This window comes from Artibeus jamaicensis, unplaced genomic scaffold, assembly GCF_021234435.1.
Source record: "Artibeus jamaicensis isolate MK-2021 breed Jamaican fruit bat unplaced genomic scaffold, CSHL_Jam_final contig_1044, whole genome shotgun sequence".
Lineage (NCBI taxonomy): Eukaryota > Metazoa > Chordata > Mammalia > Chiroptera > Phyllostomidae > Artibeus > Artibeus jamaicensis.
Genome location: NW_026521208.1, coordinates 58,643 through 130,731, shown reverse-complemented (window position 1 = coordinate 130,731; position 72,089 = coordinate 58,643). Strand labels below are relative to the sequence as shown.

Genomic DNA, 72,089 nt, shown 5'->3' with positions numbered 1-72,089 from the left:
TATTATGTGCAATTTTGCATGGTACTTGCTATTTTCTATAATATGTTTTAGTCTACTTCACTAGTAAAATGCTGGTTGAATGATTTCTTGATGGGTCATGGTCTGGGATTTAAAACCACTGATCAGTATCCAAGGCTAGAACTAAATCCTTAGCTATATACTCATACCTTAGAAGTTTTAACATAATTTAAAGGTTAACTCTAAGGGGAAAACATTACTCATCATGAATCTTTACTTTCTGTTGTTTATCAATCTTTACAAAAGGACTTCTCCCAGGGTGGGAATTCCAAGGTTTGACTTGTAACTATTAAACCACTGCTTCTGTTTCCTTGTCTGTCTGACTTCATATCCTTCTTCAGTCCAGCATCCATCTGAATTTCACTAAAATAAGAATCACAAAAACACTCGAATGGTGGTCCTATATCAATTCCCCATTTAAACTTCCTCACGAATTACTATTTGCAAGGTGCTAGAAGCAAAAGTGTGAAGGTTTCACCCTGCTTCAAAGGAAGAATCAGAATTCACAGCAGAAATACTGGCAGATGATTTTATCTTCGTCCAAGAAATAACGTTATAACAGTTAGAATCACCTTTGTGCAAAAAACTGGTTGTTCTAGTAGGACTGAGCTTTATGTCAGTGAGTGCTTTAACTCAGAAATTTGGATTCCCATGTTACGGGAGAAGGCGAGCAAGAAAAGTTCTCAGGTCTCTTCCAACAACAGGACTCATTGGCCCTCAATGTACACAAAAGTGTTAGGTGTTTTCATTTCAGCTTTGTTGCCACCTTTAGGGTGAATGAAGACAGCAGTGCTATCTCTAAAATGTCCTAGGATGAAGGACACAATTAACTAAAGCAGAAGGACCAGTGACTGTCATCTCATCTTCCTCCTACCTGGTGCACATAGCTAAAAAACACAACAAAAACCTACAGAAATTTACTAAACATACTCAATGTTCATCCACATGTCTTGGCTGAGAACATACAAGATGATTCCTGTCTGCTGGAGTATAAAACCTGCTTGGAGTGACAGGTCTGTTAGAAAGACTAAAAAATGATAATTCTCATATTCAAATAACTCACCAAGTGGAATTTCTAATTCAAGAATAAAACCTTCAAGACACTCTTTTGAGATAAACCCCTTTTGAGATCAATTTGGTCCATTATTTCATTAAACCATGATTGAATTTCATGGAACAATGGAAAGAAACACTTTAATGCAAGTTTCTCATACAGTTAACATATCTTATCATTAAAGAAGAAATTTTACACTAAGTGTATCAAAGTAAATGATCCACATTAGGTACCTCTAAACTAGATGGTGACTGAAATGATCCTATTTGCTAAATCTATACATAGCAAACACATGGCACTGACAAACAATATCAATTCTGTTCTGCACTGTGATTCTTCATCCCAGCCTGTCTGAAATAGAATAGTAAACAAAGATGGGACAACATATGAAACTTACCACAGACTTACAGCTAAACACAAGAAGACCAGCTGAATGTGACTTGGGTTGAGCATACACACACTAATGAAGAGAATAGTATCTGTGAGTTAGTGTTGAAATTGCCATCTCATAAGAATCTCTTAGGAGAAACGGTGCCCGAACAAGAAGAGATGATTTATTTTCTGCTCCACTCCAGCATCTCTCAATATACTTCTGAGTATTTGGTGTAGGGAGGGATAAAGACCCACCAGGCACACTGCCATCAGCTCCTTTCCAGGGGAAAGGGATTCTTCAGGGACTAATCCCTGGTGTTCTCCACAGGGACACCCGTGACAAGACACTAGCTATGATGATTTGAAGGAATCATCTGTGGTGTGCATATTCATCCATTTTGAAGCTCTAGAATGATTTCTGGGACTCCTTCATACATTACAATGACCACACCTTGCATTCACTTTGGCTCAAGAACTCAATTTCCCCACCTACTAACCCTCCAAATAGAGTAGGTGGTACATAGGGCAGCTGGGGCCCATAGGTTTTTTTCATCCTCAGTCTTAGCTGAATTTTACCTCACACCTGACCAGAACGTGTACCTTCTGTAATTTTTCTCTTTGAATAAGATGACATACAACAGGGAACACACACCGTGCTGGTGTGGTACAATAGTAGAGAGACTTTCATACAACACAATGGTTACAAGGATACTGGAGAACTATAACGGTTAAACACAGAGCTCTCTGATGAACAAGCAAAACTGTGTGAAACTGCCATCCCTAGGGTTCAAGGGCATAGAGCAGAGGCTAAGTGATTATAATCCAGAAGGTCAGAGGAGTTGGGGTTCAGACTTGACCTTATGAAGAGAAGGGGCACCCCACCGCCACTGTGGCCCCAGCATGGAATGACAAGGCTGGCTCTGGGACACTGAGTAACTAAAGCTGGGCAGGGGGCCATCACGGTCACGACCAAGAGCTGTTGGGCAAGGCTCACAAGAGCAGTGGGCAGACAGGAAGGAGCAAGGTCCTTTTCCCTGCTCCAGGCTCACAGTCTGCTTTAGAGCTCCCTACCTACACAACATAAGAAACTGGAAGCTAGTAAACTCCCCAAGTAAAGGGCACACGCTTACTCTTCTGATCAAGTCTCCTGTTCACTCTCAGTGTCAGATCAAGAAAGACTCTGGAAGCAAGGGGCCAACCTAACCTAAAAGACTGTTAGAAGATACACTTTATGGTAACAGCCTCAGAGGCCGCCTTAACTCTGTGGAATGCCCCCCAACCACTGTGCTTGAAAAGTAGAAGGAATCTGTAAAAGTCAATCTGCCAATAAATGCAGAAGAGCCAGCCACACTCTACTAGCCACCTACAGCATCTGGTAAAATGTCCTGTGTCAGAATAACCACTCTCATGAGGGAAATGACACAGACCTGGACTAACCAGGGTGAATGCACTGGTGAAAGACACTGGAGAACATGTAAACAGTCTGTGCATCTACATCATTCACAGCTCAACACTCAAAAGTTCCTGGGGACCATACACAGCCCAAATTGTTTCTCTGAGACCCAATGCCCAGCTCTGCCCTTTCCTAGCTACTGGCTCAGCAGTTTGCCCCCAAGGTTGTAAACAGTGAGCTCGGCTCCCACACTGTCTGCAGGTTTCTCCTTCTCCCCTTTCTCCTACACACCCTGTATTAATTTTGTTCTTTCACTCAGCCCACAAGTTCACTCCCCAATACGGATCCATAATTTTCATGTGCAATATCTCTGCATTGCAACTAGAGCTCCCTGAGATGGACTTTAAGTGGAAAGTACAATCTGGGAGAACAGACAAGCAGCCTTTCAGGTTTGCAGGACCATGTCCTTCTGATGCAGCTTTTTCTTCCTTCCCAAATCCTATGACATATGCAGCTACTGAGTTTACACAGTTAGGGTACAGATGAAGAAAGACTGTATTCAACCACTGAAAGCCAGAATAGGAATTAATATAAATTTTAAGTTTATGGATATTCAATACAATGAGCAATAGAAGAAAAATATATCTGATTTAAAAAATAAGTGATTGTAACCAATGGAAGGCTTCCTTCAAAGAAGAGAGAAAGCCTGATCTCCCATCATGAAGAACCATGGCAGAACCAAGCAGTGAGCTTCCGTGAGTTCAGGTGGTAGCTGAGCACTTAGGCTGGGGATTTAAATGTCACCACAAGTAGAAATGACTCTCCTCCCACAGTGCTCTGCCCAGGGCACTTTTGACCTCTGTGTTCCTTAGACTATAAATCACTGGGTTCAGCTTGGGTTTGAAAAGGCTGTGAAACAGGGAATCAATCACCTGTTGCTGTTTGGACAAGAGATTAGGAGCCATGCACATGATAATGGAGCTGCAAAAGCAGAGTCCGAGCATGCACAGGTGGGAGGGGCAGGTGGAGAAGGCTTTCCTGCAGGCCTCCCAGACTGGATCTGCAGGACAACAAAGACGTTTCGTGTGGAGGACACCAGCACTAGGCACAGGGGCCCCACTAAGTAAAAGCACTGGAAGCAGACCAGTTCACACAAGGATGCTAGTCACCTGGATGGCTTCAGAGAGGAAAGGAGAAAGAAAGTGAGGGAGAGAAACATCAATGTGTGGTTCCCTCTTGTGTGCCCTGTATTGGAGACCTAACCTGCAAACCAGGAATGTACCCTGAGTGGGAATTGAACCAGTGACCCTTTGGTTCTGAGGCCAGCGCTCAATCCACTTAGTTGCATCAGCCAGGGCTGAATCCTATATAATTTTATTAACCAATTATCTTCTTTTTATTTTAATATATACTATTATATCGGTCTTGATAATTTGGGGAATTATTTTTAAAATGTCTGAGAATGTTTACAAAGACATTTAAATGTTGTGTTCTGATCACGCTTGGTCTTTTATGTTCTTTAAACCCTTAAAACACTTTGGAAAGAAACTAAGTTGTTAAAACACTTCACTCAGAGGAGACATCTAGTTAGAAACTGGGGGCTTAATAAAGATTACTGACAGGTGACTGGACTGGCAGTCTTCTTCCTCAGAAAGGTCCCTCTTCCAGTTCCCCACTGTGAATACATCACCAGGTGGCCTTACAGAGCTGATTTGTTGCTGGAGCTGGCGCTGACTTTCTCTGGGTTTTAAGGCAAACCTACTTCCACGTACATGGACCAATGTGCACGGTGCGTCAGTAAGTGAATGAGCAAACCTGCATAACTACAAGTACTGTGGGCCCCAAATCACCATACTCACACCTTTGAGTGATCTTCTCCTCATGACTAGAAAATTCTTTTTGTAACTGATTTGGAAGATGCACATAAATTTGTCTAAATATTTTTTTTATTGTTCAAGTACATTTTCTGACTTTTCCCCCCCAACCCTCCCCATCACTCCAGCCCCTCCCACTTCCTTCTCTTATTTCCAACCCCCTTGTTATTGCCCATGTGTCCTTTATAATTGTTCCTATAAATCCTTTACCCTTTGCCCCTATTATCCCCTCCCCTTACCCCTCGGATGATTGTCAGCCTGTTCTCAATTTCAATGTCTTTGGTTATACATATTTTTTTAATTTTACTTATTTATCTTTAGAGAGGAAGGGAAGGAGAGAAGGAGAGAAACATCAATGTACGGTTGCCTCTCCTAAGTCCCCTGCTGGGAACTAGCCTGCAACCCAGGCATGTGCCCTGACTGGTAATTGAACCACGATTGTCTGGTTCGCAGGCCCAAGCTCAATCCACTGAGCTACACCAGCCAGGGCTCAATGTCTTTGGTTATATTTTGCTTGCTTCTCTTCATTTGGTTAATTAGGTTCCAGATAAAGGTGACATCATATGGTATTTGTCTTCTACCGCCCACCTTACTTCATTTAGCATAATGCTTTCCAGTTCCATCCATGCTGTCACAAAGGATAGGAGCGCCTTCTTGCTTTACACTACATAAAATTCCATTGTGATCATCTTAATTCCAAAACCAGATAGAGACACTACAAAGAAAGAAAACTTCAGGCCAATATCGGTGATGAACATAGATCCTAAAATCCTCAACAAAATATTGGCAAATCAGGGACTTCGGCCAAGATGGAGGCATAGGTGGATGTGCCATGCCTTCTCACACAACCAAGTGTAGAGACAACTAAATATTAGCAATAGAAAACACAGCCAGAACACAGAAAATTGAACTTTTCGGAAGTCTGTTAACAACAAATTCTTCAGCCTGACCGGTAAGGGGCGAAACCAGCGGCTGGTGGAGCAGGGTTGCACAGGAAAACTCCGTAAGATGGACTCAGGTGTGCTGAATCCAGGCACACGGAATCCAGGCACAGGGTTGGACCTAGTGAGCGACCCAGCAGGCAACCGCAGGGGAAACAGTGAGGAAGCAGGGCTGCATGTTGACTGTGGTCGAGCATTTGTGCTCGGATAGACAAGTGAGGGAGTGGGCGATTGTACTGGAACCCAGTAGGTCGCCACAAGCGGCAGGGAGGGTGCCGCCATCTCCCTGCTCTGACCCTACCTACACATACAGCGTCATAACCCAGCAACTCTGAGTGGCCCGGCCGAGGTGAACCACCTAAGGCACTGCTCCTCACCCAGCTGTAAGAAACAGCAGAGAGGGTCACCATTTCCCCGCTCTGACCATGCCCCCACATACAGTATCACAACTCAGCCACCTGCGAGTCCAAGGCGCCGCTTCTCACACTTAAGGGCCCAAACAGACCAAAAATGGCTCAAGAAGATCTCAAAGCCCCAGAGCCTATGAATCTAAGCAATGAAGAAATAGCAAAACTCTCAGATGCACAGTTTAAAACACTGGTGATCAGGATCCTCACGGAACTGGTGATTATAGCCACAAATTAGACAAATATATGAAGGCGAAACTAATTGAAATAAATGGAAGTGCACAGGACACCAATAGCAATGAAAAGGAAACTGGGACTCAAATCAATGGAGTGGACCAGAAGAAAGCAAATAATGGCCAAACAGAAAAGAGTCAAGAAGCAAGAATTCAAAGAAATGAAAAGAGTCTTAGGAACCTCCAGGACATCTTTAAACACTCCAACATCTGAATTATAGGGGTACCAGAAGGGGGAAAGGACCAGCCACCAGTGGAAAACTTATTTGAACAAATAATAAAGAAGAATTTTCCCTAATCCGGCAAAAAAAAAATAGACTTCCAGGAAATCCAGGAAGCTCAGAGAGTACCAAAGAAGTTGGACCCAAGAAGGAACACACCAAGGCACATCATAATTACATTAGCCAAGATTAAAATGAAGGAGAGAATCCTAGAAGCAGCAAGAGCTAAGGGGACAGTAACCTACAAAGGAGTCCCCATCAGACTGTCAGCGGATTTCTCAAAAGAGACCTTACAGGCAAGAAGGGGCTGGAAAGAGGTATTCCAAGTCATGAAATCCAAAGACCTACAACCAAGATTGCTCTATCCAGCAAAACTTTCATTTAGAATGGAAGGACAGATAAAGTGCTTCTCAGATAAGATCAAATTCAAGGAGTTCATCATCACCAAGCCTTTATTATATGAAATGTTAAAGAGACTTATCGAAGAAAAAGAAGTTAAAGAAACATGAACAGTGAAAGGACAACAAACTCACAGTTATTAACAACCACACCTAAACAAAAGCAAACTAAAAGGACAGCTAGATCAGGAGTGGAAACATAGAAATGAAGATCTCAAGGAGGGTTAGCAACAGGGGAGTGGGAGGAGAAGAAGGGGGAAGAAGGTACAGAAAATAAGTAGCATAGACAGTAGATAGAAAATAGATGGGGGGGCAAGAATAGCATGGGAAATATAGAATCTAAAGGACTTGAGACACATGGTCATAAACTAAAGGGGGGGTAATGGTGGAGATGGGGGGTAGGGTGGAGGGGAATGAAGGGGGGAATAAAACTGTAAAAACATAATCAATAAAAAAATTAAGAAAAATATTGACAAATCGCATCCAACAATATATCAAAAAGATCAAACACCATGACCAAGTGGGATTTATCCCAGGGATGCAAGGATGATTCAATATTCGCAAATCAGTAAATGTAATACATCACATAAACAAAAGCAAGGAAAAAATCACATGGTCATATCAATAGATGCGGAAAAAGCTTTCAATAACGTACAACACCCATTTATGATAAAAACACTCAGCAAAGTAGGAATACAGGGAGCATTTCTCAAAATAATAAAGGCCATATATGAGAGACCTACAGCCAATATCATACTCAATGGGCAAAAACTAAAAGCTTTTCTACTAAGATCAGGAACAAGACAAGGATGTCCACTTTCACCACTTCTATTCAATATAGTATTGGAAGTTTTAGCCACAGCGATCAGGCAAGAAAAGGAAATAAAAGGCATCCAAATAGGAAAGGAGGAAGCAAAACTGTCACTGTTTGCAGATGACATGATAATATACATGGAAAATCCTATAGACTCTACCCCAAAACTGCTCAAACTAATTAATGAATTTGGCAAAACAGCTGGTTACAAAGTCAATATCCAGAAATCAAAGGCATTTTTGTATACCAACAATGAATCAGCAGAAGCAGAAATCAAGGAAAAAATCCCATTTGATATAGCAAAAAGAAATATAAAATATCTGGGAATAAACCTAACTAAGGAGGTAAAAAACCTGTATGCAGAAAACTACACAGCCCTGAAGAAAGAAATCAAGGAAGACACAAACAAATGGTAACATATACCTTGTTCATGGATTGGAAGAATTAACATCATCAACATGTCCATACTACCCAAAGCAATATACACATTCAATGCAATACCTATTAAAGTACCAATGTGGCATATTTCATAGACATAGAACAAACACTTCAAAAATTTATATGGAACCATAAACGAGCCCGAATAGCAGCTGCTCTTTTGAGAAAGAAGAACAAAGTAGGAGGAATCACAATACCTGATATCAAACTGTATTACAAGGCCACTGTAATCAAAACAGCCCAGTATTGGCATAAAAACAGGTACATGGACCAATGGAACAGAACAGAGAGCCCAGAAATCAACCCAACTCTCTACAGTCAATTAATATTTGACAAAGGGGACAGTAACATAAAATGGACTAAAGATAGCCTCTTCAACAAATGCTGTTGGGAAAACTGGACAGCTACGTGCAAAAAAAATGAAACTTGAGCACAGACTTACACCATACACCAAAATAAATTCAAGGTGGATAAAAGACTTAAATGTAAGTCATAACACCATTAAAGTCCTAGAGGAGAACATTGGCAAGAAAATCTCAGATATTTCACGCAGCAACTTTTTTACTGATATGTCCCCTAGAGCAAGGAATATAAAGGAAAGAATAAACAAATGGGATCTCATCAAAATAAAAAGCTTCTGCGTGGCTAAAGAAAACAGTATTAAATTAAAAAGACAACCAACTGTATGGGAAAACATATTTGCCAATGATACCTCATACAAAGGTTTAATTTCCAAAATATACAAAGAACTTACACAACTCCACTCTAAGAAGACACCCAACCCAATTAAAAAATGGGAGAAAAACTTGAACAAACACTTCTCCAAGGAGGACATACACAACATTCAGAGACACATGAAGAGATGCTCAATATCGTTAGCTATCAGAGAGATGCAATTTAAAACCACAATGAGATACCACTTTACACCAGTCAGGATGGCTATCATAAACAAAGCAACAAACAACAAATGTTGGAGAGGGTGTGGGGAAAAGGGGTCCTTAGTCCACTGTTGGTAGGATTGCAGACTGGTACAACCATTATGAAAAATAGTATCGAATTTTCTCAGAAAAATAAAAATCGACCTGCCTTTTGACCCAGCAATTCCACTGCTAGGATTATATCCTAAGAATCCTAAAACATCAATATCAAAGAATCTATGCACCACAATGTTCATAGCAGCACAATTTACAATAGCCAAGAGTTGGAAGCAACCTAGGTGCCCATCAGTAAATGAATGGATCAAAAATTGTGGTACATATACACAATGGAATTCTCTGCAGCAGAGAGAAAGAAGGAGCTACTACGTTTTGCAACAACATGGATGGAACTGGAAAGCATTATGCTGAGTGAAATAGGCCAGGTGCTGAAAGACAAATACCATATGATCTCACCTTTAACAGGAAGCTAAACAACAAAACAAACAAGCAAGCAGAAAAAAAAAAGACACTGAAATAGAGAACAAGGGAACAGTGACCAGTGGGGAGAAGGAAGGGAAGTTAAGGGGACAAAGGGGGAGGGATCTGGAGGAACAAATAGGAAGGACACAGGGATGAGCACTAAGGGGGGTGGAAATGGGAGGGAGGTGGGGAGCAAGGGGCGGGGGAGGATGGGATGGGATGGGAGAAATAGACAAAAAACTGTACTTGAAAAATAACTAAATAAAATTAATTTAAAAAATTCCATTGTGTAGATATACCATAGTTTTTTGACTCATTCATTTACACATGGGTACTTAGGTTGCTTCCAACACTTGGCTATTGTACATTTTGCTGAAATCAATCAACAAAGTTCATATGGAGTCATTTCAATCTCATATCTAAATACTAAAGCTTCTTCTATTAAAAATACTGACCAGCTTGCAGCAGACTTCCTTCAGTCACTCTACGTCTGCTTCTCACAGCTAACATGGAGTTTTCAGGTCCAACCCTACATACAAGTCATAAGATTCAGGCTTTCTCTAAGGAAAGATTTCCACATTCATCATGTTTCATGAATGCCTCAAGACCTATTTCTCTGGGACTTAACCCTTAGGGCAAATGCCTTAACCTCACTTCCTCAGGCCTCTTAGTCTCTGAGACGTCTCTGGGACAACCAGTTGATTACTGCACTTTAGCCTCCTCACTCATGTCACTTCACATGCCTCTTGCTTCCTGACACAAGGTTTCCTTTCTCCCCTGGGGAAAATATCTCTGGATTACTTGGTGGGCATGGTGTACATACAATTGTCCTGTGGGATAATTAACACCCTGTGGAGTGAGACACATCATTTAGAGATGAAAGGTAACATCTCTAAAAGGTAGAGAGGGGCAAGGAGTGAGAAAAAGAGGGAGAGAAACATCAATGTGAGAGAGAAACATTGATTAGTTACCTCTTGTACATGCCCCAAGTCGGGACAGAACCTACACACCAGGCACGTGCCAAGACTGGAAATTGAACCAGCACCTTCTGCTTTGTGGCACAAAGCACTGAGCCAACTGTGCCACAACAGCCAGGGCTTAAGTTCTTCCCTTTAGTTGTGCTCTGCATATCTGCCTTAGGTTCATGCTGCTTATGGCCTCTCATTAGGGCATCCTATGAGATAGGACAGTTCACTGTTTCTACCATCACACAGTGAGCAGCCTCAGTAAGTCACCCTTGAACTTGCTTTCCCTATTCCTTTGTCACTGCTCTTTTTCCCCATTTATATTTAATTGTTGATATATGAGCTTTTATTCAGGTTTTATTTTGGGATCACCTAGGTTAAAGAAACCACTGACCTTGCCAAAAGCAAGTGGTAGAGAGAATCCAGCCTGAGATATAAAGGCACTCTGCCAATATGGAATGGTAAAAATTCTGTTTCTCGGGCCCCAATAAAGTACAAAGGAAAAGGAAGACAGGTAAAAAAGGCAGGTGGTCAGATGCATGTACACGCTGTCTTTCCTGTTGTGGTCTGAAAGGACAGAGATGGTTCGTTAGATCTGACAAGAATGAACCTGAAAAGCATATGTATATTTCTCTACATCTCCCATTAGTTCCTCTGGATGGATACCCATGTGCAAGTCAAGTACAGAGAACATCACAGCCCAGGAAGTGAGAAGAGACCAGTGCTGCAGAACTAAGTCCCCTAGACAGACACACCTGGGCAGGCTCTCCTGGCTCCTTGCTGCCTCCATAGTCTCTGGAAGGAAATCAGATGATTCTGCATGTCCCCAGTGGAGGTGGCACGTGAAAATATTGGAGAAGTAGGGTGGACACTTCCACAGGGAATTGTCATGGTGCCAGGGAAATAGCCTGGGGGGCATCAGGGTGGTCCCATGAGACCCGAGTACAAAAGGAAAAGCTTGGCTAAATTTCCCAGAGGTTCTCGGCATCAGGGAAGGCGTTAGGAAGGTGGGAATGACACACCAAGGACATCTAATGGACAATGACTTGATATACAAGAAAACCACTTTCCACAGCCTGGTGCTCCCAGACAGGTCCTGACACTCTTCCTGAGAGGCCAGATCTCAGCAGGTCACAGCTGCCCTCACCAAGGAACTCAAGTCCACAGAGAGACTGATGTATGGACAAGAATCACATGCTGGAAATGAGGCTCTTTCAACCAGGCAAGCAAGACTGAGAGAGCTTCAACGAAAACGTCTACAAAGTCACGTAGTCCTGACACACATACAGAGCTTCATTTTCCCCACTCCCAAAATCAAGGCTGCTAATTAAGAATTAAGGTAATGATAATAGAATAAATGCATTTCTGATTGTTGGTTCAACTATTTAGAAGAAAAGCAAAATACACTTGTGACCCAGTAGCATTCTTACGTATACAATATGTTAGAGTAATGCCAATCTCTCTACATATAGATGGCCTCTAAACCCACCAGTCTACAGGTATAAATTTCATTTACAATTGACCATGAAAAATGAAGGAGTTAGGGGAACCCACCTATATGCAGATGCTGGGGGAGTTGACATCCTATGAATTCAAAAATATAAAACTTCCTAACAACACAATTACTAACAGCCCAATGTTGACCTTAGGCTTACCCATGACATAGCCAAAGAATACCCACAAGGAGAGAAGACAAACACCTGGAAGTATCTTCTGGAGGGTGGGCCCCTTGTGGTACAGGTTTCACTCACCAGGTAAATATTCTAGGAATTCACATGTATCAGGTACCAATTGGCAAGATTGTGACAGGCTGCAATGAGCTGCTAAGAATTTTTTTCGGAAACTATTTCCACACATTTGCTCATTGCATGATGGCTGGTTTCCGAATGCACCACGCACACCACACTGAATGTTCAGCTGTTTTTGCCCCACCCTGCACATTCACACCCAATCTTGCCCCAAGTGAAATTTTATTTCTTTCCCTGGATGAAAAAGTCCTTAAAGGGAAACATTTTGCCTCCCTGGAGTAAGTGAAACAAAAGAGGCAGAAGCACTGAAAGGAATGATAATCAATGAGTTCAAGAATTTGAGCACAGGAAAAAAATGTCTCACTAAGTGCACTCCATCAAATAGAGAGTACTTCGAACGTGATGATGATTAAGCACTAAGAATAAATGCACAATTTTTATCAATAAATTTCAGGGGTTTGGGGGTGCCTTTCATATTTCTTATATGTACCATACACTGTACTTTTACAATAAAGTAAGCAATAGACAGATGTTAAGAAAATCATGAGTATAACAAAATACATTTACAGAATTTATTGAAAAAATCTGCATAAAAGTGAGCCCACTCAGTTCCAGCCTGCGTTGTTCAAGGGTCAGCTGTATGTACTCATCACTGTCTCACCCATGTGCAGCTCAGTGTGAGGAACAATGTAAATTCTGAGTAAAAGGTGATAATCACGATACCAACAGCCTATCGGGTGTTCAAGCCAAAGCACATTCAAGTACAGGACACTCATGACCCTGAATTTCCCTCAGTATGTCTTCAACAGAAATGATCACATATGGTCCCCATAGCATGTACATAATTACATACATGGACGAATTCTGTGTTATAGCCAGAACTAGAGACAACCAGACATGTACCACCAGAAGTATCATCCATGAACTGTGATAGATTTGTAGAATGTAATTCTGCGAAACAACTGAGTGAATGGAATAGAGCTACAGGTATAGCAACCTAACGAATCTCACAAACACTATTGAGTCAAACAAGAAAAGTAAGAAAGAATATACATTTTGGGTACAGACACATACAGATATAAATTTTTGCAATTCTGAATTGTATTGATCCGTGTAGTTTTAAATATTATTTCTTTAGAGAACAAAGATTGCTAGGAAAGACTCTATGACTCATTTACTTCCTACATTAGTTGAAATCTTGGCATTTTGCATCACATAAGGGATACACATTGTATTATCCCTGCTTTTTCTAGTATAAGAGAAAATTTCACTTCGTATTGTTTCATTTTTAAGTCATACTCCATGTTTTTAAAAATAATAAATGTATCTAGACTATGATGTTAATAATTACAATTTATTGATCTCTTGTTAAAATACATGGATTCTGCTAAACATTTTGTGCATGGTGTCTCCTCTCCACAAACCTGTGAACTTACTTAATGAACTTATATTACACATAATAAACATAAATTCCAAATAATTTAAGTATAATGTATCTGTTTGCTCATCTAGCAACTATCAGAACTTGGTAAAAATCCGAGCTTTATCTAAATTCAAAAGCATTGATTTCAACCTCTTTTTTCTTTTCAGTAATAAAGTCTATGTACATAGCAGACTTCCTTCTAAAAGGGATGCTTCATAAGAAATCATTATTTTTTCCTGTTTGAAAATTCTTCACACACACACACACACACACACACACACACTATTTTGAAGGTAAATATTTCCCTTTGTCCCATTTTAAGAGCTCAGGTTGAATTTCACATATAAGTTGAGGACAGTTTTAAAAAAGGCTCTTTATACATAATTTCCCAGGACCTCTTCAACTGTGTTCTATTATTGCATAGTTGTAGTGGATTTCATGTTTGACTAATATAGTCATTTAACTCACCTCACATCTGTTACTTTAAAAAGCAAATTATTACTGATAATTTATAGTCCCATATCATTGGTCGAACAGTCGTCACAGCAATTACATAGTCTGCTCTTATTTGTGAAAATGTTCTAAGTTTTGGTCATTTCCCATAAGAAATAATGAACAAAACCAATGACAGAAAATGTTAATTCTGCTGAGGACTCTCAGCTACATCCATTCTGCCTTATTCCTCTCGTCCCCACCATCCGGATCTCCACCTACACTGCAAAGGCAGAGAAACACAGCAGCAGTGAAAATTCCGTGTGTCTGTGTGTTTCACCTGACATCCTTCAAGGTTCTCTCCTTGTTGTAAGTTCTATTAGAGTTACACCCTTAATCCTCTTTCCCTTGTACTCCTGGCTCATTCTCTTCCTAATTTAAGTTCTTGATGCCTCACATAACATCACTGTCATAAACATTTGCAGGAAAACAACCAAATATTTTAAATGTGGACCAATTTTTTAAGATGACAGATGCCAAATTTAAAATATTTCAATAATTACTATGTAATCAGTCTCAACTCCTATATTTTACATATTCTGTCAATACCTTGGTTTATTCAATAAAATTTTGTCTACAAATCCTGAGTACAGAATACATAAATTTATTTCCTCTTATTCAGAATATCCCTCATGACCATATTACCAGTTCATGCACCAAACAGAGAGATAGATGGAAGAAGGGCTCATTTCCTAGTGCAGCATCCTCAGAGGGAAGGACAAGAATGGGCTTTCACCAGAGGTAGTAATAGAAGAAGGTCAAGAACAGGAAAAGGATGCCCTAGGCCTAGAGCATCTCTCCGTATCCTGTGTATGTCTCAGGTGAGGTGACTTCTCAGGTCCTGTGAGCTCAGTTACTTTTTGACTGTCAGGCTCTCAGGAAGGTCTCTCCTTTTCCAGCCTTCTCCTCAGAGCAGCTTTGACTTCTCTGTTCCTCAGACTGTAGATCAGGGGATTCAGCATGGGATTGAAAACACTGTGAAACAGGAGGAGGTATTTCCTCTGCTCTTGGGGGTCTCCATGTTGGGGTCCAACATACATGAAAATGGCTGTGCCATAAAAGAGCCCCACCACACACAGGTGGGAGGAGCAGGTGGAGAAAGCTTTCTGGCGTCCCTCTGCTGACTGGATCTTCAGGGCTGCCCACAAAATGTGACCATAGGAGACCATAATTGCAGCCACTGGTCCCAGCAGCCCCAATGATGCCACAGCCATCACTACAACCTCATTGAAGTGTGTATCTGCACAGGCAAGTTTGAGAACAGCTAGAATTTCACAGAAAAAGTGATTCACTTTCTGGGGCCCACAGAAGGGCAATGGTAAGAGTAACACCATATCTACTAGGGCCAGGAGGACTCCTAAAATCCAGGAAGTTACTGCCAGGATGAGGCAGACTCTCCAGTTCATGATGGTAGAATACCGGAGGGGCAGGCAGATGGCCACGTACCGATCATAGGACATCACCACCAGGAGAAGACATTCGGTGAGAGCAAAAGTCAAGAAGAGAAAGGTCTGCATCAGGCAGCCAACAAAAGAGATGGGTTGGGATGGGCTCAGGAGGTTGACCAGCATCTGGGGCACCGTGTTGCAGGCATAGGCTATGTCCACAGTGGCCAGGTGGGAGAGGAAGAAGTACATGGGGGTGTGCAGTCGGGGGTCCAGTGAGATGAGCCCCAGGATGACCCCGTTGCCCACCAGGGTGAATGTGTACAACACAGAGAAGACCCCAAACAGTAGCACCCGCATCCTTGGGCTCAGTGGGAATCCCACTAGGAGGAACTCTGTCACAGAGGTCTGGTTACCCCCCATTTTTCTGAGAAAGAACAAGGGAGAAAGCTCATCATCTGACTGCCTGAGGGGCATGTTTAACATGGTAGACCTGTGTGTGTCATGTATGTCATTCTTTCTTCCCTCAGAAAACATCTTCAGTGACACTTCTGTCCTGTTCATCAGTTACTATGTGAATACTATGCACTGCAAATTACACATACATTTTTTCATCCTGATCAATCAAATTCTCATTTTGTATTATAGTGTTCAGTAAATCTTTCCTTTATTTCCAAAGTTCCACCACAGTTTTAAATGAGTTAACATGCCTATTACCTCCACAACAGTGGACACTTTCCTCAGTCCGTGACACTTTCAGTGGCTTGCCTGGTAGGAGTCCCGACCCCCTGTTCACACACGGACGCTGTATGGAGGGGACTGTGGGCCTGGCCCTGCACCCCCACATGAGGGTCGGAAGCAGGATGAGAAACCTGTGGGAGATCCTCCTGTCAGGGAATCTCACAGATTTGTGCCTTCACTAGATGACTTATGTGTTAGCCTTGTAATTTTTACTAGCAGCATCATCTTGAATTAAGTTGAAAGCATGGCAGGCAGACTGCCACCACTTAGCTGGATTTAACAAAGAGAACTTGGTCCTTTGACTTTTCTACCAACAGACATTCTACTCTGATCATGCTGTTTCTTCATCATATATCATCCATCACACACTTATCTCTATATATATAATTATATTCCATTCTTGTAGGTGTTTGGATAATATATTTTATATATAGTTCCATACACACATACATGCACACACATGTGTTTGAATCCTTAGTATGTGGAAGACTAGTATCTATTTCTACTGTACTTCACTAGTAAAATGCTGGTTGAATGCTTTCTTGATGGGTCGTGGTCTGGGATTTAAAACTATAGATCAATATCCAAGGCTAGAGCCTGAGCTCTAACTATATCCTCATATCCTTAGAACTTTTAACATATTTTACAGCTCAACTCTAACATGAAAACACTACTAATCATGAATCCTTACTTTCTGTGATTTATCAATATTTAGAAAAGAACTTGTCCCAGGGTGGCAATTCTGAGGTTTCACTTGTAACTATTAAACCACTGCTTCTGTTTCCTTGTCTGTCTGACTTTATATCCTTCTTCAATCCAGCATTCATTTGAGCTTCACTATAATAAGAATCTCACAAAACTCATAATTCCAGTCCTATATCAATTTTCCACTCAAATTACCTAAGTTAATATTTGCAAGGTGTTAGAAGCAAAAGTGTGAAGGTTTCACCCTGTTTCGAAGAAAAAATCAGAATTCAAAGCAGAAACACTGGCAGATGATTTTTATCCTAGTCCAAAAAATAACATCATAACAGTTGGAATCACCTTCATGAAGAAAGCTGGTTGTTTTAGTAGGACCTAGCTTTAAGTCAGTGAGTGCTTTAACTCAGAAATTTGGATTCCCATGTTATGGGAGAAGGTCAGCAAGAAAAGTTCTCAGGTCTCTTCCAACTATAGGATTCACTGGCCCTAACTGTATAGAAAAGTGTTAGCCCTTTTTCTTTCAGGTTTGTTGCCTCATTTAGGGTGAAAGGGGAAAGCAGTGCTATCTCTAAAATGTCCTAGGATGAAGGACACAATAAACTAAAGCAGAAGGAGCAGTGACTGTCATCTCATCTTCCTCCTCTCTGCTGCAAGTAGCTAAAACAAAACAAAAATACACAGATATTCACTAAACGTACTCAATGTTCATCCACATATCTTGGCTGAGGACATAAAGGCAACTCCTATTTGCTAGTGTATAGAAATTCCTTGGACAAAATGTCACTAAAGACAATGAAACTGAGAAGAGGCTGACAGTGACCAGAGGAGAGAGTGGAGGGAATTTCAGGGGAAAAGGGTGAAGGGGTTGCAGGAACAGTTATAAAGGACACCTGGACAACAAGAGGGCAGGGAGCAGGTAGATGGAAAACAGGAGAAAGCTGGGCTGACCTGGAGTGTCCAGCTGGGGTGGGGAAAAAACCAAATGACTGTACTTGAATAACAATAAAAAATAATAAAAGAAAAAAAAGAAATTTCTTGGAGTGACAAGTCTGTTAAAAGGACTCAAGAGATGAAAATTCTCCTATTCAAATAACTCACAAAATACAAGTTTGCTTTAAAAAATAAAGCCTTCAGGACACTCTTTTGTAATAAAACCCTTTTGTGGTCAGTTAGGTCCATTATTTCATGGAAACATGACTGAATTACACAGGACATAGGAAACACTTTAAAACAAGTCTCTCACACAGCTGACGTACCCTATTATTTAAACAAGGAATCTGACACTAAATGTATCAAAGTAAATGATCCACATTAGGTCTCTCTAATCAAGCTGATGACTTAATCCTATTTGCTAAATCTATACATAGTGAAAGCATGACATTGACAGACAATAACTATTCTATTCTTCACTGTGATTCTTCATCACAGCCTGTGTGAAACTGAACACTGAACAAAGACTGGACAACATGCGAACTTACCACAGACTTAGAGCTAAAATCGAGAAGACCAGCTGAATGTGACTGGGGTTAAGCAAAAACACAGCAATAAAGAGAAAAGTATCTGTGAGTTAGTGTTGAAATTGCCGTCTCATAAGCATCTCTTAGGAGAAAAGGTGCCTGAACAAGAAGAGATGATTGATGCTCTGCTCCACTCCACCACCTCTCAATATACTTCTGAGTGTTTGGTGTAGGGAGGGATAGGGACCCACCAGGCACACTGCCATCAGCTCCCTTCCAGGGGAAAGGGGCTCTCCAGGGACTAATCTCTGGTGTTCACTGGGACACTTGTGGCAAGATGGTGGTGTTGTGACTCCTTCACTCACTGTGGCATGCATATTCATCCATTTAGAAGCTCTAGAATGATTTCTGGGACTCCCACATACATTACAATGACCACACCTTGCATTCACTATGGCTTGAGAACTCAATTTCCCCACCTACTAACCCTCCAAATAGAGTAGGTGGTACACAGGGCAGCTGGGGCCCAGAGGTTTTTCCCAACCTCTAGTCTTCGCTGAATTTTATCTCACACCTCACCAGAACATGTGTCCTCTGTTTCTCTCTTTGAATCAGATGGGAATCCAACAGGTTACAGAAACCTTGCTGGTGTTGTATGATAGTAGAGAGACTTTCACACAACACAAGTATATCGGGGAACTCCAACAGAAAAAGCAGTTTTGGATAAACAGCAGAACTGTGTGAAGCTACCATCACTAAGGTTCAAGACCACAGAGCAGAGGCGGGGTGATGAGAATCCAGGTAAAAAAAAGTTGGGGTTCAGACTTAACCCTGTGAGGAGAAGGGGCTCCTCGGCTGCTTTGTGTCCCCAGTAGGGAATGACATGGCTGGTTCTGGGATGCTGAGTAACTGAGCCTGGACAGGGGGGTTTCGCTGCCACTCCCAAGAGCTGTTGAGGCAACAAGGATGGCAAGAAAGGCAGGCAGACAGGAAAGAGCAAGGTTTATTTCCCTGCTCCAGGCTCCCAGTTTGCTTTAGAGCTCCCTACCTACACAATGTAAGATATTGGAAGCCACTAAAATCAATAATCCACCCAGGCTGGTGAGGCTCTGTAGGTTGAAGGATGGTCCCATAAACAGGTAGTTCATGGGTTCAGTGACTGGTCAGAGCCCATATTGTATTCAGGTTGCAGGTTTGTCCCAGTCGACACACATAAGAGAGGCAACCAATAGATGTTACGTTTATGTTTCTCTGTCTCCCTCCCTCCCTTCCCCTCTCTTTCTCTAAAAAACACCAATAACCATGTACTGGGGTGAGGACAAAAGATGAAAAATCAATAGTCCATATGTCCAAGTTTGGTTAAGAAAATTTGTAAACTGTATACCAGATGCAGGGTTCCCAGTTTGTCAATAAAGAACATCCACATCACTCATACTGAGAGATCACTAAGGAACAGACACAAGAAGTACTTAAGAACACTAACTGGAAGATGAGGTTCAGATGTGATGCTCTAAGAGTTTTGCTGATTCCTTACCTTAAAGTGAACATGCTAGCTACTCACAGGCAGCACCATGAGCCACAGGTCTTCCCTCTGAGGTCCAGTCTGTGTCACAATGACAGCACAGACCCAGAGGAGAATGTGTGGTGCTCCCAAATGGTGGACGACCAGAGGGCAGGAGGGCTCGACAGTGACAACAACTCAGTAAAAGTCGGAGGTTTGCTACCTTCTGGTACGTGTACCCATAAAACAGACTGATAATGGGACATTCTTCCTGGACTGGTTAGGATGGCTGGATCAGACTTTAAGTGTTGAGTGCTACTTATGTGTAGTGCACAGCACTGGGTGAGGGATGGACAAATACAGTAGCTGTTCTGATAAGAGCCCAACTGATCTTCATATTCAGTGAGCTCTGCTGCCCACAGGAGCTAAGAAAGAGTTGGGTGGCTTTTTCAAATGATCTTTTGTGCTACAGTATTTACAATAAAGGCAGAGATGAAATTTGAAATTTTCCTTACATCTTATGAACTTTGGTTGGTGAATTTATTTCTATTTTCTTAATTTCCAAGTATATCTTGATTTAAATATACTTGGTGTACAGGCTGGTTTGGTTAGATTATTTCATATGTAGACATAGTGATCTGACATCTCCAAACCTTCCTAGAGCAAGAAACATAAGTTTTACAAGTTATAAACGGTCATCATCTTACCACCCTACAACCAATACCATACCACTATATATCATAGATTTTGCTATTTACTGTGTATATGTACCATAATTGCAGTTAAATAACATTTGCAATTATTGGTTCACAATTTTCTTTAACTATTATGATAAATCTTTCCTACGTATCTATAAAATCTATAGTGATCATTTTAAACACTACAAATAGCTCATCGAGTTAAAGTGGAATAATTAATCATTTACCATTTTGTTAAAAATGACTTTATAACTTTGATATTAAAAATCATTTTAGTGGGGGAAAAAAGACTTGGACTGAGTAATCATTACTCCCCAAGTAAAGGGCACACACTTACTCTTCTGATCAAATTTCCTGTTCACTCTCAGTGTGAGATCAAGAAAGACTCTGGAAGCAAGTGGCCAACCTCACCTCCAAGCCGGTTAGAAAGTACAGTTTATGTTAAACCCTCAGAGGCCACCTAGGTGTGTGGGACACATCCCTGACCACTGTGTTTGACAAGTAGAAGGAATCAGTAAAAGTCAATTTGCCATCAAGGCAGAAGAGCCAGCCATACTCTACTAGTCACCTACAGTGTCTGCTAAAATGTCCTGTGTCAGAATAAACATTCTCATGAGGGAAATGACACAACCAGGGTGAAAGTGCTGGTGAAACACACTGAAGAACATTGTTTACATAATTCACAACTCAACACTCAAGATTTCCTGGGGACCATACACAGCCCAAATTGCTTCTCTGAGACCCAATGCCCTTTGCAAGCTAATGGTTCAGCAGTTTGCCCCCAAGGCTGAAAACAATGAGCTCAGCTCCCACACTGTCTGCAGGTTTCTCTTTCTCCTACATGCCCTGTATTTTGCTCCTTCACTGAGACCACTTGTTCAGTCCCCAACAAGAGTCTGTATTTTTCATAAGAAATATCTCTCCATCATGCAGCACAACAAACTTGAGCTCCATGAGATGGACTTTAAGTGGCAAGTACAATCTGGGAGAACGGACAAGTGGCCTTTCGGGTTTGCAGAACCATGTCCTTCCCCTGCAGCTTTTTCATTCTTCCTATGACATATGCAGCTACTGAGTTTACACAGTTAAAATACAGATGGAGAAAGACTGTATTCAACCTTTGTGACCCACAATAGGAATTAATATAACTTTTGATCTCACAGATATTCAATTCAATGAGCAATAAAAGAAAAATTATATCTGATTAAAAAACATCAGTGAGTATAAACAATGGGAAGCTCCCTTCAGAGGAAGAGGGCAGGCCTGATGTTGCATCATGAAGAACCACGGCAGAAGGAAGCAGCAGTGAGCTTCTCTAGAGTCGGGTGGTAGCTGAGCACTTAGGCTGGGGATTCAAATGTCACTGAAATTAGAAATAACTCGCTTCACACAGTGCTCTCTGCAGGACACCCTTGACATATGCATTCCTCAGGATGCAGATCAGGGGGTTCACCTTGAGGTTAAAAGGGATCAAACAAGAAAAGGACCCACTGCTGCTCCTTTGGATGCTGCGAGTTTTTGTGGAGCCAAGCACATGATGATGGTGCTACCAAAACAGATCCTGCCCATGCAAAGGTGGGAGAAGCAGGTGCAGAAGACCTTCCTGCGGCCCTCCCCACACTGGATCCTCAGGATGGTGAAGGGGATGCACATGGAGGACACCAGCACCAAGAACAGGGGCCCCACAAAGATAAACGTTCAGGAGAAGCTGACCACTTGGCTCATAGATGCTAGTCAATGAGATGTCTTCAGTCTACATGGATGGCCCCAGTGACCCATAATCCAGAGCCCTGGTCAGGAGAACCTCTCATTAGCCCCTGTGGTTCTGACTCCAGGTTCACCTCTCAACCATTAGGTGATAAATTCTCCTCCAGGGTAGATACTTCTATAGCAAAGACCAGCACGCTTCCTTGCTCATTTTGCAGCTGCATTTCCAATTTTAAGTATATGAACATTTAGGTATTTTGGCTCATGCATAATTCCATGGTGCTTTGGAGAACAAGATGCAGTCCCTGAAGAAAATTTCCAAAATGGATCTAAACCATGAAAACTAGACCCACAACCAAGTTAAACTCATTGAAGCAAGACTTGGGAATAGAAACGAATCCCTTCCCAACAGTAAGAAATGAGGTACCTATTTTTTTAAAACTACTAATGATAAACTGTCAAATCACCTAGACAAAAAAGAAATCTAAAGCATGGATGAGAAATTCCTCATACAGGACCTGAAGCACCCAAGCAGGTTGAGGGTGATGAGCTATGAGAAGATTTTACCATGAAAACGTGCTTCAGGAGAAAAGACAGGAGCAATAAAAAGGGGCACATTCAACATAACATCCTATAAAAAGAAAATTTAAACTATTATTGACCACCTCAGCCTTCCTCCACCTCGCCCCACCAGCACCTAACATCTTGCTTTCTTGTCTGTACTCTCTCCATCCCCACCACAAAAACATAGCCTCTGAGCCACAGGAATCAAACAAACTCAGTGAGCACATGCTAGCCACCTGACCCTGTCCTTAATGCTATGCTCAGTGAGACACACAGGTAAGACACAGAGTTACTACTCATTTGGCTTCACATTTGGTTCAGTAAATATGTTGTCACACTCACTAGGAACTGTGAGTACACTGATAATAATTAAATGCATATTTTACACAATAACCAGTATGTTCACTGTCCTCAAATGGAACCTCATGCCATACTATACCCCACTATAATTTCCTTTGTCTAGGGAAATTACTCCATCTAATTCATAACAAAGAAATTTCTTCTTTTCTAAGTTTTATCTTTTCCAAGTAAATCTCTATCACATGGATAATTCTTCGCCAATAAAAATGCACCAAATCTTGAATACCTTTGAACGCTGATGTACAAAATATACATCTGGTTACAATCTCTAGTAAAAAGATGAAAACAAGGCCATGGTGCACAACTCCACTGCATTCTTTACTTATGGGAAAAGATGTTACCATTTCATTATTAGGTATGATATTTGCTGGGTTTTATTTTCTTTTTCTCCATAGAATCTCTTTAGAAATGCTTATTCTTTGTTATCAATAGCATGTAAAGAATTTCATCATGAATTTTCTCAAACACTTTATTACATCTACTGATATGTGTCTTTAATTTGTTAATGTGGCCAATTATTTTCACTGTTTGTTTTAACATTAAACAATTCCAGCATTCAGGGATTGAAAACTTTTCCAAAATGTAAAATTATTTTATTTTATGGATTTCTTCTACTAATATATTCTTTAGGAAAGTTGCATCTCTTTCATGAATAGGTTTAGACTAATTTTCAGTTTCATACTTTATCTCAGGTTTGGTACCAATGGCATAAACAATAAGAGTAATTACTTTCTCATTTTACAACAAATCTAAAGACAAAGAGTCCTGGGTTGGTTAAAGTAAAACATTCAAAAGGGCATTCAAGGTCTCGGTGTGATGACAACCAGCTCACACACTCAAAATACTCCCAACCATCCATCCCAGGAAACTCCTCCTACCCACAAACCTCCACAGGGCACCCTTGACCTCTGTGTTACTCTCTCTGTAAATCCGGGGATTCAGCATGGGGTTGAAAAGGCTGTACAACAATGACATCACCTTCCTTTCTTCCTGAAAGTGGTGGCATATGGGGGACAAATACAAGACAATGGCCCAGCCAAAGAAGAGCCCAACCACACAGAGGTGGGAGGAGCAGGTGGAAGACCTTCCTGGAGCCCTGCCCAGACTGGATCCTCAGGATGGTGAAGGGGATGCATGTGGAGGACACCAGCACCAAGCACAGGGGCCCCACTAAAACAAACATGGAGACCGCAAAGAGGACAAGTTCATTGAGCCTAGTGTCAGCACAGACCAATTTGAACACTGACAGGATTTGACAGAAGTGGTTGATTTTCTGAGGTCCATAAAAGGGCAGCCTCAGGATGACAGTAATGTACGCCAGAGACAGGAAGAAGCTAAACATCCAGGACACAGCAGTCAGCATTCTCCAGCTCATGATGACAGTGTACTGGAGGGGGTGGCCACCTACTGATAATGGGACATTGCCACCAAACACATAGACTCTGTGACAGCAAATGACAAATACAGAAAAGTCCGAAGGATTCATGAACCAAAGGCAATGGTTTTCTTCTGCATCACCAGATTTGCCAGCATTTTAGGAACAATGCTTGAGGCATACACCAAGTCAACGATGGTCAGGTTGAGAGGAAGAAGTACATGGGGGTGTGCAGTTGGGAGTGCAGGTACATGAGCCCCAGGATGACCCCACTGCCCAGCAGGGTGACACTGTAGAATAGCAGGAAGAACCCAAAGAGGAAAATTTCAAGTTCTGGGTCAACCTGGAAGCCCAACAGGATAACTTCTGTGATCCATGTCTGATTGCTTCCCATTTTCTTTCGACTGGTGGATACAAGGCTGCCCTTTGGACAGAAACTTCACAGCTGAGAAGTAGAAAAGGAAAAAAAATTGTGTGCTCATATAGACTTAGAATTTACACCAAAAGACTCAAATCAGTAAGTCATGGATTCAATCCCACCCACAGTCCTGGGATGCTCATCTGCAGATTTGGCTTTAGAGCTATTTAGAAACTTTAGATGTTATCCAATATTAAAATTGACAAATTTCACATAAAATCATGGTCTTTGGCTTCTATTAAATGAACAGAAGACTTGATACTCATTAAAGTGTACTGTAAGCAATAATTAGCTAAAGCCAATGAAGAGAGATATAGATCCCGTATCACTTACCACCACTTCTATGAATCAATGTTCTCTCCAAAAATGGAAGTTGAGTGACACTTAATTTTATCATGGCACTTACATGATTGGCTGTGTTCTTCAGGTTTAAGAAAAGATTGATGCTCAAAGTGAGTTGTTTAGTTCTCTACTTGAAACCCATGAACATGACAGATCACAATATAAAATGCAAACCCCCAACTACACAGCCAGAGTTTAAAAAGGGACAATTCTTTCATACACCAAGAATGAATCAGACACATGGCACACTCCTTCATGAAAGCAGAGGGTCACACCTGGAACTCAGCTCATGTGGAGTCCAGGAAAGTCTTGGGAGACGAAGCACTAACACAGTTCCTCGAACCCAAGCACCTGGGCTGGGGCTCACACAGACACAAGGTTACACTTTTGAAAGTGCACTTTAGAGACACAAATACTAGACTGAGAGACTAAACTTATATATTATAAAGTTTCAAAAGCAAAAGATAAAGAGAATGGTAAAGAAACATTAGTTGTAGACATTTAACCAAAAACATTACAAAATTGAAACCAAAGTCGTTAATTTGCAAAAAAAATCTTTCTGCTTAATGAATGCAATAATGAAAAATAAATGTATACTCAAAACTTTTTACAACTAAAGATGATATAAGTCTTTAAATAAAAATGTACTCTGAGGATGGAATAGCACAAATAAAAAATAAATTCTCAATGAATGGAATTTCTTAACAATGATCTCTTTGACTATCGTCTGTCTTCCATTCCCTACATTTCACTGTGTCCACACCTGCTAGAATGCCTATTCAAACAGTGGTGCAGGCAATGAACCTATCTTATGTCTCTCTTTAATTACCCTTTCAGATTGATTTCCCTTTTAGTGTCTTCACCCTGTGCTAGACATTTTCAAACTGTATTCTAATTGCACACTTATTTATGACTGACACCTGGCTGACATTTGTCTCATCTGCCTAGCTTACAAAACATTTTTAAATAACTTCATTTTTGCTTTCTAAGATTTTTAGGTAGATTCTTTCTATGTCTATTGCTTTGTTTGATCCCTTAGGAATCCCTTTAGTGTTTCATCAGTGTTAGGGTATTTCAGAGAAGCTGCAATTTAATTTGCCTCTTAAACAGTCTGGGTTCAACTGTTTTACACAATCTGTATTTTACAGAATTAAGAGGAAAATTAAAAGTTACCAAAAGTGAAATACAATTACATTTACAGGAACAACTATCCAGCGGAAGGTGACTTCTTGTCAATAGAAAAGGGTCTGAAGGCAATCAGCTACTACCTTCAGTGTTCCAAGAAGGAATAAGCTGCTGTTTTACAGTTTAATATTGTCAAGAATAATCCTCAGTGCATGACAACAAAGTGAGGCATTATCAAGTATGCAAATATGCAGATATAAGGACCTACAAGTCCTCAGTGAACAAATAAAGTGTATTCCTCAATACGAATCCCAATGAACACACAGGTAAGGCAAAACATGAAAATACAGAAACATAATTTGAAAACTGTCTTGCCAAACTTCATTTTTTTAATTTAATTGTTGTTCAAATACAGTTTTCTGCCTTTTATTCCACTCCCAGTCAAACCCCGCAGTGTTCCCTACCTCCCTCCCATTTTATACCTTGGCAAATTTTATACCTATTGACTTAAAATAATTACTGTGGTATTTTAAAAGGGTAAAATTAAACCTTTTGCATTTAAAGTAAACAGAGGACGAGACGTTTGATCTGTAAAGACTGCCAAGATTCTTGATGAGAACTGGAACCCCAAATGACTTTCAATTTTTTTAGCATAATTTCTCAACTGGGATGTTAACACTAATATACCTCATCTAAAATTGATATAGAAAATATGGTTTTCAAAATTACATGACCAGTGAAAGAAACTAAAAGCATGATTAAGCCAGAAGCAGGCAGAAAGCAAAAAAGGAGAAATAAAGAGACAGCTCAATTTTCCAACAGACAACACATAAGAGCTGGTATTAATAAATCTATTATATTGATTACCACAATAATGTAATAAAACACAGAGCCAATCACAAAAAGGGAAAAAGGCAAGGTACAAAATCTCTACAAGAAGGACCCCTGAAATACCTAAATTCCCCTTCTTTCATCCTCTCTCCCTCTCTCTGTTTCTCGCTTCCTCTTTCTCTCACACACACACATGCACACAACCAAAAGTTAAAGATGAAATTATGAAAAAACATGTCGAATCATTAAAAAACTAGTAGTAGCTTTATTGATATCACTTCAAAACATTTATAGCCATATGGGAGTTACTATACAATAATAAAAAAGGAAAATTCTACAAAAAAAAATCAGTATCTAGTCCCTATAAATTTTAATCACTTTGTCCCCTGAACCTTCAGAAACATTATATTTAATGGTGATATATTAAAAGCTTTTTCTCTGAGTTAGAAAATATACTTCACTAACACAATTTCAATTGAATGTTGACTCAACAACTAGCCAGGAAGAAAACAAAGAGAAGTAAAGTCTATAAAAATTAAAATGCAGACTACAAAATGTCACTATTCACAAAACACAGTTACCTACATGGAGAAAGCTTCCATGGGGAAATGCTAAAATTCATAAACAAATTTATAAAAACTATGAATTCAAAGTGAATGTGCAGAATTAAAGATGTATATATGACAAACGATTGGAAAATTTGTAAAGATTCAAAATCTCTGAAAACTGGTCTATACACTCAATGAAATTCAAGTCAGAATCCTACCAGTTGTTTATATCATATGGAAATTCATCTTTTTCTAAATATCACATAGGAAAATGAAAAAAGTCAAGGATTATCAAAAGACCTTGAGAGGAAAGAATAAAGGAAGAGGACTTAAACTACAGACTAGTAACATTTATCACAAAACCAACAAAATAAATCACTGGGGAACTGGGGCACAGATAAACCAATACAGCAATGCAGCAGCTGGGGTGACTCGGAAGTTCAGACACACAAAGGCAGTGCCAGTGATTTCTGTGCAGACTGCCCAGTCCATCGGCTGCCCATGGAGAACACTCTAACCTGGCCACCACACATGAGGCCCCAGATAAATTTCAGGGGGGCTTTCATTCTAAATATGAAGGATAAACACACCTTCCAGGATATAACCTAGGGGACACAGAGTAGCAGCATCTCTCAAACAGATCCAAACAGAATAGACTGTCTCATGACAACCTTGCACACACAGGCTGGCTCCTCTATCATCTGTTTCAATAGTTTTAAAAGTTAAGAACAACACATTTTCACTTCAGCATCATTAGTTTTTAACACCATTTCTCAAAGTGACTTCAAAAGTAAAAAAGTAAAAATGCATTTACATTTAGAATCTTGTATAGAACACATGTTTTCATGGATTACTATGCAAGGTACAAAAGTGAAGCAGCAAAGCTGTTTTCCTAGAAGAACAGTTTTACAGTACTTACACCAGCGAACGCTTCTCCTAAACTCTGATGAGTAGCAATGGCAGCCACAGAATTCCATTCTAGGATCTGACAATGGGTCTCCCTGGGATCAGGACAGCCATCCATAGACAGGAAGCCTGAAACACCAAACCAGGAAAAGCGAATCAGGTGCCTCTACCAGCTTCACTGACACATGAAAAATACAATGGGAGTTTTATCAAATTCCTATAAAATATTCTTGTTGCCACGTGTTAGCACCTCTGTACAGGGAAGGAAATAAAAGAAGGCTCTTTCTAGGAGGTGGTAGAAGCAGATGGTTCTCACATAGGAAGACACGAAGGAGAAATTGTGTAACAGCTCCAGCTTCACCTTCCACTTAAAAGGAGGCAACAGTATTAGATGGCTTTTATGCCCCTCTCAGGTGGCTACCATGACACAGGGACAGGTAGTGGGGCCAGGCCCTCCCCATAAATGTGATCAGGGAGGGGTTTTAACTAAGAGGAGTGGGAAACCTAGGCTTTGACAGCTGGGGTGTCAGATGTTACTCTGAGCACCACCCCCCAGCATAGTGCAAGGAAAGGGTCTTCAGAAAGCTGTCTTTCTCTTCCTTCTAACCTTGAGGACTTTGGCCAACCTTTAGTCCTGCTCTTCTGTTAGTCATTAACCAGCTTATATATAATGATATACGTGGAGGAGGGTACAGTTTACAGTATTTTTCCTTGTAGTGGGTTTCGATGCACAGGAAAAGGAGAGGTTGGAGCTAAAGCACCTACTGTCTGAGGTGTGTTTCCTGGGTGATGAGATATAGATGTTCTTTCTCTCCTGACCATGAGGACAGGACACAGGGGAGCTCAGGAGGCTTCTACATGAGAGGGCTTCACACTCTGACCTCCTAAAGCCCACCCATTCCCCAGACACATACCTCTAGAGCACAGAGAACAAATTACAAAGCATCTTCCCACCATTCCATGTCTTCCCTACTGAGCAGAACAAACCTGCCCTTCTGTTCTCAACTCCAGCTTTGTTATCTGAGGGTGTGAGTGCGTGTGAGTGTGGGAGTGACTGTGTCTGTGGAACTAGTAGAGAAGTGAGAACTCAGGAGAAATGTCAAGGTGATCCTACCCAGCATATTCCTGGCATGAAAATGTAACAGGTAGACAAGTCAGATGTTACAGGAGGTGTCACAACACAATCCCACAGTCCCCGAGTATCTGGATTCTGAGCAGCTGATCTGATGTGGAGCCCACCTCTGCACCTGCAAGGAGAATGGTTTAAGCTTCATGATGTGGTGTGTGTGGCCCCTATAAAACTTGTTAAGGTGAGCACCTGGAAGAACCAGTTCCTGCCAAGGGAGTGAACCATCTTTGTCTGCTGAAAAGTGCTATTTTTATTTGGAAACTCATAGACATTAAAGCCCATTTCCTTATGTTTAGGGCTCTTTAAGAGACTTCAAGGACATGGAGTTTGCTATCATAAAGTTGGATTCAGTGGACACTGCTGTTCACATTGACCTGCAATAGGAAACACTGACCTCAAACACTGCAGTTTGGGAAGAGGCCTGGTGTGAGATATTCACTGATGTCTAGGAGCACACAAAATACATTAAGTCACTGGGAGTAATGAGGTCCCACAGAAAGTGCTTGTTCAGGGGAGATATACAAAACCTCAATAATCTTTATAGGAATATAACATAATAGGAAAAGCATGAGTCCAGATATAACACAGGCAATCAAATGAACAAATAAAGACTTCAACATAAAAATATTAAACATAAAAATCACATGACCATATCAACAGATGCTGAAAAAGCATTTGTTAAAGTACAGTACCCATTTATGATACCAACACCCAGCAAAGTGGGAATAGAAGGAGAATACCTCAATGTAATAAAAGCTACATATGAGAAATGTACAGCCAATACCATACTCAATAAACAAATCTATAAGTTTTCTTCCTAAGGACCAAGAACAAGACAAAGGTGTCCACTTCTACCACCTTTATTCAACAGAGTATGGATACTTCAAGACACAGTAATCAAACAAGAAAAAGAAATAAAAGGCATCCAAATTAGAAAGGAGGAAGGAAAACTGTCATTGTCTGCAGATGACATGATAGTGTACATAGAAAACCCTATAGTCTCCACCAAAAAACTGCTCGATCTAGTAAGTCAATTTGAAAAATAGTGCGATGCAAAGTCGATATTCAGGTTGAAAGCATTTCTGTACACCAGCAATGAAATATCAGAAACAGAAACTAGGGGACAAAATCCTCTTTACCATAGCAACAAGAAAAACAAAGTACCTAGGAATAAGCTGAACCAAGGAGGTAAAGGACCTATACTCAGAAAACTACACTGAAGAAAAGTATAGTTTCTTCAGTGTAAAACTCTGAAGAAAGAAATTAAGGAAGATACAAATAAATGGAAGCATATATGGTATTGATGGATTAGGAGAATTTACCCCATTAAAATGTCCATACTACCTAAAGCAAGACATACATTCAATGCAATCTCTATCAACATACTAATGACATATTTCACAGATTTAAAACAAATATTTCAAAAATTTATATGGAACAAAAAAACAACCCCAAACAGTCTCAGCAATCTTGAGAAAGAAGAGCAAAGTAGGAGAATCATAATGCCTCCTATCACACTATATTACAAGGCCACTGTAATCAAAAGAGTCTGGATAAGAACAGATACATACTTCAATGAAACAGAAGAGAAACCCAACAAATAAATCCATGTCTCTATGTCAACAATATTTGACAAAGGGGGCAGGAGCATAAAGTGAGTAAAAATAGCCACTTTAACAAATAGTGTCAGGAGAACTAGAATGTTACATGCAAAAATAAAAATAAAACTAGACCATGAAGTTAAACAATACACCAAAATTAACTCAAAATGGACAAAAGATTTAAACATGAGCTGTGACATCATAAACTTTCTAGAAGAAAACAAAGGCAGTAAAATTTTACATATCCATGCAGCAATATTTTTACTGATATATCTTTCTAACCAAAGAAAATAAAGAAAAGAATAAACACATGTGACTACATCAAATTAAAAAGCTTTTGTGTGGCTAAAGAAAACATCATAAAAATGAATTGGGAACCTATCATATGGAAAAACGTATTTGTCAATGATACCTGAGACAAGGGTTTGATCTCCAAAATACATAAAAAAAACGCACAGTACTCACCACCAGGAAGACAAACAATCCAACAAAAAAAGGGGAAAGGACCTGAACAGACACTTCTCCAAGGAGAACAAACAGAGGGTCTACAGGCATATGAAAGGATGCCCAACATCAGTAGTCATCAGAGAGATGCAAATTAAAACCACTAGGAGATACCACTTCACACCATTCAGAATGGCCATCATTAACAAATCAAGAAATAGAAAGTGCTGGCAAATATGTGGTGAAAAGGGAACCCTAGTGCACTGTTGATGAGAATACAAACTTGTGCAGCTCCTGTGGAAAACCGTATGCAATTTCTTAAAAAATTTAAAAGTGGAACTGTCTTTGGATCTAGTCATTCCATGCTGGGATTACACCCTAAGAAACATGAAACACCAGTTCAAAAGAACTTATGCTCCCCTATGTTCATAGCAGTGTTATTTGCAATAGCGAAGTGCTGGAAACAACTACTGCCCATCAGTAATGAGTGGATAAAAAAACGGTGTGCCATTTACACAACAGAATTCTCTTTAGAAGAAAGAAAGAGCAATCTCCTACCTTTCATGACAACATGGATGGAACTGAAGAGTATTATGCTAAGTGAAATAAGCCAGGCAGTGAAAGGCAGATACCATGTGATCTCACCAACAAAGGGAACCTAATGAACAAAACAAACACATGAGCAAATAAAACCACAGGCATGGAAACAAGAAACAGAATAACAGTGACAAGAGTGGAAGTGGGAGGGCATAAGGAGGGAAGGAGGAAAAAGATCAAGGAACAAATATAAATAATCATGGACATGGACACCAGCATGGGACTGACTGTGGGAGCAATGGGTGTAAACTGAGACAAATGAAACAGAACACCAGTTAAAAAAAACATCAAATAACAATAATTTATGTTAAAAAAGAAACAAAGTTCTAAAAAATGAAAAACAAAATATTTCAATGAAGTATTACAATCTGCAAGAAAACAATTATACATTCTGAAATGGCAATATATAATGACTTCAATGAAGAAAACATCAAATACGACACATGGCTATGCCCAACAGACAGCAGGACCAATGAATTCAAATGAAAATTATTTTTTTTAAATTTTTTTTATTTGGTTACTTTTCAAGTACATTTTTTTTTCCTCTCCCCCCCCCCCGCCCGGTCTCCCCCCTCCCTCCCGTTACCCCCCCCAGTCCTCATCTCTGTGTCATTCATACTTGTTCCTCAAACTCCCTCCCCCTTTTTCCCCTTAAGTTCCCTTCCCTCTCCCCTCTGGTCGCTGCCCACTTGTTCTCTATTTCAGCGTCTTTGTTTTTATTCTGTTTGCTTGTTTGTTTTATTCTTTAGCTTCCTGTCAAAGGTGAGATCATATGGTATTTGTCCTTCAATGCCTGGCCTATTTCACTCAGCATAATGCTTTCCAGTTCCATCCATGTTGTTGCAAAAGGTAGTAGCTCCTTCTTTCTCTCTGCTGCATAAAATTCCATGGTGTATATGTACCACAATATAAAAACTGGGTATAAAAAAGAAAACTGGAGTCAGAAAGACATCTTTGAAAATGCTAAAAAGTGTTCTAACATATACTCAAAAAGAAAGAAAAAGTAAATGGGGAAAAAGATGATATTGAAGATGTTATTTCTGAGAATTTCCCAGCTGTGATGAAGGATATGCTCCCATGAGCACAGAAATCTCAGCAAATCGCAAGAAGACATTTACATACAACACCACCATCCTGCAATAATATAGTGACATTTATGAAAACTAATGATAAAGTAAATATTCTCAAAACTCAGAAAAAAATATTTATTTATTATCCATTACCAACAGAAATTGTTGCTTTAGCTAGAAAAAGGTAACACAATTTTGAGTCTTTTGCTTGCGGCCCTGCTGGCAATGAAATGAAGACTTGTATTTGGTTGGTTTGCTTGGTTTATTTTGACTTCTGCTTCTGTTTGAAAACATATTCATTTGATCTTTATTTTGGAAGCATATTTTCCTGTATGTAAACTTTTGGATTGACAGTTGTTTTTTGAACCCTGCTCAGAAACTAATCATTGACTTCTGACCTTCATAGTTCCCATAGAGAAGTCAGAAATTATTATTATTGCTGCATACCTCATGGCGCTACAGGGAGGACCCAGTTCCATGGAGACACCTGTACTGTAATTTCCAGCCTTGCATAAGAGAAGCCTGGTCTCATAGGCCATTGCCATCATTTCATCCTGGGACCTTAGGGACTGAAAGTGACTTTAAGCCAGTGCTGGCTTCAGATCTCCCCATTCAATTGCTGATTCTGCCTGATTCTTGTACTTTGAACATTTTACTCACTCTCTTTCAAGCCCAGTTATATATTTAAGAGTTATGGTTTTTAAAATATTCTATCCAGTAGTTTTAGGTGCTTTCTCCTAACAAAGTTTTTAGGATGGCCATTCTGCTGTATTGCCACTGTTTCCATTCTAGAAATCCCAGAAGCAACCTACCTGGGGAGGGAGTCAAATACCTGCTATTTCCCTTCACAAATGAGTACTTGATGCAAACAGAGCTGCATTACATGGATGCAAGCTCATGTCTCTGTACCTGCCCACCTGTTATTCCTGTGATGCATGTTTCTTACCCTTGTCCCTACCTCCTGTCCCAGTTTCCTGTATGTGTTATTTCATGAAATGCTTATCACTTCCCTTTTCCAAGTGTCTTGTGCTCTTTTTTAATGTGTATCTTGATTCCTGTTTTCTTGGATTCTCCATTATTCCAGTCTATAGTCTTTTCTTGTCTGTACATGCTCAGATTTATAAACCTCTACTTATTTCAGAGATTTTCACTTTTAAAACTATAATGTTCAAAATTTGTATATTTATTATAGAGACAATACATTATATATATATTTGTTATAGAGAGAGTTCATCATAGTTGGATTTGAAAATTCAGACAAGCACATAGTAGAAAAACCTTTTCCTTAACATCACTGTGAGTTTCCTCTCCATAACTGCATATTATACATATGCCATTAGTAATCTTTCTTTTTCATTTAATACAAATTATAAATATACTGCAAGCCAATGAATACACAACAAACCTGATGTTGAAGAAGATACTATTTAACATGCATGTTCCATGTAAATATGTATTTTACCTGTCTCCTAATATTGGAAATCTTGGATGTTTTCAATCTTTAGCTACTACAAGCAAACACTACAGGGAGGAATCTTTGCTCACATAATTATTTCCTTAGATATATTCTTTCAATGGGAATTACTGGATCAAAAATTACTTGCAGTGTTCATCTCTGCTATTATGTACCAAATTGTCATGGGCAAGATAAACACTGTGTGGTGTTACTTATTTTCTCAAAGCTTTGCCATAAAATAGAAACTAGACTCAGAGAAGAAACATAGAGTTTTCAGAGGAGAGAGGGTTAGGGGGCTGGTTGAAAAAGTTGAAGGGATTAAGCAAAAATAAATAAATAGACCAAAGCCATGGACACAGACAACAGCATGATGATTACCAGAGGGAGAGGGGTGTGGGGAGAGGTAGAAGAGGGTGAAGGGGGAATCAGTGGTAATGGAATGAGGCTTGAATTGGCGTGATGAACACACACCACAATATACAGATGATGTATTATACAATTGTGCTCCTGACATATATACAATTTTATTTGTTTTTAAGATTTTATTTCTTTATTTTTAGACAGAGGGGAAGGGTGGGAGAGAAACATTAATGTGTAGTTGCCTCTTGCATACTCCCTCCTGGGGACCTAGCCAGCAATTCAGGCATGTGCCCTGACTGGGAATCCAACTGGTGACCCCTTGGTTGTCAGGAAGGCATTCAATCCACTTATCCACATCAGCTAGGGCTGAAACCTATATAATTTTATCAATCAATCTCATCCCAATAAACTAAATGAAAAAATATTTTTAAATAATAAAATTTTAAAAAATATAATAAAGATTAAATTTTAAAATAAAAAAATAATAAAATAAAATAAAATTTTAAAAGTTATCAACTTTAATCACAGATAATTGTATCTTATTTTTATTCTAATGTTTACTATTATAATCATCCTGATAATTTGGGGAATTATATTTTAACTGTTCTGAGAATGCTTAAAAAGATACTTAAATTTTGTGTTCTGATCAAGCTTGGTCTTTCTCTTTAAACTCTTAAAACACTTTGGGAAAGAAACTAAGTTCTTGAACTACTTCATTCACCAGAGACATCTAGTTAGAATCTGGAGGCTTAAAATACTGACAGGTGACTGGACTGGCAGTCTTCTTTCTCAGAAAGGCCTCTCTTCCAGTTCCCCACTGTGAATGCATCACCAGGTGGTTTTACAGAGCTGATCTGATGCTGGAGCTGGCACTGACTTTCTCTGGGTTTTAAGGCAAACCTACTCATGTACATGGACCAATGTGCATGGTGCATCAGTAAGTGAATGAGCAAACCTGCATAACTACAAGTACTGTGGGCCCCAAATCACCATACTCACACCTTTGAATGATCTCCTCCTCATGACTAAAGAACTGTTTTGCAACTGATTTGGAAAATGAACATGAATTCTTCTAAAAAGTTCTAAAGTTGATAAATTAACAAAGTTTATATTGAGTCATTTCAATGTCATATCTAAATACTTGAGTACGTTCTATTTAAAAAAGATGACCAGCTTACAGCAGATTCCTTCAATCACTCTATGTCTTCTTCTCACAGCTAACATGGATTTTTTGAGTCCAACCCTCCATAAAGGTCATAAGATTCAGGCTTTCTCTAAGGAAAGATCTCTACATTCATCATGTTTCATGAATGCATCAAGACCTATTTCTCTGGGACTGAACCCTTAGGGCAGACGCCTTCCCCTCACTTCCTCAGGCCTCTTAGTCTCTGAGACGTCTCTGGGGCCCCCAGTTGATTACTGCACTTTAGCCTCCTCACTCATGTCACTTCACATGCCCCTTGCTTCCTGACACAAGGTTTCCTTTCTCCCCTGGGGAAAATATCTCTGGATTACTTGGTGGCCATAGTATACATACAATTGTCCTGTGGGACAACTGACACCCCGTGGAGTGAGACACACTATTTACCAATGAAAGGTAAAAGTAAGCTATTAAGTTCTTCACATTTATTTTGAGAGGGGAACAGAGGGAGAAAGAGCAGGAGAGAAACAGTGACATGAAGGAGAAACATTAATTACCATAGTTACCTCTTGTACACACACCAACCAGGGACAGAACCTACACCCCAGGCACCTAATCTGACTGGGATTTGAACCATTGACTTTTCCCTTTGGGGATGACTCAGAACTGCGCCACACCAGCCAGGGCTTAAGTTCTTCACTTTATTTACTCTTCCTGGTAGTACCTACCTAAAGGTGCATGATGCTTAAGTCCTCTCATAAGGGAATCCAGTGACACAGAACAGTTCGCTGTTTCTAACAGCACACAGTGGGCAGCCTCAGTAAGTCACCCTTCAACTTGCTTTCCCTACTTTTTGTCACTCCCCCTTTTCCTCATTTATAATAAATGTTGGTACATGAGCTTTTATAAAGGCTTTTATTTTGAGAGAACCCAGACTGGGATGTAATGGCACTGTCTGCAACATAAAAGGGCAAAAATTCTGTTTCTGTGGTCCCAATGAAGTACAAAGGAAAAGGAAGACAGGTAAGAAAGGTAGGTGGTCAGATGCATGTACATGCTGTCTTTCCCACTGTAGTCTGAAAGGACAGAGATGGGTTTGTTAGGTCTGACAAGAATGAACCTGAAAAGCTTACAAGTATTTCTCTGCATCTCCCATTAGTGCCTCTGGGTGGAGACCAATGTGCAGGTCAAGTGCAGAAAACATCAAAGCCCAGGGAGTGGAGAGAAAAGTGCTGCAGAACTAAGTTGTCTAGATAGACACACCTGAGGCAGCTCTCCTGGCTTCTTGCTGCCTCCATAGTTTCTGAAAGAACTTGAGATGATTCTGCACATCCCCAGTGGTGGTGGTGAGTGCAAATGTTGGAGAAGTACGTCGAGCACTTACACAAGGAATCACCATGGTGCCAGGGAAACAGCCTGGAATCTGAGAACATCAGTCGTCCAATGAGGCCTGAGATCAAAAGGAAAGGCTGGGCCGAATTTTCCAAAGGTTCACAGCACCAAAGGAGATGTAATTAAGGTGGTGATACCACACCAAGGATGTCTAACTGACGCTGACTCAATACACAAGAAAACAACTTCCCACAGCCTGTGCTCCAGGTTCAGAGACAAGACAGGTCCTGGGACACTTCCCAAGACGCCAGATCTCAGCAGATCACAGCTGCCCTCACCAAGGAACTCAAGTCCACAGAGAGGCTGACACATGGACCCAGGTGACATGCCGTGGGAAAGAGGCTCTATAAAACAGGCAAGCAAGACTGAGATTGTTTCAACAGAAATGGCTCCAAATTCACATAGTCCTGACACACATACAGAGCTTCATTTTCCCCACTCCCAAAACTTCAAGGCTGCTAATTAAGAATATAAAGTAATGTTAATAGAAAAATAAGTTTCTGAATGTGGTTCAACTATTTAGAACAAAAGATACATAGATTTGTGAGCCGGTAACATATTTATGTATATGATACATTACAGTAATGCCAAGCTTTCTTATTAGACTCTAGACCCACCTATATGTGGGTAGAAATTTCATACACAGATGACCACTGAATAATGAAGGGGTTAGGAGAACCCACCTATATGCAAGGGCTAGGGGAATTGATCCCCATGCATTCAAAGATATGTGACTTCCTAAAATCTTAATTACTAATACCCTATTGTTGACCCAAATGCTCACCCATAACATAGTCAAATAATACCCACAAGGATAAATAAACCAACAAACAAACCTGGAATTATCTTCTGGAGGGCTGGCCCATGGTAGCACAGGCTCCCCCCACTAGGTGAGAGTTTTAGGAACTCATCTGTATCAGGGTACCAGCTGGCATGGTTGTGAGAGATTGCATTCAGCTGCTCTGAATTGTTTTCGGAGACTATTTCCACACATCTGCCCATTGCACAATGAGTGACTTACAAGTGGACCTGCCCACACCACACTGACTGTTCAGCTGTTTTTTGAGCCACCCTCCATATTCACCCAAACTTGCCCCAAGTGAGCTTTTATTTCCTTCCCTAGATAAAAAAGTCCTCTGAGGGAAACATTTTCCTTCTCTGGAAGACATGAAAACAAAGAGGCAGAGAAGCACTAAAAGGAATCAAAATCAATGAGTTACAAATTTTGAGGAGGAAAAAAATGTCTCCATAAGCGTACTGTATCATATAGAGAGTACTTTGAAGGTTATAATGTTAAAACAATCAGGATAAATACACAATATTTTACAAATAAATTTCAGATTTTGGGGGTCCCTTTCATATTTCTTATATGTACTATACACTGTACTCTTACAATAACATAAGCAATAGACAAATGTTAAGAAAATCATGAGGAAGACAAAATACATTTATAGTAATTATGAAAAAAATCTGCATAAAAGTGACCTTATTCAGTTCCAGCCTGTTTTGTTTAAGGATTAGCTGTATTTAGGTCATCACTGTCTCACCAATGTCCAGCTGAGTGTGAGGAACAGTGTAAATGCTGAGTAAAAGGTAATAATCATGATACCAACAGCCTATCGGATGGTCAAGCCAAAGCAGATCCAAGTCCAGGACACTCATGACCCAGAAATTCCCTGAGTATGTCTTCAACAGAAATGATCACATATGGTCACCATAGCATGTACATAATTACATCCATGGATGAACTATGTGTTACAGCCAGAACTGGAGACACCAGACATGTACCACCAGAAGTATCATCCATAAATTGTGATAGATTTATAGATTGTACTGCTATAAAACAATTAAGTAAATGAAATAGTATACCTGTAGTAAACTAACGAATCTCACAAACACTACTGAATCAAAAAAGAAAAGTAAGAAAGAATATACATTTTGGGTATAGACACATACAGATATAAATTTTTGCAATTCTGAATTGTATTGATCCATGTAGTTTTAAATATTATTTCTTTAGAGAACAAAGATTGCTAGGAAAGACTCTATGAGTCATTTACTTCCTACATTAATTGAAATCTTGGCATTTTGCATCACACAAGGGGTACACATTGTATTATCCCTGCTTTTTCTAGTATAAGAGCAAATTTCACTCCGTATTGTTTTATTTTTAAGTCATATTCCATGTTTTTTAAAAATGATAAATGTATCTAGACCATGATGTTATAATTACAATTTATCGATCTCTTGTTAAAATACATTGATTCTGCTAAACATTTTGTGCATAGTATTTCCTCTGAACAAACCTGTGAATTTCCTTAATGAACTTATTTTACACATAATAAATGTAAATTTCAAACAATTATAGCATAATGTTTAAGTTTCTCATCTAGCAACTAGCAGACCTTGGTAAAATTCTCAGCTTTACCTAAATTTAAAATCATTGATTTTAACCTTTTTTGTTGTGGCTGTAATGTCTATGTGTATAGCAGAACTCCTGAAAAAATCGATGCTTTTTATGAAAAAAAATTCATATTTTTCTCTTTAAAAACTCTTCACACACACACAAACACTATTTTAAAAGTAAGTATTTCCCTTTGGTGCATTTTCAGTATTCAGCTTTACTTTAGTGTATAATTTGAGGACAGTTTTGAAAAAGTCTCTTTATACATGCTTTCCCACCACCTCTTAAACTGTGTTCTATCACTTCATAAATGTACTAGAGTTCCATGTTTGACTAAAGTAGTTATTTAAATCACCTCATACATTCACTTTAAAGAGCAAATTATTACTGATAATTTATAGTCTTGTATCATTGGTCAAACAGTCATCACAGCAATTACACAGTCTGCTCTTATTTTGAGAATTTATAAGTTTTGGTCATTTCCCATAGCAGAAAACGGACCAAACCAATGAGAGAAAATGGTAATTCTGCCAAGGACTCTCAGCTACATCCATTCTGCCTTCTTCCTCTTGTCCTCACCATCCCAGATCTCCACCTACACTGCAAAGGCAGAGAAACACAGCAGCACAGAAAGTTCCAATGTGTCTGTGTGTTTCAGCCTGGCATCCTTCAGGGTTCTCTTCTTGTTGTCACTTCCATCAGAGTTACACCTTAATCCTCTTTCCCTTGAAGTCCTGGCTCCTGCTCTTCCTAATTTAAGTTCTTGATGCCTCAGAAAACATCACTGTCATAGACATATGGAGGAAAACATCCAAATATTTTAAATGTACACCCATTTTTTGATGATGACAGATGCTAAATTTAAAATATTTAAACAATTACTATGAATCAACTTCAACTCCTTTATTTTAAATATTCTGCCCATTCCATATTTTCTTTAATAAAATTTTGTCTACAAATCCGGATTATGCAATATATAAATTTATTTCATCTTATTCAGAATATTCCTGATGACCATATTACAAGTACACAAACCACACAGAGAGCTAGAAAGAGGGACTTATTTTCTTCTGCAGCATCCTCACAGGATGGAGCAGAATGGGCTTTCTCAGAAGGTAGTAACAGGAGAAGTTCAAGAAGATAGAAAGGGTGCTCTAGGCCTAGAGCACATCTCTGTATCCTGTGCACATATCAGGTGAGGTGACTCATCTGATCTCTTTACACTCAGTTATTCTTTTATCAGAGGTTCTCACCAAAGTCTCTCCTTTTCAGCCTCCTTCTCAGAGCAGCACTGACTTCTCTGTTCCTCAGACTGTAGATCAGGGGATTCAGCATGGGATTGAAAAGGCTGTGAAACAGGAGGAGGTATTTGTTCCGCTCCTGGGGGTCCCCACGTTGGGGTCCAACATACATGATCATGGCTGTGCCATAAAAGAGTCCCACCACGCACAGGTGGGAAGAACAGGTGGAGAAAGCTTTCTGGCGTCCCTCTGCTGACTGGATCTTCAGAACAGCATGTAGAATGTGACCGTAGGAGACCACAATTGCAGATAATGGTCCCACTAGCACCAAAATTCCCACAACCACAACCACAACCTTGTTAACTTGTGTATCTGCACAGGCCAGTTTAAGAATGGCTAGAATTTCACAGAAAAAGTGGTTCACTTTCTGGGGCCCACAGAAGGGCAACAGTAATAGCAACACCATTTGTACTACAGCCAGGAGGATTCCTACTGTCCAGCAAGTAACCACCAGGGTGACGCAGACTCTCCAGCTCATAATGGTAGAATACTGAAGGGGCAGGCAGATGGCCACATACCTGTCATAGGACATCACCACCAGGAGAAAACATTCAGTGTGAGCAAAAATCCAGAAGAGAAAGGTCTGTGTCAGGCAGCCAGCAAAGGAGATGGGCTGGGCTGGCCTCTGGAGGTTGACCAGCATCTGGGGCACCGTGTTGCAGGCATAGGCTATGTCCACAGTGGCCAGGTGGGAGAGGAAGAAGTACATGGGGGTGTGCAGTCGGGAGTCCAGTGTGATGAGCCCCAGGATGACCATGTTGCCCAGCAGAGTAAAGGCATAGAACACAGTGAAGAGCCAAAACAGGAGCATCCGCATCCTTGGGCTGAGGGGGAATCCCATGAGGAGGAACTCTGTGACAGAAGTCTGGTTGCCCCCCATTTTCCTGGGAAAGAGACAAGGGAGCTAGCTCACCAGGTCTGAATGCCTAAGGGACATGTTTAACATGCTACACGTGTGTGGCATTGTTTCTCCTCTCAGAAAACATCATCAGTGACACTTCTGTCCTGTTTGTCAGTTCCTAAGTGAATCCTATGCACTGCAAATTGCACAGAAAAAACTTTTTTTATCCTGATCAATTAAATTCTAGAGTTGTATTATTATGTTCAGTAAATCTTAATTTCCAAACTTCCAACACAGTTCAAAACACATTAACACACCTACTGCCTCACTAACAGTGGACACTTTCCTCAGTAAGCAGGACTCCTTCAGTGGTTTACCTGGGAGGAGTCCCGACCCCCAGTGCAGACACAGACACCATGGAGATGGGACTGTGGGCCTGCGTCTGTACCCACACACAAGGGTGGGAAGGAAAACCAGGAGGGTGTGGGAGATCCTCCTATCAGGGATATCCCAGATTTGTGCCTTCATTTGATGACTTACTGGTCAGCCACGTATTTTTACTGGCAGCATCATCTTGAATTAAGTTGAGAGCATGGCAGGCAGACTGCCACCACTCTTTGGCTAGGTTTAAGGGAGAGAATTTTGTCTTTGACTTTTGTACCTATAGACCTTTGTTCTGATCTAGCTCATTCATGGTCTGATATTACCAATCATACATTTATCCCTACATAAATATTTATATTCCTTTCCTGTATGTGTGGATAAATGTATGTTATGTATATAGTAACACGCATGCATACATGGACACATGTGCACTTGAATCCTTATTGCCATATGTCTGTATCATGTGACTATCATGTGCATATAGGTACATATTATTTGAATATAATCCTTATTATATCCTTATCTCTATATATTTATATTCTATGTCTATGTTTGTAGAGAATTTATACACACACATACACACATATGCACTTGATTCTTTATTATGTGCAATACTAGTTGCTACTTTTTGTATTATTTTCTACCCTACTTCACTAGTAAAATGCTGGTTAAATGGTTTCCTGATGGATCTTGGCCTGGGACTTCAAACTACTGATCAATATCCAAGGAAAGAGCTAAAGTTCTAACTATATACTCATACCATTACAACCTTTCACATATTTGATAGCTGAACCCTAACATGAAAACATTATTCATCACAAATCTTTACTTTCCGTGGTTTATTAATCTTTAGAAGAAGTATTTCTCCCAGGGTGGCAATTCCAAGGTTTCACTTGTAACTATTAAACCACTGCTTCTGTTTCCTTGTCTGTCTGACTCCATATCCTTCTTCAGTCCAGCATCCATCTGAATTTCACTAAAATAAGAATTTCACAAAAACTCATGATTTTGGTTCCATATCAATTTTCCATTCGAATTTCCTCATAAGTTAGTATTTGCAAGGTGTTAGAAGCAAAAGTGTGAAGGTTTCACCATGCTTCAAAGGAAGAATCAGAATTCAAAGCAGAAACACTGGCAGATGATTTTATCTTAGTCCAAGAAATAACGTTATAACAGATAGAATCGCCATCCTGAAGAAAGCTGGTTGGTTTAGTAGGACCAAGCTTTATGTCAGTGTGTGCTTTAACTCAGGATTTGAATTCCCATGTTATGGGAGAAGGCCAGCAAGAAAAATGCTGAGGTCTCTTCCAACTGTAGGATTCACTGGCTGTGAATGTATAGAAAACTGTTAGCCATTTTCATTTCAGTCTGTTGCCACATTTGGGGAGAAAGAACACAGCAATGCTATTTCTAAAATATCCTATGATGAAGGACACAATAATTTAAAGCAGAAGGAAAACTCACTGTCATCTCATCTTCCTCCTCTCTGCTGAAGTAGCTAAAACAAAAAACAAAGACCCACAGACATTTACTGAACACATTCCATGTTCCTCCACACGTCTTGGCTGAGGGCAGAGAAGACAACTCCTACCTGCTGGTATACAGAACCTTCTTGGAGTGACAGGTCTGTTAAAAGGAGTCAAAAGATGATCATTCTCATATTCAAATAACTCACCAAGTGAAAGTTCACTTCCAAAAATACAACTTTCAAGACACTCTCCTGTAACAAACTCCTTTCGTGATCCATTATGTCATAAAAACATGAATGAGTTTCATGGGACAATGGAAATACTTTTAAGAAACTCCCTCAAACAGCTAATGTGTCTTGTAATTTAAACAAGGAATTTTATACTCAATGTATCAATGTAAATGATTCTAAATTATCTGGTGACTGAAATTATCCCATTAGCTAAGTCTATAAACAGCAGCACCTGGCACTGACAGACAATAACTATTCCTATCTGCACTGAGATTTTTCATCACAGCCTGTATGAATTTGAATAGTGAACTAAGACTGGACAACATATGAAACTTACCACAGACTTAGAGCTACACACAAAAAGACCAACTGAATGTGAGTCGGGTTAAGCAAAAACACACTAATATAGAGAAAAGTATCTGTGAGTTAGTGTTGAAATTGCTGTCTCATAAAGACCTCGTAGGAGAAGAGGTGCCGAACAAGAAGAGATGATTGATTCTCTGCTCCACTCCACCACCTCTCAATATACTTCTGAGTGTTTGGTGTAGGGAGGGACAGAGACCCACCAGGGACACTGCCATCAGCTCCCTTCCAGGGGAAAGGGGCTCTCCAGGGACTTATCTCTGGTGTTCTCCACAGGGACACCTGTGACAAGACACTGGCTATGATGGTTTTTTCACTCACTGTGGGGTCCATGTTCATCCATTTAGAAGCTCTAGAATGCTTTCTGGGACTCCTTCACACACTACAATGACCACACCACACCTTGCATTCATTATGGCTCAAGAACTCAATTTCCCCATCTACTAACCCTCCAGATAGAGTACGTGGTACACAGGGCAGCTGGGGCCCATAGGTTTTTCCCATCCTCTAGCCTAGGCTGAGTTTTATCTCACACCAGACCAGAACATGTATCCTCTGTATTTTTTCATCAAGTCACCACAAGGAACACAATTCATAAAGTAAGACCAGAAACCAGAGACCAGGTAGCAGGACCTGCAGAAGGGAGCAGGAATAGAAGGCATCCCAAAGGGACTTGTTAAATCCTGTTTGGTAGAATTTAACTGCAGTGCCAAAAGGGAAGAAAACTCTCACCAGGAAACAATCTCTATCTTATCACCTCCAGAGACTCTGAGTCAAGGGGGAAAGAGACAGGTTTCCCCTCGGACTCTGACTACTACAGTTTCCTCTCCTTCCTGAAAGAGAAACTGACCCCCTTTTTGAGTTCTAGCCAATGCAACTGAGACAATTTGGTGGTGCCTTGGTGATTTACATTTTTCTTTTCTTATCTACCTCTATCCTTACACTGGATTATAAAGGTGGTAGAACTGATCATTTCCCAAAGTTATTTCAGTGTACACGCCAACCTATAAGGAAACAATAGAGGGACTATTTCACCTGCCAGAGCATCACCTGCAGTAGGTCTGAGATGGGCTTTCCACCCTTAAACCTGTCCAGTGAGAGGCTCATCGGTAATGGGAGTCCAGACACTACCCTCACATACTGCAGAGATACGGTGCCCTCATACTGATAGTTTCATTTCAAAATCTCTACTTTTTGGTCATATAAATTTTTGTTCCTGACATTATTTCATACATACCATTCCCCTTTTTTTGTCTTCAGTTCAATCTATTTTACTGGCATTTGTAAAAACACCTAGGTTTATATTTTAATGATCTTCATAATTTTTTATTTTTTGGCAATAACATTTGCTCTTATATAAATTATATCATATCTGTATTTTTCTTCTTGATCATGGTATCGCCGAGTTAAATACTTTACCTCTTAAGTTTATCTTGAGTTGTTCATAAATATAATTTGGACTCTAAACTTGCTTTTTATTTTTTTTAAATATATTTTATTGATTATGACATTACAGTTGTTCTATTCCCCCCTTCATTCCCCTCCACCCTGCACACCCCCTCCCCCACCACTCCCCTACTTTAGTTTATGACCACTTGTCTCAAGTTCTTTAGATGCTATATCTTCCCCACTATTTTTGCCCTCCCCCTATCTATTTTCTACCTACCATCTATGCTACTTATTTTCTGTACCTTCTCCTTCTCCCATTCCCCTGTTGCTAACAGGGGAGAACATGCGATCTTCACTTCTATGGTTATGCTCCTGATCTAGCTATCCTCTTAGTTTGCTTTTGTTTTGGGTGTGGTTCTTAACAACTGTGAGTTTGCTGTCCTTTCACTGTTCATCTTTTTTATCTTCTTTTTCTTAGGTAAGCCCCTTTAACATTTCATATAATAAGGGCTTGGTGATGATGAAACTCCTTGAATTTGATCTTATCTGAGAAGCACTTTATCTGCTCTTCTATTCTAAATGAAAGCTTTGCTGGATAGAGCAATCTTGGTTGTAGGTTTTGGATTTCATGACTTGGAATACTTCTTTCCAGCCCCTTCTTGCCTGTAAGGTCTCTTTTGAGAAATCTGCTGACAGTCTGATGGGAACTCCTTTGTAGGGGACTGTTCCCTTAGCTCTTGCTGCTTCTAGGATTCTCTCCTTCATTTCAATCTTGGCTTATGTAATGATAATGTGCCTTGGTGTGTTCCTTCTTGAGTCCAACTTCTTTGGGACTCTCTGAGCTTCCTGGATTTCCTGGAAGTCTATTTCCTTTGCCAGATTGGGGAAATTCTCCTTTATTATTTGTTCAAATAAGTTTTCCACTCATGGCTGTTCCTCTTCCCCTTCTGACACCCTTATAATTCTGATGTTGGAATGCTGAAAGATGTCCTGGAGGTTCCTAAGCCTCTCCTCATTTTTTTGAATTCTTGTTTCTACATTCTTTTGTTTGGTCATTTTTTTTCCTCTTTCTGGTCCACTCCTTTGATTTCAGTCCCAGATTCCTTTCCATTACTATTGGTTTCCTGTGCATTTCCATTAATTTCAATTATTTTAGCCTTCATATGTTCCTCTAATTTGTGACTAAAACCAACCAGTTCTGTGAGCATCCTGATCACCAGTGTTTTGAACTGTGATTCTGAAAGTTTGGCTATTTCTTCATGGCTTAGATTTATCGGCTCTGGGGCTCTGAGATGTTCTTGAGCCATGTTTTGATCTGTTCGTGCCTGTTAGGTATGAGGAGCGAAGCCTTCGCTGTTTACCAGGACAGGGCCACCCAGGTCGCTGGTTTGTGATGCTATATGTGGGGGCAGGGTCAGAGAGGGACTACAGCAGTTCCCTCTGGCACTTCCTGCCACTGGGGCCTGCAAGGTCTGTCTCACCACTCACTCCTTCACTGGTTTATCCACATGCCAATGTGTGTATAAGGTCAGCCCTCAGTGAGTCCACCGCCCTGCGCCCTCAGTGGGTCCGCCCGCTTCTTCACACCTGGGATCCACCTACAGCTGCTGGCATGCCTGGGATGTGTGCCCAGGCCAGTCTGGTGGATCTTTCCTGCCCAACCCTGCTCTGCTGCTGGCTCTGAACCTCTTACCAGTTTGGCAGAAGGGTTCATTGTTGTCAGACTTCCGTGAAGTTTAATTTTATGTGGTTTGGCTGCATTTTTGTGGCTAAAAATTTGTTGTTTTTAAACTTGGTTGTGGGAGGAGGCACAGTGCTTCCACCTACGCCTCCATCTTGGCGGTAGTCCCCTAAACTTGCTTTTTATTCACCACTTTGGCTACACATCTCAAGACTGATACTCAGAATTTTCACCATTAACACCATCAGGAAAATACAAATTATGTAGAAGTGCATTTTTAGGTTTCCAATTTTTTTATTATCTTTATTGTTTATTTTTTATTTATAATCACTGTGGTGTAAAGTAATGAATCCTTGGGGTACTGATTCTTTGACAAATCTGAGGAATTTTATCATTTTGTATATAGTCAATTTTGCTATTTTTATATTAATTTCCACATAACATATTCTCTATTTCTCAGGCATAGGATTCTTTATACATTTTTTACAGCAAGGTTGTTAATCTTGTTATTCAGAGTTTGGATATCCAATTTTTTCCATATTCTCAATTTGTTTCTGAAGGCATTTTACTCAATTCCACACTATAAAGTAAGATTTACAAATCTTTTCAATAGACTTCTCTGGTGATTTTTCCTAGTTCTATATTGTGACTATGTTCTTACAGCTATAAATATTAATGACTGTTACATCTTCTTTGTAGGCTATTACCTTTATTATTATCTTGTATCTCTCATTATACCAATTCGTTTTGCCTTAGATAAATATAAATACAAATACCTGCCTCTTATTCTTTTGTTGCAACAACTACTTACATATTTACAGAGGATATGTTCTTCATGGCCATTGCCCCAGACTGCCTTTGCAATTGTGACTTCGTTTCTCTTATCAACTATATAGCTGAATTTTATGGGTTTAAAAAATCAATGTGAAAATAAGACGATCAAATCTATTTTTACTTAATGTAAATATTGAGACATTTAGACCTCTTAGCACTTGGGTTTTCTGGGTAGCATCCTTTCCTTGGCTTTTATGCTTCTTTCCTCTGACAGCTTTATAAACAAAGGCTATTGCGCATTGTCTGGCCTGGCTCCCCGTTAATTTTACCTCGGATGTTTTGCCCTGTATTGGAGACCAAAATTCGGAATTTTGGGGGTATTTTCACTCAGGGTACAAGTAATACAGATGCATTTAGCACAATAACAGGATCATTATGAAAAGCACCAGGTAACTTTAGAAATATTTTATACTAGTTTTTTGTTCTTCCACTCTCATTCCTGCTCAGATGTTTTTGTTTGCATTATTTGTGTAAGTGTCTTCATTTCAGAGTGTTTTCTCACTTCTCTTTTAATCAGATGGGATAAATCAGGGAACAGAAACCATGCTGGTGTGGTACAAGAGTAGACAGACTTTCACACAACACAATGGTTACAAGGATAGTGGGGAACTACAATAAACACAGAGCTCTTGGATGAACAAGCACAAGTGTGTGAAGCTGCCATCCCTGTGTTCATGGGCATAGAGCAGAGGCTGGGTGATTAGAATCCAGAAGGCAGAGGAGTCAGGTTCAAACTTAACACTGTGAAGAGAAGGGGCTCCACGGTGGCACTGTGGCCACACCAAGGAATGATGAGCCTGGCTCTGGGACGCTGAGTAACTAAGGCTGGGGAGGTGCCTCTGCTGCCACTGCCAAGAGCTGTTGGGCAAGGCTGACAAGAGAGGCAGGCAGACAGGAAGGAGCAAGGTCCTTTCCCTGTTCCAGCCTCCCAGTCTGCTTTAGAGCTCCCTACCTACACAACATAAGCAATTGGAAGCCACTAAAATCAATAATCTGCCCTGGCTGGTCTGGCTCAGTAGGTTGAAGGGTTTTTCCATAAACTGAAAGTTTATGGGTTTGAATCCTGTTCAGGGCCCATATTCCTAGTTTGCAGGTTTGGCCTCTATTGGCACACATATTTTTCACATTTATGTTTCTCTGCTTCTCTCTCTCCCATCCCCTCTAACTAAGTACTCAATACAGATGTCCTTTTGTGAAGATTAAAAATAAAAATTAAGAGTCCAAATGTCCCAAATTGGTTAAGAAAAGTTGTAAAATGGATACCAGATGCTGGGGTCTCAAGTTTATCAATGAAGAACAACGTCCACTTCACTCATACTGAGAGTTCGTTAAGAGACACACACAAGAATTGCTTGAAAACACTAACAGGAAAGTTTAGATGGGATGGACAAAGAGTTTTGCTGAATCCTCACCTTGAAACAAACTTGCTAGCTACTCACAGGCAGCACTGTGAGCCACAGGCCTTCCCTCTGAGGTCCCTCTGAGCATCTCTGGATTCAGGGGGTAGCTGAGCACATAGGGTGGGGATTCAAATGTCACTGCAATTAGAAATGACTCTCCCCCCACAGTGCTCTCTCTTCTAAGGGCACTCTTGATATCTGCCTTCCTCAGGCTGCAGATGAGCGAGTTCACCTTAGGGTTGAAAAGTGTCAGAACAGGAAAAGGATCTCCTGCTGCTCCTCAGGATGGCGTGATGTTTGAGGGCCATGCACATGAGGATGGCACTGCCAAAACAGAGCCAACCATGCCCAGGTGGGAGGAGCAAGTGGAGAAGACCTTCCTGGAGCCATCTCCAGACTGGATCCTCAGGATGGTGAAGGGGGTGCACGTGGAGGACACCAGCACCAAGCATAGGGGCCCCACTAAAACAAACATGGAGACCGCAAAGAGGACAAGTTCATTGAGCCTAGTGTCAGCACAGGCCAATTTGAACACTGACAGGATTTCACAGAAGTGGTTGATTTTCTGAGGTCCATAAAAGGGCACCCTCAGAATGAGAGTAATGTAGACCAGAGCTGGGAGAAAGCTAAAACCCAGGACGTGGTGGCCAGGACCATTCACACTCTCCAGCTCATGATGACACTGACTGGAGTGGGTGGCAGAGGGCCACCTACCAATCACAGGACATCACCACTAACACATGCACTGTGTGAAAGCAAATGACAAATACAGGAAAGTCTAAGGATGCATGGACCAAAGGCAATGGTTTTCTTCTGCATCACCAGATTTGCCAGCATTTTAGGAACAATGCTTGAGGCATACACCAAGTCAACGATGGCGAGGTTGAGAGGAAGAAGTACATGGAGGTGTGCAGGTGGGAGGCCAGGCACAGGAGCCCCAGGATGACCCCACTGCCCTGCAGGGTGGCACTGTAGAATAGCAGGAAGAACCCAAAGAGGAAAACTTCAAGTTCTGGGTCAACCTGGAAGCCCAGCAGGATAACTTCTTGATCCATGTCCGATTATTTTCCATTTTATTTTGACTGATGGATACAAAGTTGCACTTAGGACAGAAACTTCACAGCTGAGAAGTAGAAAAGGAAAAAAATTGTGTGCTCATATATACTTAGAATTTACACCAAAAGCACAAATCAGGAAGTCATGGATTCAATCCCACCCACAGTCCTGGGATGCTGATCTGCAGATTTGGCTTTAGAGATATTCAGAAAGTTTAGATGTTACCCAATACCAAAAATTGACCAGTGTCACATAAAAATTGGGGTCTTTGGCTTCCGTTAAATAGCAGATTTGATACTCACTGGAATGTACTGTAAGCAATAACCAGCTGAAGCTCATGGAGATAAACAGATCCCTTCTCACTCACCACAACTTCTGTGAATCTCCATTTTCTCCCAGAAATTGAAGGTGAGTGACATTTAATTTTATCATAGCACTTACATGATTCATTGTGTTCCACAGTGTTAAGAAAAGATTGATGCTCAAAGTGAGTTGTTTAGTTCTCCTCTACTTGAAACCCATGAACGTGACAGATCACAATATAAAATGAAAACACCCAACTACACAGCCAGAGTTTAAAAAGGGGTAATTCTTCCATATACCACGAATGAATCAGACACATGGCACGCTCCTTCATGAAAGCAGAGTGTCACACCTGGAACTCAGCTCATGTGGAGTCCAGGAAAATTTTAGGAGACAAAGGACCAACACGGTTCCTCAAACCCAAGCACCTGGGATGGGGCTCACACAGACACAAGGATACACTTTTGAAAGTACAGTTTAGAGACACAAATACTAGATTGAGAGACTAAACATAGATATTATAAAATTTTGAGAGCAAAAGATAAAGAGAATGGTAAAGAAACATGGTGAAGAGACTTAACCAAATTCCATTACTAAGTTGAAACCAGAATAAAGTCCTTAATTTGCAAAAAAATCTTTCTGCTTAATGAGTGCAATAAAGATAAATGTATACTCAAAACTTTTTATAACTAAAGATGGCATATATCTTTATTATTTTTTTAATTTTATTTAGTTATTTTTCAAGTACAGTTTTTTGTCTACTTCTCCCATCGCAGCCCCCCCAGCCCCGTGCTCCCGACCTCCCTCCCATTTCCTGCCCCCAGTCCTCATCCCTGTGTCCTTCATAAATAAAAATGTACTCTGAGGGTGAATACCACAAATAAAAAATAAATTCTCAATGAATGGAATTTCTTAACAATGATCTCTTTGACTATCGTCTGTCTTCCATTCCCTACATTTCACTGTGTCCACACCTGCTAGAATGCCTATTCAAACAGTGGTGCAGGCAATGAACCTATCTTATGTCTCTTTTTAATTACCCTTTCAGATTGATTTCCCTTTTAGTGTCTTCACCCTGTGCTAGACATTTTCAAACTATATTCTAATTGCACACTTATTTATGACTGACACCTGGCTGACATTTGTTTCATCTGCCTAGCTTACAAAACATTTTTAAATAACTTCATTTTTGCTTTCTAAGATTTTAAAGGGAATTCTGTCTATGTCCATTGCTTGGTTTGATCCCTTAGGAATCCCTTTAGTGTTTCATCAGTGTTAGGGTATTTCAGAAAAGCTGCAATTTAATTTGCCTCTTAAGCAGTCTGTGTTCAACTATTTTACACAATCTATAATTCACAGGATTAAGAGGAAAATTAAAAGTTACCAAAAGTAAAATACAATTACATTTACAGGAACAACCATGCAGCTGACGGTGACTTCTGTCAATAGGAAAGGGTCTGAAAGAAATCAGCTACTACCTTCAGTGTTCCAAAAGGGATAAGCTGCTGTTTTACAGTTTGATACTGTCAAGAATACTCTGAGTGTATGAGAGCAAAGCGAGGCATTATTAAATATGCCAATATGGAGATATAAGGACCTACAGCTTGTCCATGAACAAATAAAATGTATTCCTCAATATAAACTCCAATGAACCCACAGGTAAAGCAATACATGAAAACAACAAAGAAACATAATTTAAAAACTATCTCGCCAAACTTTCTACCTATTCACTTAAAGTAATTACTGTGGTATTTTAAAAGGATGAAATTAAACCTTTTGGAATTAATAAGTAAACAGAGGAAGAGACGTTTGATCAGTAAAGACTGCTAAGATTCTTGATCAGAACTGGAACCCCAAGTGACTTTAAATTTGTTAGAATAATTCCTCAATTGGGATATTAACACTTAATATACCTCATTGAAATAGACATAGAAAATACTGTTTTCAAAAGTACATGACAAGTGAAAGACACTAAATGCATGATTAAGCCAAAAGCAGGTAGAAAGCAAAAAAAAAAAAAGGAGAAATAAAGAGGCAACTAAATTTTCCAATAGAGAACACAATACAGCTGGTATTAATAAATCTATGTATGTTGATTACCACAATAATGTAATAAAACACAGAGATAATTACAATAGGAGAAAAAGGCAAGGTACAAAGTCTTTACAAAAAGGACCCCTAAAATACCTAAATTCCCCTTCTTTCATCCTCTCTCCCTCGTTCTCACTCTCTCTCTCTTTCACACACACCCAAAAGATAAGATAAAATTATGAAAAAACATGTCTAGTCATAAAAAACGTGGTACTAGCATAATTGATATCACTTCAAAGCATTTTAGGCATATGGGAGCTATAACACGATAATAATAATAAAAAGAACAATCTCACAAAAAGAAAATTCAGGATCTAGCCCCAAAGACTTTTAACTATAAATTGACTCTTTTAGTCTGAGAAAGAGTGTCTCTCGAACCTTCAGAAACATTGTATTTAAAGGTGAAATATTAAAAGCCTTTTCTCTGAGTCAGAAAATGTATTCCACGAACACAATATCTATTGAATGTTAACTCAATAACTAGTCAGCAAGAAGACAAAAACAAGAAGTAAAGGGCAAAGGAATTGAAATGGAGAATATAAAATGTCATTATTCACAAAACACAATTGCCTATATAGTAAAAGCTACTCCAAGTGAACTACTGAAATTCATAAGCAAATTTATAAAAACTCTGAATTCAAAGTGAATGTGCAGAATTAAAAATGTATATATGACAATGAATTTGGAAATTCATAAAGATTCAAAATCTCCCCAAACTAGCCTATATACACTCAATGAAATTCAAGTCAGAATCCTACCAGTTGTATAATCATGTCGAAATTCATCTTTTTCTAAATATCACATAGGAAAATGCAAAAACTCAAGGATTACCAAAAGACCTTGGGAAGAAGGAATAAAGGAAGAGGAGTTAAACTACAGACTAGTAACATTTATCACAAAACCAACATAAATAAATCACTGGGGAACTGGGGCAAAGATAAACCAATACAGCAATGCAGCAGCTGGGGTGACTCGGAAGTTCAGACACACAAAGGCAGTGCCAGTGATTTCTGTGCAGACTGCCCAGTCCATCGGCTGCCCATGGAGAACACTCCAACCTGGCCACCACACATGAGGCCCCAGATGAATTTCAGGGGGGCTTTCATTCTAAATATGAAGGATAAACACACCTTCCAGGATACAACCTAGGGGACACAGAGTAGCAGCATCTCTCAAACAGATCCAAACAGAATAGACTGTCTCATGACAACCTTGTACACACAGGCTGGCTCCTCTATCATCTGTTTCAATAGTTTTAAAAGTTAAGAACAACACATTTTCACTTCAGCATCATTAGTTTTTAACACCATTTCTCAAAGTGACTTCAAAAGTAAAGAGAGTAAGAATGCATTTACATTTAGAATCTTGTATAGAACACATGTTTTCATGGATTAGTATGCAAGGTACAAAAGTGAAGCAGCAAAGCTGTTTTCCTAGAAGAAGAGTTTTACAGTACTTACACCAGCGAACGCTTCTCCTAAACTCTGATGAGTAGCAATGGCAGCCACATAATCCCATTCTAGGATCTGACAATGGGTCTCCCTGGGATCAGGACAGCCATCCATGGACAGGAAGCCTGAAATACCAAACCAGGAAAAGCGAATCAGGCGACTCTACCAGCTTCACTGACACATAAAAAATATAACGGGAGTTTTATCAAATTCCTATAAAATATTCTTGTTGCCACGTGTTAGCACCTCTGTACTGGGAAGGAAATAAAAGAAGGCTTTTTCAAGGAGGTGGTAAAAGCAGATGGTTCTCACATAGGAAGACATGAAGGAGAAATTGTGTAACAGCTGTAACTTCACCTTTCACTACAAAAGGAGGAAAGAGTATTAGATACTTTTGTTTGTTTGCTTTAAAGTTTTTTTTTCTTTTTTAAATTTATTTTGAGAGAGAGAGGGAGAAACATCAATGTGTGACTGCCTCTAACATGGCCCTCACTGGGGACTTGGTCCACAACACAGACATGTGCCCTAATTGGGAATCGGACCTTCAACCCTCTGGTTCACAGCCCACGCTCAATCCACTGAGCTACACCAGCCAGGGCTATTATGTGGCTTTTATGCCCCTTTCAGGTTGCTACCATGAGATAGGGACAGGTAGTGGAACCAGGCCCTCCCCACAAGTGTGACCAGGGAAGGGTTTTAACTAAGAGGAGTGAGATACCTAGGCTTTGACAGGTGGCATGTCAGATGCTACTCTGAGCACCACCCCACCCCTGCCAGGATACTACAATGAAAATGGTCTTCACAAACATGACTTTGTCTTCATTCTCACCCCGAGGACTAGTATCAATCATTTGTCCTGCTCTTCCGTTAGTCATTAACCAGTTTACACACTACGATTTCTATGTAGGAGGATACAGTTCAGTGTTTTCCTCAAGTTGGACAGGAATGCCCAGGAGGAAAAGAACTTGGAGCTAAAGCACCTACTGCTTCACGTGGGTCCCCAGAGTGATGAGTGACAGATGTTCTTTCTGTCCACACCATGAGGACAGGACTCAGGGGAGCTCAGGAGGCTTCTCCATGAGAGGGCTTCACACTCTGACCTCCTATAGCCCACCCATTCCCCAGACACGTACCTCTGGAGTCCAGGGAACAAATCACAAGGTCTCTTCCCACCATTCCATGTCTTCCCTACTGAGCAGAATGAACCTGCCCTTCTGTTCTCAACTCCAGCTTTGTTATCTGAGGGTGTGAGTGCATGTGAGTGTGGGAGTGACTGTGTGTGTGGAACTAGTAGAGAAGTGAGAACTCAGGAGAAATGTCAGGGTGGTCCTACTCAGCAGATTCCTGGCATGAAAATGTAACAGGTAGACAAGTCAGATGTTACAGGAGGTGTCACAGCACAATCCCACAGTCCCCGAGTATCTGGATTCTGAGCAGCTGATCTCGAGTGGAGCCCACCTCCGTACCCACAAGGAGAATGCTTTAAACTTCATGATGTGGTGTGTGTGGCCTCTATGGAACTTGTTAAGGCAAGCAGCTTGAAGGACTGGTTCCTGCCAAGGGAGTGAATCATCTTTGTCTTCAAAAAAATCATTTTCTGAAAAGTACTATTTTTATTTGGAAACTTATAGACATTAAAGCCCATTTCCTTATGTTTAAGGCTCTTTAAGAGACTTCAAGGACCTGGAGTTTGCTATCGTGAGTTTCGATTCAGTGGCCACTGATGTTCATACTGACCCGAAATATTAAACACTGATCTTGAACACTGCAGTTTGAGAAGAGGCCTGTCATGAGATATTAATTGAAGTCTAGGAGCATACAAAACACATTAAGTCACTGGGAGTGATGAGGTCCCAAAGAAAGTGCCTATTCAGGGAACATGCACAAAACCTCAATAGTCTTTATAGGAATATAATATAATAGGCAAGATTGTGAGTCCAGATATAACACAGGCAATCAAAGGAACAAGTAAAGACTTCAACATAAACAAAATGAAACATAAAAATCACATGACCACATCAACAGATGCTAAAAAGCATTTGCTAATGTACAGTACCCATTTATGATGAAAAAATTAGTGGGAATAGAGGAAGCATGCCTCAACATAATAAAGGCTATATAAGAGAAACCTAAACCCTACACCATACTCAATGGAAAAACTTTACAAGCTTTCTTCCTAAGGACCAAGAACAAGACAAAGGTGTCCACTTCTACCACCTTTATTCAACAGAATATGGAAACTTCAACACACGGCAATCAAACAAGAAAAAGAAATAAAAGGCATCCAAATTAGAAAGGAGGAAGTAAAACTGTCATTGTCTGCAGATGACATGATAGTGTACATAGAAAACCCTATAGTCTCCACCAAAAAACTGCTCGATCTAATAAGTCAATTTGAAAAATAGTGCGATGCAAAGTCGATATTCAGGTTGAAAGCATTTCTGTACACCAGCAATGAAATATCAGAAACAGAAACTAGAGGACAAAATCCTCTTTACCATAGCAACAAGAAACACAAAGTACCTAGGAATAAACTGAACCAAGGAGGTAAAGGACCTGTACTCAGAAAACTACACTGAAGAAAGTGTGGTTTCTTCAGTGTAAAACTCTGAAGAAAGAAATTAAGGAAGATACAAATAAATGGAAGCATATATGGTATTGATGGATTAGGAGAATTTACCCCATTAATATGTCCACACTACCTAAAGCAAGACATACATTCAGTGCAATCTCCATTAACAAACATAACAATGATATATTTCACAGATTTGAAACAAATATTTCAAAAATGTATATGGAACATAAAAACAACCCCAAATAGTCTCAGCAATCTTGAGAAAGAAGAACAAAGTGGGAGGGATCATAATATCTCATATCAAACTATATTACAAGGCCACTGTAATCAAAAGAGTCTGGCATTGGCATAAGAACAGATATATACGTCAAGGAAACAGGAGAAAGAGCCCACAAGTAAATCCATGCCTCTATGTCAACAATATTTGACAAAGGGGGCAGGAGCATAAAATGGAGTAAAAATACCCTCTTTAAGAAACAGTGTTGGGGAAACTGGAATGTTACATGAAAAAAAAAGTAAAACTAGACCACAAAGGTATAAACCATACACCAGAATTAACTCACAACGGACAAAAGATTTAAACACAAGCTGTGACATCATAAGATTCCTAGAGGTAACAGAGGCAGTAAAATTTCACATATCCATGCAGCAATATTTTTCCTGGTATGTCCTTCTAACCAAAGAAAATAAAGAAAAGAATAAACAAATGTGACTACATCAAATTAAAAAGCTTCTGTGTGCCTAAAAAAAATCATAAAAATGAAAAAGGGAGCCCTGGCTGTTGTAACAAAGTGGACTGAGCGCAGGCCTGGGAACCAGATAACCGAGGTTCGATTCCCAGGCAGGGCACATACCTGGATTGCAGGCCTGTTCCCTGCAGGCCAAATCCCAGCAGCGGACGCACAAAAGGCAACCATACATTGATATTTCTCTCCCTCCATCCTTCCCTTCCTCTCTAAAGATAAATAAATCTTTAAAAAAATGAAAAGGGAACCAATCATACGGGAAAACATACTTGCCAATGATACCTGAGACAAGGGTTTGATCTCCAAAATATATAAAGAACTCACAGGACTCACCACCAGGAAGGCAAACAATCCAATTAAATATGGGCAAAGGACCTGAACAGACACTTCTCCAAGGAAAACAAACAGAGGGCCTACAGGCATATGAAAGGATGCTCATCAGAGAGATTACATCTCTCTGATGGCTAGTAATCAGTACCCATCAGAGAGATGCAAATTGTAACCACAAGGAAATACTTCCTCACACCATTCAGAATGGCCATCCTTAACAAATCAACAAATAGAAAGTGCTGGCGAAGATGTGTTGGTAATGGAACCCTAGTGCACTGTTGGTAAGTTGCAACCTTGTGCAGCGCCTGTGAAAAACACTATGGAATTTCTTCGGAACATTAAAAATGGAACTGTCTTTGGATCTAGTCATTCCACTGCTGCAATTACATTCTAAGAAGCATAAAACACCAATTCAAAAGAACCTATAATCCTCAATGTTCATAGCAGCATTATTTGCAATAGCCATATGCTACAAACAGCCTACTGCACATGAGTAAATGAGTAGATTACAAAACTGTGACATTTACATAACAGAATACTATTTAGCTTAAAGAAAGAACAAACTCCTCCCTTTTATGACAACATGGATGGAACTGAAGAGGATTATGCTAACTGAAATAAGCCAGGCAGTGAAAGGCAGATACCATATGACCTCACCTGCAAGGGGAACCTCATGATCAAAACAAACAATAAAGCAAACAGAACCAAAGAATGACAACAAGGACCACACTGACAGCGACAAGAGAGGAAGTGGGAAGGTGATGAGAAGGGAAGGAAGGAAAAGGTCAAGTCAAGAAATATGTATAAATGACTCATGGACATGGACACCAGGGTGGGGACTGACTGTGGGAGCAACAGGGGTAAATTGAGGCAAGTCAAGTAAATACCAGTAAAAAAAAAAACTTCAAGTAACTGTAATTTATGTCAAAAAAGGAAATAAAGTTATAAAGAATGAAAATAAAATATTTCAATGAAGTATTACAATCTGCAAGAAAACAATTATTCATTCTGCAATGGCAACATATAATGGCTTCAGTGAAGAAAACATCAAATACAACACATGGCTATGCCCAACACAAAGGAGGACTAATGAACTCAAATGAAAATTAAAAGTATAAAACAAGCATAAAATGAAAATCTGGAGTTGAGTACGAAAGATGTGTTTGAAAGTGCTAAAAAGTATACTGACTTATGCTCAAGAGGAAAGAAACATTAAATGGGAAAAAAACTTCTGAAGATGTTATTTGAGAATTTCCCAACTGTGATGAAGAATATGCTCCCATGAGCACAGAAATCTCAGAAAATCGCAAGTAGGACACATTTACATACAACACCACCATCCTGCAATAGTATACTGACATTTCTGAAAACCAATGATAAAGTAAATATTCTCAAAACTCAGAAAAAATATTTATTATTACCTATTACCAACAGGAATCATTGCTTTAGCTGGAAAAAGGTACATCCTTTAGTGTCTTTTGCAGGCAACCCTGTTGGCAATGAAAACGTGGGTTTTGTTGGTTTGGTTGGCTTTGTTGATTTTTCTTGACTTGTACCTCTGTTTGAAAACATGTTTGTTTCATCTTAATTTTGGAACCATATTTTCCTGTATGTTAACTTTTAGATTGACAGTTGTTTTTTCAACACTTCACAGATCTTGCTCATTGACCTCTAAACTCCATAGTTCCCACTCAGCAGTCAGAAATTATTATTATTGCTGCATCCTTCATGGTACTACAGGGAGGACCCAGTTCCAGGGAGGCACCTGTACTCTAATTCCCTGCCTTGCAGAAGGGAAGGCTGGTCTCATAGGCCATTGCCATCAGGTCGACCTGGGACCTTAGGGACTGAAAGTGACTTTAAACCAGGGCTGGCTTCAGATCTCACCATTCAGCTGCCAATTCTGCCTCATTTTTCTCCTTTGGGAGTTTTACTTATCCTCTTTAAAGCCTAGTTATACATTTCAGAGTTACGGTTTTTAAAATGTTCTACCCAGTAGTTTTAGGTGCTTTCTCCTAGCATGGTTTTCAGGCTGGCCACTATGCTCTCTTGCCACTGTTTCTATACCAGAAATCCCAGAAGTAACCTACCTGGGGATGGAGTTAAATACCAGCTACTTCCCTTCACAAATGAGTACTTGATGCAAACAGAGCTGCACTATAAGGATGCAAGCGCCCTTCCCATTACCTCCCCCAAAAAACAGTTATTCCTGTGATGCATGTTCCTCACTGTGCCCCTTCCTCCTGTTCCACTGCCTGCCTTGTGTTATTTCATGGGATGCTTATCACCTCCCTCTGCCAAATGTCTTGTCTTCTTCTTTGATCTATATCTCGGTTTCCACTTTCTTGGAATCTCCATTATTCTAGTTCATAATCTTTTCTAGTATATACATACTCAGATTCATAAACCTCTATTGGTTTCAGAGATTTTCTGCTTTTAAAACTATAATTTTCAAAAACTTTACACTTGTCAAATAGACAATACATTATATATGTATATTTGTTAAAGAGACAATTCATCAGAGTTGGATGTCAAACATCAAATATGCACAGAGAAGAAAAACATTTTCTTTATTATCTCTGTGAGTTTTCCCTCAATAATTGTGTGGTATACATATGGCATTACTAACCTTCTTTTTTCATGTACTATGAATTGTAAATATTTGCAAGCCAATAAATACACAACAAAACCTGACTTTTTTACTTTTCTCCTACTATTGGAAGTCTTAAATGTTTTCTTTTCTTAATTTTATTATTTTATTTTTTTCTCAATAATTTTATTTAGTTATTTTTCAAGGCAATCTTAAATGTTTTCCATATTTAACTACTACAAACTAACACTACACAGAAGACTCTTTGCTCACATAATTATTTCCACAGATAAATTCTTTAAATGGGAATTACTGGCAACTCACTTCCAATGTTCATCTCTGCTATTATGTAGAGATGTCCTGGGCAGAACTGTCCTGGGCAAAAAAAAGCACTCTGTGGTATTTACCTATTTTCTCAAAGCTTTACCATGAAATAGAAAGAAGACTCATAGACAGAGAGCAGACTGACAGGTATCAGAGGAAAGGGACTTAGGGGGCTGGGTTAAAAAGTTGAAGGGACTAAGCAAAAACAAATAAATACATTAAAGCCATAGACACAGACAACAGTATGCTGATTACCAGAGGGAGGAGTAGGGGGAGGTAGAAGAGGGTAAAAAGGAGCAATAAATGGTGATGGAAGGACACTTGACTCAGCGTGGTGAACACACATTACAATATACCAATGATGTGTTACAGAACTGTACAGCTGAAACCTATGTAATTTTATTTTTCTTTAAATTTTATGTATTTCTTTTTACACAGAAGGAAAGAGAGGGAGAGAAACATCAATGTGTGGTTCCCTCTTGTGTGTCCCCTACTGGGGACCTAACCCACAACCCTGGCATGTGTCCAGATTGGGAATTGAACCAGTGACCCTTTGGTTCTCAGGCCAGCACTCAATCCACTTACTCACATCAGCCAGGGCTGAAACCTATATAGTTTTATTAACCAATTGTATCTTCTTTTTATTCTAATATATACTATTATATTTGTCTTGATAATTTGAGGAATTATTTTTAAAGTGTCTGACAATGTTTACAAACACACTTAAATGTTGTGTTCCAATTATGCTTGGTCTTTTTTTTTTCCTTAACCTTTTGAAACACTTTGGGAAACAAACTAAGTTGTTAAAATACTTCATTCAGAGGAGACTTCTAGTTAGAAATTGGGGGTTTAATAAAGGCTACTGACAGGTGACTGGACTGGCAGTCTTCCTCCTCAGAAAGGCCTCTCTTCCAGTTCCCCACTGTGAACGCATCACCAGGTGGCCTTACAGAGCTGATTTGCTGCTGGAGCTGGAGCCGACTTTCTCTGGGTTTAAAGGCAAATCTACTTACACGTACATGGACCAATGTGCACGGTGCATCAGTAAGTGAATGAGCAAAGCTGCATAGCATCTGCTGTGGCCCCCAAATTGCCACACTGACACCTTTGAGTGAACTCCTCCCCATGACTAGAGAACTGTTTTTGCAACTGATTTGGAAAATGAACATGAATTCCTCTGAACATTTCTAAGAACTTTTTATGGTTGTTCAAGTACAGTTCTTTGCCTTTACCCCCAGAACACTTCCTACCAGCCCAGCCCTCCCCACGTCCTTCCCTTGTTTCTACCTCCCCATGTTATTATCCATGTGTCCTTTATCATTGTTCCTGTAAGCCCTTCGCCCTTTTCTCCCATTATCCCCTGCCTTCTTTCCTCTGCTCATTGTCAGCCTGTTCTCAGTTTCAATGTCCTTGCTTGTATTTTGCTTGCTTGTTCATTTGTTGATTAGGTTAAAGTTAAAGGTGAGATCACACAGTATGTGTCTCTCACCACCTGGCTTATTTCACTCGGTGTAATGCTTTCCAGTTCCATCCATGCTGTCACAGAGGGTAGGGGCCCGTTCTTTCTTTCTGTTCAATGGAATTCCATGGTGTAAATGTCCCACAGTTTTTTGATCCATTCATTTACACACGGGCACTTAGGTAGCTTCCAACACTTGGCTATTGTAAATTGTACTGAAATCAAGCAACAAAGTTCATATGGATTCATTTCAATTTCATGTCTAAACACTAAAGCATGATCTATTAAAAAAAACTGACCAGCTTGCAGAACACTTCCTCAATCACTCTATATCTGCTTTTCATAACTAATATGGAACTTTTGGCTCCAAACCTACAAAAGTCACAACATTCAGGCTTTGTCTAAAGAAACTTCTCTACATTCATGATATTTCATGAATGCATCAAGATCTATAACTCTGGGACTTAAGCCTTAAGGCAGACACCTTAAGTGAATTTATTCTATATATACTAAATGTAAACTCCAAAGAATTTCAGTATAACGCATCAGCTTGCGCATCTAGCAATAGCAGAACTTGGTAAAAATCCTGGCTTTATCTAAATTGAAAACAATTGATTTCAACCTCTTTTTTTCTTTTCTTTAACATAGTAATGTCTATATACATAGCAGACTTCCTTATAAAACAAAAGCTTTGTAAGAAAAAAATCTTTATTTTTTCCTGTTTAAAAACTCTTCACACACACACACATTATTTTAAAAGCAAATATTTTCTTTTGTCCCATTTTAAGTGCTCAGGTTGAATTTCACATATAAGTTGAGGACAGGTTTTACAAACTCTCTTTAAAATAGATGTTTTACTCAATGAAAAAGAAGTAGAACACCTGAATAGACCAATAACAGCAAAAGAAATTGAAGCAGTAATCAAAAAACTCCCATCACACAAAAGCCCTGGACCAGATGGATTCACAGGAGAATTCTACAAAGCATTTAAGGAAGAGCTAACCCCCATTCTTCACAGACTATTCCAAAAAATCCAAAAGGATGGAAAACTCCCTAACTCCTTTTATGAAGCCAGCATCATCCTAATTCCAAAACCAGATAGAGACACAACAAAGAAAGAAAACTTCAGGCCAATATCGCTGATGAACATAGACGCTAAAATCCTCAACAAAATATTAGCAAATCGCATCCAACAATATATCCAAAAGATTATACACCCTGACCAAGTGGGATTCATCCCAGGGATGCAAGGATGGTTCAACATTCGCAAAACAGTAAATGTAATTCATCACATAAACAAAAGCAAAGACAAAAACCACATGATCATATCAATAGACGCAGAAAAAGCTTTCGATAAGGTACAACACCCATTTATGATAAAAACACTCAGCAAAATGGGAATAGAGGGAACATTCCTCAATATAATAAAGGCCATTTATGAGAAACCTACAGCCAATATCATACTCAATGGACAAAAACTAAAATCTTTTCCACTAAGATCAGGAACAAGACAAGGATGTCCACTTTCACCACTCCTATTCAATATAGTATTAGAAGTTTTGGCCACAGCGATCAGGCAGGAAAAGGAAATAAAAGGCATCCAAATAGGAAAGGAGGAAACAAAATTGTCACTGTTTGCAGATGACATGATAGTGTACATGGAAAATCCTATAGACTCTACCCAAAAACTGCTCAAACTAATTAATGAATTTGGCAAAACAGCAGGATACAAAGTCAATATCCAGAAATCAAAGGCATTTTTGTATACAAACAATGAATCAGCAGAAGCAGAAATCAAGGAAAAAAATCCCATTCGATATAGCAAAAAGAAAAATAAAATATCTGGGAATAAACCTAACCAAAGAGGTAAAAGACCTGTATGCAGAAAACTACACAGCACTGAAGAAAGAAATCAAGGAAGACACAAACAAATGGAAACATATACCGTGTTCATGGATTGGAAGAATTAACATCATCAAAATGTCCATACTACCCAAAGCAATATACAGATTCAATGCAATACCTATTAAAGTACCAATGGCGTATTTCACAGACATAGAACAAACACTTCAAAAATTTATATGGAATCATAAACGAGCCCGAATAGCAGCTGCTCTTTTGAGAAAGAAGAACAAAGTAGGAGGGATCACAATACCTGATATCAAACTGTATTACAAGGCCACTGTAATCAAAACAGCCTGGTACTGGCATAAAAACAGGCACATAGACCAATGGAACAGAACAGAGAGCCCAGAAATCAACCCAACCCTCTACAGTCAATTAATATTCGACAAAGGGGGCAGTAACATAAAATGGAGTAAAGATAGCCTCTTCAGCAAATGGTGTTGGGAGAACTGGACAGCTACGTGCAAAAAAATGAAACTTGAGCACCAACTTACACCATACACCAAAAATAAATTCAAGGTGGATAAAAGACTTAAATATAAGCCATGACACCATTAAAGTCCTAGAGGAGAACATTGGCAAGAAAATCTCAGATATTCCACGCAGCAACATTTTTACGGATATGTGCCCTAGAGCAAGGAATATAAAGGAAAGAATAAACAAATGGGATCTCATCAAAATAAAAAGCTTCTGCATGGCTAAAGAAAACAGTATTAAATTAAAAAGACAACCAACTGTATGGGAAAACATATTTGCCAATGATACCTCAGACAAAGGTTTAATCTCCAAAATATACAAAGAACTTACACGACTCCACTCTAGGAAGACATCGAACCCAATTAAAAAATGGGAAAAGGACTTGAACAGACACTTCTCTAAAGAGGACATACAGAATATCCAGAGACACATGAAGAGATGCTCAATATCGTTAGCTATCAGAGAGATGCAAATTAAAACCACAATGAGATACCACTTTACACCAGTCAGGATGGCTATAATAGACAAAGCAACAAACAACAAATGTTGGAGAGGGTGTGGGGAAAAGGGGGACCTTGGTTCACTGTTGGTGGGATTGTAGACTGGTACAACCATTATGGAAAACAGTATGGAATTTTCTCAGAAAAATAAAAATTGACCTGCCTTTTGACCCAGCAATTCCACTGCTAGGATTATACCCCAAGAATCCTAAAACATCAATTTCAAAGAACCTATGCACCACAATGTTCATAGCAGCACAATTTACAATAGCCAAGAGTTGGAAGCAACCTAGGTGCCCATCAGTAAATGAATGGATCCAAAAATTGTGGTACATATACACCATGGAATTTTATGCAGCAGAGAGAAAGAAGGAACTACTACCTTTTGCAACAACATGGATGGAACTGGAAAGCATTATGCTGAGTGAAATAGGCCAGGCATTGAAGGACAAATACCATATGATCTCACCTTTGACAGGAAGCTAAAGAATAAAACAAACAAGCAAACAGAATAAAAACAAAGACACTGAAATAGAGAACAAGTGGGCAGCGACCAGAGGGGAGAGGGAAGGGAACTTAAGGGGAAAAAGGGGGGAGGGATTTTGAGGAACAAGTATGAAAGACACAGAGATGAGGACTGGGGGGGGGGGATGGGAGGGAGGGGGGAGACCGGGCCGGGGGGGGGGGGGAAGAGGAGAAAAAAAAATGTACTTGAAAAGTAACTAAATAAAATTTAAAAAAATAAAAAATAAAATATATATATATATATATACCTTAAAAAAAAATAGATGTTTTAGGATTCTTACGATATAATCCTAGCAGGGGAATTGCTGGGTCAAAAGGCAGGTTGATTTTTATTTTTCTGACAAAATTCCAAATGTTCATGGCAGCACAGTTTACAATAGCCAAGAGTTGGAAGCAACCTAGGTGCCCATCAGTAAATGAATGGATCAAAAAATTGTGGTACATATACACAATGGAATTCTAGGCAGCAGAGAGAAAGAAGGAGCTACTACCCTTTGCAACAACATGGATGGAACTGGAAAGCATTATGCTGAGTGAAATAGGCCAGGTGTTGAAAGACAAATACCATATGATCTCACCTTTCACATGAAGCTAAACAACAAAATAAACAAGCAAGCAGAGTAAAAACAAACACACTGAAATAGAGAACAAGGGGACAGTGACCAGAGGGGAGAGGGAAGGGAAGTTAAGGAGAAAAAGGGGGAGGAATTTGGAGGAACAAGTATGAAAGACACAGGGACAAGAACTAAGGGGGGTGGAAATGGGAGGGAGGTGGGGAGCACGGGGCAGGGTGGGCTGGGATGGGAGAAATAGACAGAAAACTGTACTTGAAAAATAACTAAATAAAAATTAAAAAAATAAAATAAAATATCTAAAAACTCTCTTTATATATCATTTCCCAAAACCTCTTAAACTGTGTTCTATTATTGCATAATTGTGTTCGATTTTACATTTGACTAATATGGTTATTTAACTCACCTGACATCTCTTATTTGAAAGAGCAAATTATAACTGATAATTTATAGTCTCAGATCATCAGTCAAACAGTCATCACAGCAATTACACAGTCTGCTCTTATTTTGAGAATTTCTATGTTTTGGTAATTTCCCATAGACTACAAGTAACCAAACCAATGAGAGATGTTAATTCTGCCAAGGACTCTCAGCCACATCCATTCTGCCTTCTCCTCTCGTCCCCACCATCCCGGATCTCCACCTACACTGCAAAGGCAAGAAACACAGCAGCAGAAAAACTTCCAGTGTGTCTGTGTTTCACCGGACATCCTCCAGGGTTCTCTCTCCTTGTTGTCAGTGCCATCAGAGTTACACCCTTAATCTTCTCTCCCTTCAAGGCCTGGCACATGGTCTTCCTAACTAAATTTCTTGATGCCTCAGAAAACATCACTGTCACAGACATATGCAACAAAACAAACGAATATATTAAATGTAAACCAATTTTTGAAGATGACAGCTGGGAAATTTAAAATATTCCATAATTACTATGTAATCACTCTCATCTCCTATATTTTATATATTCTGTCAATACCTTGGGTTATTCAATACAATTTTGTTGTCAAATTCTGATTGCGGAATACATAAATTTATTTCATCTTATTCAGAATATCTCTCATGACCATATCACAAGTGTGCACACCATGCAGAGACCTGGCAGAGGGGCTCATTCCCTTGTGCAGCACCCTCAGAGGGAGGGACAAGAATGGGCTTTCTCCAAAGGTTGTAACAGGAGAACATCAAGAACACGCAAAGGATGCCCTGGCACAAGAATATCCCTATGTATCCTGTGTATGTCTTGGGTGAGGTGACCTCTTGGGTCCCTGGAAGCTCGGTTACTTTTTGACTCTGAGGCTCTCACAAAGGTCTCACTTTATCAGCCTCCTTTTCAGAGCAGCTTTGACTTCTCTGTTCCTCAGACTGTAGATCAGGGGATTCAGCATGGGATTGAAAACACTATGAAACAGGAGGAGGTATTTTTTCTGCTCCTGTGAATCTCCATGTTGAGGTCCAACATACATGATAATGGCTGTGCCATAAAAGAGCCCCACCACACACAGGTGGGAGGAGCAGGTGGAGAAAGCTTTCCGGCGCCCCTGCACTGACTGGATCTTCACGACTGCCCATACAATGTGACCATAAGAGACCAAAATTGAGGACAGTGGTCCCACCAGCACCAATGTTGCCACGGCCAAAACCACAAACTTTTCAAAGTGTGTATCTCCACAGGCCAGTTTGAGAACGGCAAGAATTTCACAGAAAAAGTGGTTCACTTTCTGGGGCCCACAGAAGGGCAATGGTAACAGTAACACCATATCTACTAGGGAGAGGAGAACTGCTAAAGTCCAGAAAGAAACTGCAAGGGTTATGCAGACTCTCCAGCTCATGATGGTAGAATACCGAAGGGGCAGGCAGATGGCCACGTACCTGTCGAAGGACATCACCACAAGCAAGATACATTCAGTGTGAGCAAAAATCAAGAAGAGGAAGGTCTGTGTCATGCAGCCAGCAAAGGAGATGGGCTGGGCTGGGCTCAGGAGGTTGACCAGCATCTGGGGCACCGTGTTGCAGGCATAGGCTATGTCCACAGTGGCCAGGTGGGAGAGGAAGAAGTACATGGGGGTGTGCAGTCGGGGGTCCAGTGAGATGAGCACCAGGATGACCCCATTGCCCAGCAGGGTGAATGCATAGAACACGGAGAAGACCCCAAACAGGAGCATCTGTATCCCTGGGCTGCGTGGGAATCCCACTAGGAGGAACTCTGTGACAGAGGTCTGGTTGCCCCCCATTGTCCTGGGAAAGAGACAAGAGAGAGAGCTCGTCAAGTCTCAGTGCCTGAGGGACGTGTTTAACATGGTAGACCTGTGCGTGTCACCGTTTCTTCCTTCAGAAAACATCTTCAGTGACACTTCTGTCTGTTCGTCACTAAGTGAATTCTACACACTGCAAATGACGCAGAAAAATTTTTTTCACCTTTTTAATTAAATGCTAGTGTTTCATACTGTTCAGTCAATCTTACCTTTATTTTAAAGTTCCACCACAGATCCAACATGGTAACAAGCCCACTGCCTCCTTAACAGTGGACACTTTCCTCAGTCAGCAGGACTGCTTTGGGGTCCTGCCTGGGAGGAGTCCTGACCCCCAGTGCACACACGGACGCACACACGGGATGGGGCTGTGGGCCTGTATCTGCACCCACACAGGAGGGTGGGAAGAAGGATGAGGAGCCTGTGGGAGATCTTCCTATCAGGGGATCTCACAGATTTGTGCCTTCATTAGATGACTTGTGTTAACCTTGTAATTTTTACTGGTAGCATCATCTTGAATTAAGTTGAGAGCATGGCAGGCAGACTGCCACCACTTTAGCTGGATTTAGAGAGAGAAGTTCGTCTTTTGACTTTTGTATCCACAGTTGTTCTATTCTCATCATGCTGTTTCATGGCGAAATATTACCTGTGACACACTTATTTCCATATGGATATTCATACTGTCTGTTGTGTGGATCAAGTATACGGTATGTATATAGTTACATACACATATCCTATACACATAGGTACTTCAAAAATTATTATGTACAATTTTGCATGGCACTTGCTATTTTGATATTATTTTATACTGTACTTCACTAGTAAAATGCTGGTTGAATGATTTCTTGTGGGGTCATAGTCTGGGATTTAAAACTACTGCTCAATATCCAAAACTAGAGCTAAAGTTCTAACTATACACTCATACCATTACAACCTTTAACAAATTTTATAGCTTAACTCTGACATGAAAACATTATTCATCATGAATCCTTACTTTCTTTTTTTTAATTTTATTTATTTTTCAAGTACAGTTTTTTTGTCTATTTCTCCCTTCCCAGCCCCACCTGCCCCGTCTCCCAACGTCACTCCCATTTCCCCCACCCAGTCCTCATCCCTGTGTCTTTCATACTTGTTCCTCAAAATCCCTCCCCATTTTTCCCCTTAAATTCCCTTCCCTCTCCCCTCTGGCCGCTCTCCACATGTTTTCTATTTCAGTGTGTTTGGTTTTATTCTGTTTGCTTGTTTGTTTTGTTGTTTGGCTTCCTGTTAAAGGTGAGATCATATGGTATTTGTCTTTCAATGCCTGGCCTATTTCACTCAGCATAATGCTTTCCAGTTCCATCCATGTTGTTGCAAAGGGTAGTAGCTCCTTCTTTCTCTTTGCTGCATAGAATTCCATTGTGTATATGAACCACAGTTTTTTGATCCATTCATTTACTGATGGGCACCTAGGTTGCTTGCAACTCTTGGCTATTGTAAATTGTTCTGTTATGAACATTGTGGTGCACAGGTTCTTTGAAATTGATGTTTTAGGAATGAATCTTTACTTTCTGTGGTTTATCAATCTTTCACTTGTGGGAATTCTGAGGTTGACTTGTAAATTTAAACCACTGCTTCTGTTTCCTTGTCTGCCTGACTCCATATCCTTCTTCAGTCCAGAATCCATCTGAATTTCACTAAAATAAGAATCTCACAAAAACTCATAATTGTGTTCCTATATCAATTTTCCATTCATATTTACTCCTAAGTTAATATTTGCAAGGTGTTAGAAGAAAAAGGTGTGAAGGTTTCACCCTGCTTGAAAAGAAGAATCAAAATTCACAACACAAACATTGGGAGATGATTTTTCTCTTACTCCAAGAAACAATGCCATAACAGGTAGAATCACCTTTCTGAAGAATACTGGTTGTTTTAGTAGGACCAAGCTTTGTGTCAGGGAGTGCTTTAACTCAAAGGTTTAGATTCCCATGTTATAGGAGAAGGCAAGCTAGAAATATGTTCAGGTCTCTTTCAGCTGCAGGACTCACTGGCTTTAAATGTACACAAAACTGTTAGCTGATTTTATTTCAGCTTTGTTCCACCTTTAGAGTGAATGAAGACAGCAGTGCTATCTCTAAAATGTCCTAGGATGAAGGACACAATTAACTAAAGCAGAAGGACCAGTGACTGTCATCTCATCTTCCTCCTACCTGGTGCACATAGTTAAAAATATACAACAAAAATCCACAGGCATTTACCAAACATACTGCATGTCTGTTCAAATGTCTTGGCTGAGGACATACAACACAACTCCTATCTGCTGGTGTACAGAACCTGCTTGGAGTGACAGGTCTCTTAAAAGGAATCAAAAATGATAATTTCCTTATTCAAATAAGTCATCAAGTGGATTTTCACTTTTAAAAATAACATCTTCAGGCCCTGGCTGGTGTAGCTCAGTGGATTGAGCACAGGCCTGCGAACCAGAGGATCGCAGTTCAATTCCACAGTCAGGGCACATGTCTGGGTTGCAGGCCAGTTCCCTGCAGGCCAGTTCCCAGCAGGGGACGCACGAAAGGCAACCATACATTGATGTTTCTCTCCCTCTCTCCTTCCCCTCTAAAGAGAT

At 39.9% G+C, this 72,089-nt stretch overlaps 3 protein-coding genes and 2 pseudogenes across 3 annotated transcripts; all 5 read right to left on the bottom strand.

The window, feature by feature from the left end:
* Positions 1–15,063: 15,063 nt before the first annotated feature.
* Positions 15,064–16,023, bottom strand: LOC119064574 (olfactory receptor 2A25-like). The gene has a single exon (XM_037166356.2). The coding sequence runs from the start codon at positions 15,994–15,996 to the stop codon at positions 15,064–15,066; it is 933 nt and encodes a 310-aa protein (XP_037022251.2). The 5' UTR covers positions 15,997–16,023.
* An 8,108-nt stretch (positions 16,024–24,131) lies between these two features.
* Positions 24,132–25,072, bottom strand: LOC119064569 (olfactory receptor 2A12-like; annotated as a pseudogene).
* Positions 25,073–34,922: 9,850 nt separating this feature from the next.
* Positions 34,923–45,030, bottom strand: LOC119064571 (olfactory receptor 13-like). Its single transcript, XM_037166354.2, has 3 exons — positions 45,005–45,030; positions 41,716–42,627; positions 34,923–35,004 (listed from the first exon to the last, which is right to left on the bottom strand). The coding sequence occupies exons 2-3, from the start codon at positions 42,621–42,623 to the stop codon at positions 34,923–34,925; spliced, it is 990 nt and encodes a 329-aa protein (XP_037022249.2). The 5' UTR covers positions 42,624–42,627; positions 45,005–45,030.
* Positions 45,031–50,365: 5,335 nt separating this feature from the next.
* LOC119064570 (olfactory receptor 2A12-like) lies at positions 50,366–56,411 on the bottom strand (annotated as a pseudogene).
* Positions 56,412–68,528: 12,117 nt separating this feature from the next.
* Positions 68,529–69,481, bottom strand: LOC119044036 (olfactory receptor 13). Its single transcript, XM_037138252.2, has one exon. The coding sequence runs from the start codon at positions 69,464–69,466 to the stop codon at positions 68,546–68,548; it is 921 nt and encodes a 306-aa protein (XP_036994147.2). The 5' UTR covers positions 69,467–69,481; the 3' UTR covers positions 68,529–68,545.
* Between the last annotated feature and the right edge of the window lie 2,608 nt (positions 69,482–72,089).

Bases quoted from the DNA above. Each gene is read 5' to 3' on its own strand.
- LOC119064574 (XM_037166356.2), bottom strand. From the start codon at position 15,996: ATGGGGGGTAACCAGACCTCTGTGACAGAGTTCCTCCTAGTGGGATTC.
- LOC119064571 (XM_037166354.2), bottom strand. From the start codon at position 42,623: ATGGGGGGCAACCAGACTTCTGTCACAGAGTTCCTCCTCATGGGATTC. The intron at 35,005-41,715 runs GCTGAAAAGGAG...TATAATATGCAG, and splicing joins AGTGCTGCTCTGAGAAGGAG to TTATGGAGAGGAAACTCACA.
- LOC119044036 (XM_037138252.2), bottom strand. From the start codon at position 69,466: ATGGGGGGCAACCAGACCTCTGTCACAGAGTTCCTCCTAGTGGGATTC.